Here is a 72089-nt window from a genome sequence, read left to right as displayed (position 1 = left end):
TCGAATATCCGCGTAAGTCGAATATCGGATGACATCTACTATATATTTAGGGATAAAAACTATTTGTAAATAAAAAATATCGTTATTTTTACATTTTTTAAATCCATTTGTATTTTGTTCACAATTCAAAACAAACATAAAATTCCAACAATGAAAAACTGAATATCTCATCGTAAGTCTTATTCTTAGTACGGTATAACAACATGATTTCGCAGCCTGATTTTCAGATGAATGCATCATCTAACTAAACTTAGTTTTTATAGTTTACATTGCACTGAAAAAACTATCAATTTTTGATTGTTTGGTGGCACTTTTCTTTTCATTCAATATTTGTTGGTAAATTTCCATTTCTTCTCTAATTTGGCCACTAACTTTCGCAAATCTTTCTTCGTCTTCATCCATCGCTTCAATTCCTGCCAACGCGATTTCCAAATGATTGAAAGCTTCGGTCAGTCCCTTAACCGTAAATTTTTTATCGCTTTCTTCCTCAATTTCGTCGTCATCTACATATTCTTCAAGCATTTCTAACGTCTGAAGCTTTCTATTTCTATTTCCTAATGATGGTTAATGAGAGGCATTCATTCACATCGTCATCTATTGGATTAGATATGCTATCATCTGTTGATTGCTCATCACAAAAAAAGCTAGAGCCACAAACACATCACAAAAAAAGATGTTTGAATGTTGTCGAAGATTGACGAAAAGATTGACATCGTCTGGAAGGGCCTATATGTCACTGCCTCTTGCACCATTAGAGACTTGTTAGAATAGAAATGAACTGGCCAGTAGAAGCTTTCAATCAGAACCCTACAACTGACTATCCGTTCTGGAAGTAGAAACGTGTGATAAGAACCAGGGAAAATATGAATGATAGCAAAGCTTAAAAAAACAAAAAAAATGTTAGAGCCACGCTACACGAGCCGCAAACTCAAAAACTTTGCGGCGCAAAGAGGGGAACAGCCGAAAAGTTTACGTCAGAAACTTTTCAGCTCCGTGAGCTGAAAACTGCACCCGCAAAGTTTTTGGCAGCTCAAATGCGCCAGAAGAAGAAGATGAAGAAGAAATAAATGTAAACATAACAAATCTCAAAAACAAAATAAACGAACATATGGTGACAAATTTACGTGTTTATTTTGCAGCTACAGTAAGTTTAAAATATTTTATCCTACCGCTATTTTATGTAACTTGAGAACCTCAAAATCTTTTTTCTTCATGCGAAGAAAGTTAATTATAGTTTCATTTGCTTGCTCTGCTACAGTATTGTCCAGCAAACGGTTGCCATCTTCTTGCCGCCGGCAAAAATTGGACGCATCCACTACCTACGCACAATACGCCTGTTGCGTTGCCTGTTGCGTTGTTGCAAGTTTTGGGTACTCAACTCGATGATCCGCGATAGGGTAGCCACACTTCACTCATCAACAGATTATCCATCTTTTACTTTTTGTGTGAATTGAAACAAGATCTTGTTTGCTTTGAAGGAAGATTTTTGAGTTAACTGAAATATCAAAAACAAAAATAGCAGAGAATGACGCATGCATTGACTGTCAGGAACGTACCGCAAAACGCGGCTACACGAACCGCAAAGATTTTGATGTAAACTTATACGGTTTTTGAGTTTGCGGCTCGTGTAGCAGGCCGGTTATAGCTAGCAATACGGCACGTCATGCGTGGATAGATAAGCTAATAGTAGCTACTCGGCGAAGGGCAGGTTTGTAGGTTAAAGAGGAGATTTTTAGTACTATTAACAGTCCTGTGGATATGTTATGGGGGGTGCCGAGCGGTAGCACCGGTTAGAAAATCGGCCCACGAGCGCCGGGGCTCACTACCTCGATGGCGTGTGTTCGAATCCCAACTGAGACCGGATCCTCCCCTGTACGAGAGGACTGACTATCCACGAACACATAGGGTAAAAAGTCTCGTAAGGGGGCCTGGTCACAGTTTTCTGCCCCAAAAAATACTTCTCTGTGGCAAGAATCAAACTCGTTTGATTTTTAGTACAGAAAACGCAAGGTCTTTTGCTTCATCGGTGACAGCCTCTATCTCTCCCATGGGAAAAAACGCAAAACTTCTCGGAACTCCAGCTTCCGCCTTGTTTTCTGAAGAGTACCAGCATCCGCTCCTAACCTCATTGCTGCATTATGAAATTGGATAATAAAATTATCCTTAACTGTTACTGTCATACCTCGTACATGTATGGCAGCATACTTTGCTTTGTATGGTGATCTCATCATCATCATCATACGGAATTCATCCAACTTTGATAGTCGGTTAATGGCTTGTTCTAAGTTTTTCCATTCTGTTCGAAGTAATCGCTTCAGTTGCTGCAGCTGGTTTTCGAAGGGATAGGTAGAAATTGTTGTTAAGGGTCCAAATCTCTGTACTTCTGTGAACACATGCTGGAGGTTGTGCACATTGCTGCTCATGTAACGCTCTCCGTAAATAATTGAGAAGTCGTAAACAAATGTATCTAGCATTTGACTCACGTGGACCCATTCGTCCTGTCACGGCACAAAACAAAAGCAAAAAATGGTTGTGGGCACCACAGGGAGGATGGTATTTCTGCACTACAATGCTAACATAGTGTATAAATGCAGTATATTCAGACCCTTTCCAAAAGTGGGCGTACTTGATGGGTCGAATCTTGCGATGGATCAGTTCGCTTAGGAACGTTTAAGCCAGGAAACACAATAGTGCGACCTTCCTTGCTGTATTCACCCCGGACTGTACACTTGACCTGTATGACCTGTTACACCTGTAACAACAAACAAAAGTAAAGGTCAAAATATCTGCAACTATTGCACGCAGTTTTATCGAAATATGTCTCCAATGGACAGACAGGATATTCACTTCATTGACCATGGGTCGGTGGTACTCCTCAATATTTTCGGATTTTTGATATCTACAATATATGGCCGCTGTCATAGCTGGTGTATCGGGCAGTTCATGGATGTTCCATGATTCCATGATACCCTACCGACATGGTCAGGCTTAGCTGCGGGCAAGGAGGAGCGGTGCTAACATTTAAATGAAAATTGATATGTTAATATTTTTTTATAATTACGAGGGCTGACAATAAAGTAAGGTCTCCAATTTTTTTTTTCATAGAAAATGACATTTATTTACAAAAAGCGATACACCGTTGGAAAGGCCAAGGTCTTGGCTACTTTTATAGATAATCGCCATTTTTTCCAACACCTTGCGCATCCGCACGATGAACTTGTCTATGCCGGCAGAATACCACTCTCCGTCCACCTCGCGCAGCCAGGTGTTGACCTCTTTCTGAACCTCCGCGTCACTTTCAAACTTCTTCCCTCCGAGATGTTTTTCAGGGCGGGTAACATGTGGTAGTCACTTGGGGCCACGTCGGGACTATAGGGAGGGTGATTGATGATGTCCCAGCCAAATTTCTTGAGTAGGTCAAGGGTAACGTTGGCTGTGTGGAACAATCGCATCCGAGACCGACGGTCGGCCAATTCTCTCCTCGTCGTGAACATTAGTGCGCCCGGAATTGAACTCGCGGCTCCACTTACGCACGTTTTTTATGTCCATACACTTTTCCCCGTAAACTTCAACTAGTTGACGATGGATTTCAATAGGTGTCATCTTTTTCGCACTCAAAAAAACGTATTACAGAACGCAATTCGCACTTGGACGCTGACGCGAGGGGTACCTCCATCGTTGACAGCTGCTCAGCCAAGACTGAGCGGTCGGGGAAGCCTCACCCAGCAGCAAAGTGGTAGTGGGGGAACCAAGGAACACGGCGGTGTTGCCAGATTTCGCCTAGTGATATCCGGCGAAGTTGCAGCGTTGGAGACCTTACTTTATTGTCAGCCCTCATATATACATATATATATATACAAACAACGGTGACTTTTGTATATTAGATAAACAACACTGGGCCAAGAACACTTCCTTGTGGAACCCCAAGGGTGATTGTGGAACCCCAAGGGTGGTGGTGAAAAGGACAACCTTGTGTTAGCAAGCTGATAGTTCCAGTTTATACGGTTACCAGAAGATTCTACCCTCATTGGCCACAACTTTACTGAGAACATCATAATAGGCTCACCTTAACGGACTTACGGGGGTGGATTAACATGTTACACGAAGCGTGTTTGCTAAAAGCAGTCTCTCATTCAAGAACAGTTTGATAAAATCTGCGATTCGGAAACGTGCTTGAAGACGAAGAGGACCTATTCAGTGCTGGTGGTAGTGTCGTTGATCGACGACGCTTCTTATAGATAGCTTCGTTGAAGCTGATGGTTATACGCTGTACGGCAATCTTTGATGCTTCGGGTGATTTACGCGTACAGATCGATCGTGGGGATGGGTTTTAGTGTTATTTAAAATACCTGTAGGTTTCAACCATCGAAAATTATTGTTTAGTTTCATCAAAGGCGACATTTCCAATTGATAATCGTCACTTTTAAAATGAACCGAGCAAACAGCACTAGATTTAGATGGAATCAAATTCTCTTCTCGACCACAAAATTGAAACCATTTACGACTCATTTCATCTTTTACCGGAAATTGATGGAATATAACATCGACCCCACGTTTTCTTACATTCCATGCGTTATTCTGGCAAAAAGTAGCTGAACAAGAGAAATATGGCATTTTTCACACTTTTGGAAACAACTTTGGAAACAACAACAACCAGCAATTTGAAAACATAAACAAAACTTAGAGCGATTGTCCAATGTTTCCTTTATTTTTCCAAACAAAATCAAGGCGATTTGTTCGGGATGAACCCACCTGGATAGTAATCACTATGGACAGAAATACAATGCAAGGAAGAAAAATAAGAACCTAAACAAGATTGAAATTTGCACGAAATGTACTTTAATCCCGCTTGACAGTATGTAATTACACGAACACAAGCAGGAGCTAAGTGCTAGATTTCTTTTTTCCGTGCTAGATTTCTTTTCCAACAATGCCTTTATCAATTGCGTCTTTTCCTTTTCTGTTTGAACCAAATCCTCTATCAATGCGTTGTTTTTCTTTTTTTTTCATTGCGGTACTTCAAAAGAAAGTTCGTTTGCTTTATCCAAAAATTCTACGTCTTCATATTCCTCTCCTTCATCTAGGCACGGTGTTTCCAAATCCCCGGCGGCAAAACCAGCATGCTTTCTCGTTCTGTCGGTATCTATTGTCAATTGGACAGAACGAGAAAGCATGCTGATTTTGCCACTAGGGATGTTCTGAAATGGATGCATATGTTGTTTCCCAAGTAACATTTCCAAGACCTAATAGACTTTAACAAGTTTTATCATTATTTTAACATGGGTGTACCAAGTCCAATTGGTTTTATAGAGGTTTCTCAGCAGGCAAAATAGTTCTAATAATTTCAACATCCTTAAAACCTTTTGAGGATAGCTATAAAACCGCTCAACCGGAACCGGAACCGGAACTCAAAATTCCATGTCACGTCTACGTTTCTCCCGTCTCCATCCGTTTCCACCCCTCATTGGCCCACACTTTTCAAACGATGTGCAACACCGTTGATACGCTCAGCAGGCCATCCTACTCCCACCTTCGACCCCGGACTTTCGTACTCACTCTTTTGGGACTTAGTCAATTTTTGAAATAGTTTTCATTTTTGCAAAACTTAAAGAAATAATGTCGATTTGATCAATGACCTTGTTGGTCATTCAAACTTAGTTGGCTCAATTTCAAACTTATTATAAAACTAATCAGATTAAACGTACTTAAAAAGCATGTCCATAATGCACTTGAAATGATTTCAGCACATTTTACAACGTAAATAAACATAAAAAAGAGATTATGCTTTCGATTGCATCGTTTTCAATATGATTTCAATCTATGTATTTGAAAATAAACATTATAATCAAATTCACACTTCGACCAGATTTTCAATCACTCCATGCCAAGCCAAACAGTCTTCATTATTATGGGATTTGGTTGTTCCATGGACAAAATTATTGCGGGTGGACAAATTATTTTTGTCACCGATTTTTCATGCAATTGTTTAATAGGCGAAACCTCAACCACGTACAAAAAAACATTATCAAATTTAAAAAATTTTAGGGCTGATAAATTTTCGTCACACGCGTTTTTTGTTTAACGATCACACTTATTTTTGACCACCATAGTCTCAAACCCAAGCTCACAGTCAAGCTGTCAGGGGAGCGTTCAGTGATGGCAGCCGCCGGGACCGCTTGGTACGCGACGAGTGCAGTGATAACAAAGTGCGTAAAATAGTGATGTTTTCAGTGTTATTTAGTGAACTTTATAGATAAGACTGAAGATATTGTGTATGTGTTTCGTCTACGGCTCATATTCAGCCCAAAAATGGAAAATGTAGTGTTGTATACATCGCTACTCTTCCGCATGGAGAGGTACTGCTGCTGCTGGCGTCTGATCCGATCTCGCAGAATTCATCGATGGAAAACAAAACAAGATGAGTATTTCATCACTTCTTGCCTATAAACACCAATAATAACTGATTTCCTCTCTATTTTCATTTCTAGAGCATCTTCCGTCGGAAGTTTGTTTTGGATCCCGATCGATATTCCCTAGTGTGCAAGTGTGGTGTGTAGTGTAGTGATGTTAAGTGAACTTTATCATTTAAAATAGTCTTAAAAAGTGTCGTTAATCTATGATAATCCTAAATAAATATATATTGATAAAAATATTTCGGAACTGGTGGACTTATGTTTGTATGATGACCATCACTATACAGGGTACTCGGGGGCCGCCATTACTGACCCATGCGCATGCGCAAAATCGCCCACGAGGGTATCTAAGACCCGCTGGTTGCGTGTCACAACCAGCGCCAAACCAGCGCCAAACCAGTGGGGTTTACAACATTTTTATGTCACACGCCCCGGTGGCAAAATCAGCATGCTTTCTCATTCTGTCCAATTGACAATTGATACCGCCAGAACGTGAAAGCATGATGATTTTGCCACCAGGGCGTGACATTTTCTGCCTCCCCCCGGTATGATCGTTCGAGAAGAAGAACCCTGGTGGCAAAATCAGCATGCTTTCTCGTTCTGTTCAATTGACAATTGATACCACCAGAACGAGAAAGCATGCTGATTTTGCCACCAGGGAAGTTCTTTTTCAGCTACCATCTACAAAAAAAGAGTGGCCCCGGTGGCAAAATCAGCATGCTTTCTCATTCTGGCGGTATCAATTGTCAATTGGACAGAACGAGAAAGCATGCTGATTTTGCCACTAGGAGGCTTGATGTTTCGCATGAGTTTGAGCAAAAGTGGGGATTTCCTCATGCGATCGGAGCAATAGATGGAAAACACGTGCGGATACAAGCACCACGGCATAGTGGTAGTGAATGTTTTAACTACAAAAAATTTCACAGTATCGTTCTATTAGCGATAGTCGATGCAAATTATAACTTTTTATACATCGATGTTGGCGCTAAGGGTTCTGTATCAGATGGGGGAGTGTTTCGTAACTCAAGTATTCATGCTAAATTTGAAACTGGGCGGCTTAACATTCCTGAACCTGATATTTTACGTTATCCATACTCCATAAGAGTTCCATATATGCTTTTAGGCGATAAGGCATTTGCCTTCACCAAATACTGCATACGACCTTTTGGAGGATATAATTCTATTCAGTCGATAGAAAGAAATTTCAATTACCGATTTTCACGCGCACGAATGCCTGTTGAGAATGCTTTTGGTATTCTAAGTAGCGTTTTTCGTATATTTCGAACGTCCATTATGCTACAACCAGCTGTGGCCAAGGAAATTGTGAAAACAACAGCCTTGCTTTTGAATTTTGATGGAAAAAACAATCCAAACCATCCAAATTTTGCCCGAGTTGCTGAAATAACAAGCTTCAACACATCGGCGGTATATACAAACAGCTGCAATCTCGAACCGCTAGACAATTTTGCCATAAGGCCTGCCCGCAACCTACTTTCAATACGAACTCACATAGCTCATGATTTGGCAAGGAACTAAACTAAAACTTTTTCCTATTTTTGTTAGCTATAAGTTATTTTGAAATCAAAACTTGTATGAAGCTATTAAAGTTAAAATATATGAATTACAGATTGTTTTTAGCGTTAATCTCTTTATATCAATTTGCGCATGGCGTTTAACGTGTTAATATATAATCGTGTTATACTACAAACCAATTTTTATTAGTGTTATTTTATGCACAACTTACCGAATCCACAGTATCCCCTACATCAACAGATTCTTCGAGGAACCCCATCGCTTCCCAAGTATACCAAACAGGTCGTTTATTTTGCTGTGAGCCTGCAAGAACATATCATATGAATCGATAACAAAGCTACACATCATTTGCTTAAACAAATACTAACTTGATCCGGATGTTTGCGATTTATTCACTCTCGCCCGCAGATTTCGATAATAATTTCTAAGCAAGTTCCACCTTTCTCGTACCTCTGCTACCGGAATATCCACATTTACGGCTATTTGTTCCCACAAATCTTGCTGGCGTATTTTGTTTTTGTATTTGGGGTCAGTTTTGCTCCACAAGGCGGGTCTGGCCTGAACCTCTTGAATAAGAAGCAAGTTTTGCTCTTCGCACTGTTTTTCCTATAAATATCGGGAAATTAAAACACAAAACACCCGCAATTGCCTATTGCATAGCATTGTTTTTGATTTCTTGTACATTTTGTTATGCTTATTGGAAACACACAAGAATACTTTTATCCACACACGAAGTTGCACGAATGATAAAGTTATGGCTGACAAGAAAATAGAAATTGAAAATGGCGAAGTTGCACGAATGATGAAGTAATGACTTGCAAGAAAATAGAAATTGAAAATAGCTGTATGTACAGTACAGTATCAATATGTGTGAACAAATAACTTAACCGGCAATTTTCAATTCCTTTACTATGCAAGCGATTAATAAATGAATATACCTAATATCAAAGTTTGTATTACAAATATGTTCAACAATTTGTTTTATCGAGAATTTTTGTTATGATTTTTTACGATCTAACAGACAGCTACTCGACAAGTTCTTACCAATATGAAAAGTCGAGCACTTCATCGAGCTCTGTCGAGCACACCATCGTCAGCCAACCCAGAAGTGCTGGGTTGCATTTGGTATGGTACACTGGAGCTCGACCGTACCAAGTTTTTGGTATGGTCCCAGTCACTTGAACACGCGGGTTATGGATACTAAATTGGATATTACACATAGAAAAATTGGATTTCCAATTGAGCCCCTAAACAATCGCCAAATTCAAAATTTTTGGGTGTCGCGGTCGAAGTGCGCCGCGTTATACACACACATGAGCACTTGCCATCACCCGATTTTTGCGGTGTTGCGGTGTGTTTAGGGTGATGCCGGATTGATGACGTCACAAACGCGGTGCATAAAAAAAAAATCTATGTCGTATTTGTTTTGCTCGTGTTCTCTCTCTCTTCGATTATTTCTCCTGCTTTGTACTTTAGCTCCGTGCTCCGTGCTGACTCAGAGAGTCTAGACAGCTGTCTGCTTCTCGTTTGCTCTCACACGCGCGGGTATATCGCGCCTGTGGGCCTGTGTCCTGTGGCGGTGGCGTGAAAGGAAGCGTCATATCCATATTACTCTAATTAATGTGCAAAGTGCAAAGTGATAACTCGAGTTTGTTTTCTGTGCGACAAAGACGATACAACTTTTTACGGTGAAATTGTTCCTGAAAGAAGACAAGTAGAATTGATTGTTGTTATTTGATGGTTTATATTTACCCAAGGAACGAAGTGTTTTCCAGTTGTGCTATCGGCTGTTCTTCTGCATGACCAGTTGGTGATTCAATATAAATAACGAAATGTTTGAATGTAAGCATAATTCAGTTTACACCTTCAAGTGCTACGCAATCTAATATCGAATAATTTTTCGAATCTAGTGCTGTTACATCGATTCGTGCTTTCTTTTCCGCTTTGTGTAAAAAGTTTTCCGCATTTAAATTGACAATAATTTTACTAGAGCCAAAGTTTAAAAATTTTCGCTATACAGAACGAAAGAACGGTCGTTCTCAAATCCACCAATTATTTCGGATTTGTCACAGGTCGTTGACTTGTATCAGTTGATACCAGTGAATCCTACCAGTGCATAGATACCAGATAGTAGAGTGAGAACGACTGCTCCTAACTCTCTCATCCTAATCAGGAGTTTCCCTCTAGCGGCAATTTGTTCGACTGGTCAACTGTCATTGAACCGTTCGTGATCGATCAAGCAGCATCCAAGATCGATAAGTTACATTATGAAGTTTTTATTATTATTTATTTATTCAAAGCTTGCTCTTATTATAGATAATTGCGTTCGAAATTACACATATCATTTCCATCATCATCACCATCAAACTATCCTGAAGCAATGGATCCACAAACGGGTATGAACATAAAAGTTATTTGTTATTCTTTTTAATATTTGTTTGTTTTACAGCCGTGTATATTAATGAGCAGAATGTTTCGGAAAATGATCAGCTTATGATCATAGAAATTCCATCGGGCAAGTTAAATTGCATAGCCGTTAGCACATAGTTCTGAGTATGTGTTTAATTTAAATTTATTTTTTGCTATTTTAGATAATTCACAATCACTACAAAACCCGCGTACATTCCAACCGAGCTCATCTGCTAGTGACGTTCGTAAGTAAAGAAATTTAAATTGATGTTGACTGCTATTTTTACAATTCTATTGCTTTACCTATCTACACTTTGTACTCTTCACAAAATCCAATTAGAATGGATTCAGGTGTTTCAATTAACAATATATTGTATTTATTTTGTCCTTGCAGCATATTCAAACAACGATACAACAATGCAAGCGCTAATAAATCTTGTCAAATCTATATCTGACAAATTTGAAGAGAAGTTCAATAAACTAGAAAAGCAGAATAGAGAACTTCGACTTCAAAATGAAAGGCTCGAAGCAAAACTCGATTTAGTTCTGCGCAACACTGCGACTACCAATGTCACTTTGGACACGTTGGTGGCAGTAAGTCGGCCTAGAGAAGGCCTCAACCGTAAGGAGACGCATTTTCAATTTTCTCCTGTATCTAGTACAGAAGAACTTTTGAAGCTTGAAGATGAGCTAAAAAACACACAATACAAAAGAAAACTGTTGGCTTGGTTGCAAAGTCAAGTCACGCGCGCTGAACCTTCCAATCGTATGCACGATTCTATAGATATAATTTTTGCTAAGCCATTTTTTGCCAGTATTAATTGGTCGGGGGTCAGTAGGACACCTGAGCAAGCAAAGACAGGTTTAATTAACTTTAAAGAGGTGGTGAGTATTTTTAAGGTGATCAGGCAGAAATTGACACGTAAACAAAAACATTGGATAAGCCATTATGGCAATTACGGCCATAATTAATTTATGGGGCCGAACCCGTACTGATAAAAAAGGGGAACTGAAAGGAGCTAGATAAATATTATAAAAGATAGTGGCAATAAAAAAAATCTCTCTCTTCCACCAAAAATCACCCGGGTAATTATAATACGCAGCTGAAGTCATCCGAAAAATATCCCGAAAGAAACATCGCGCAAGAACATAAGGAAATAGGCAGTAACGAGCATTTAATAGTAGATGACAAACATGTTGCTAGCTTTTTGATGAAGAAACTTCAACATGCTGCAGCCAGAGTGCATATAAAAGATAACAAGAGGACATCCTGTCATACTAATAGAACATAAGAGGACAACATATACATGCCTATTGTTGAAGTTTTGGAAACTTAGCTCAGTTGCAGCGCCCTTAAAAAATACAAAAAAAAACTTTTTCATCGTTACTCTTTATTTTTTTATTCCTGTAGTGTATGAATGAGAGGAAAAAAAAACAACCTCGTCTACCCAAGGGGATTTTTGAAATATTTCCGGCCCCTGGTCCGACCCGTTTTCGCGTCGAAAACGGGTCGGTCCAGGGCACGATGCGCAGTAAATTTCGACCCGATTTGACAGCGATGTTGACGGGCTGTCAGATTCAAATTTGATGGTGGGTTCAAATTCAAAATGGTGGGTTCGAAAAAAATTATCCATCTTGGTTCAAAAATAATATCCTCTCTAGGTCTGTTTTCCCTCCTCATTCCGTTATCTTTCCTCTTCCCTCTCCTAGCCACTACCTGTAATGCACACTTGATTCGATATTCTTTCTTTTTTTTTTACTGTCGCGGTCGTGGTTAACAGTGGTCGTGATTACATTGGTGGTAGCTGTTGAAGAGAAATTTTTATTGTTTGGTTAGTGAGGATTGAACACTTATCGTTATACATACCATACGATGCGCAGACTGGTTGATCTATCGGCGATGTTGGAAAGTGTCTTGTTGATTGTCTGTTTTATTTTACGTAACGATGGATACATTTTCTCAAAATTGCACTCGCTTGAAATAAGGTGGGTAGTATAAAATTATGAAACTAGAGGTTGGAGTTGAAAAATTCGACGAAGTTTGAGCAATTTAATAATGTGTTTGATTTTTCCATTGTGCTATTTTTTTAGATTTTAGCACTTCATTGACGGTGACTGCAGCATGTTTTGGTCAGAAAACACCCGCCAATAAAGTGTTTAGTGTGGAAGTATTCATGCTACGACATCCACCGGGACAATCAATGAGAAACCCACCGAAACAACTGAAAACCGGCTCTGGACATTCCATCGTCACTGTGTACCTTTTCAAATTCCACCAGCATCGACAAATCACGGTAATTATTGAAATCACGTTACAAAGATATGACTTTTTATTTTTGCAATTTATAAGACAACTACTGTGTATCATTTATTTTTATCAGGAGCTTTCAAACGCAACCTTCACAACCATTACATATCATACCAGCATCTCAGCCATCGATTTCTGGCAAGTGAATCAGAGAACAACTCTTCTTTCATTAGTTGCATGAGTTTTGTCGTCTGCAAGGCTTGCTTTACATTGAGTTTGAGTCCCATTTTATCTTTCCCAGTGTTTCGTTTCGCCAGCCAGCAGTCGCTTCATGATGCTAAGATCGATAAGATGCAAACGATCCGCTACCACGACATCCTGGAGTATGTAAAAAAATTTAAATCTTAAAGAGGTGTCATCGTTCTTTGGTGTTCTGGATAGGCACCTTGCCTGAATCCTCCATCAGTTCATTGTGTTGCTTGTGTCCCAGAAAATACAATGGTGCGAGCAACGCTGCCTTATTGACCTACGACGGTACATTTCAGGCAACTGTTATAACGAGCATGTCCTACTACACCTGTGAAAATTAAATGAAAGAAAAATTAAATACATGTGAAATTGTCTGCCGATAAGTTTTGTAGTCAACCTGTTATGAATGCTCTTGCTGAAGTGTCTGCAATAATGGCCCTTAGATGTATCGACACATGTTTCCAGTTGATGTTTACTCCATATTCCACGAGGTTGTTCATCTCCGTGACCATGAGACGTAAAGATTCCTCAACGTTCGTCGGCTTGCTCCTACAATAGAAAATAGTTCTCGTCATCACTGGTACTTTCGGCATCTCACGGATATTACATAATATTTGCCAAAACTCCATGATGCCAATTTTATGCAATGGTAATCCATCCATTGATATATGTTGCCATGAATAAGTGTAGCATTACTAAAAACAAAAAAATAAAAATTAGTTATTTACACCCACAATTATAATGCTTCAAAAATGCACCTGATATGGTACCAATACTGGCCGCCACTTATTTCCAATATCTCGATCGATGGCTTACGGTTGGTTCCCAATAATGTTCTTGCACTTTTAGGTAAGCTTACTGCCTTAGCTTTTTCATAAGGTCCAAGATCATATCCACGCTCCAGAGCGTTTCGTTGTTACCGATATTCGATTCGCCACTCTTTCGCAAACATTTTAATTCGGGTTTCCGCCACATTTTCAAGAGATTTCTTGTACAAAATAGACACCAAGCTTTTACAACACACTGCACGACCGTTTGTTTCAAAATGTAAACAATTCCTCAACGGGCTGTTGCTCACACACAAGTCTATGCTGTTGGCAACATAACGCGAGAGAAAAGGACGGAACGACAGAGCAGACAGCATTTGGATTGTCATTAGGAAGTGAGGGGTATGTCAAACGGTGGCGGAGTGGTTGCGGGGTAGCTCTCCCGTCGTGGAGGGGTGTTTTTGTATGGAACTTTCATGGGTTCGGGTCGAAACGTCAATTTGGCGCTCCTTGGGTAGCGTCGTTAAAGGCACAGCAATTAATTTACATTTAACTTCATTCCAAGTAATCTCATCCTGGGTTTCAGCCAATCTGCACGGTACTCCCTTATAAATGTTCAACATGCTTGAATTGAATGGCTCTGGAAGCTGGATGTCCAACATGGTAGAATCAATAAATATTGCTTTTTCAGGTAACTTATTGCACAATATTTTTAAAACACCATTCGAATCCCGTTCGTTGCTAGCTGAATGGAACTTCATAATATAATTACTTTTTGTTAAAAAACCAACAGTTCCTTACATTATTTTGTAACAAAAAGTTGTGGCTAACACGAAAAGTAATAACTCCTGCATGTTCGCTGCAGCGAGGATTCGATGCCTCTGTCTTTTTCACATAAAAAGACATATGAAATTTATCTAGTTCTGATAACCGGTTTATGGTTTGCTCCAGATTTTTGTAGCCGCTCCGCAGTTGACGCTTGAGATGCTGTAGCTCATTCTCAAAAGGATAAGTGGAATGCGTTGGAAGCGGACCTAAACGAGCCACCTCTTCATACACATGTTGCAGGTTATGGACGTTGCTGCCTATATAACGCTCTCCATAGACATGGCTATATTGGGTGACAAATCTTTCGAGCATCAGTCCGGCAAGTGACCACATCGGACGGTATACACGCGAGGATAGAATTGTTACTGCACAAAATAACAACAAAAAATGCTGGTAACATTCTTGGGGGAGATGTTCTTTCAACACCACAATGCTTGCGTAGTGCAAAAACGAGGCAAACTCCGATCCTTTCCATTTCCCAGCATAAACAACAGGGCGCAGTGGGCGATGGATTTCAGCAGGGAGTTTAATATTGCCTAACGCCTTCGAAATCTGCGAACATTGCGAAGTTGACCAACGCACTTTGCCCAGCGATCCATCACGCCACCCAATCAGCAAACGTTTCATGACCCCAAGATCTATCAGATGTAAACGATCTGCAACAATCACATCGTTGATGATATCGAAATCCTTAAGATCTAAAAGTGGTGATATAATTTTGCAGTGTTTCGGGTACGCATTTTCTCTGAATCCCTTGTCTGTTCGTTTTGGTGCACCTACTCCTGGAAACACAACCGTACGACCTTCTTTACTGTATTGCCCTTCTACAACACATTTCATACAACCTGCGTAGCCGGTATGTCCAACAGTACCTGAAAAAGGTAACAAAATAATAGAAAAAAAGTTCGTATTTACCAACTAATACCTTATTTATCTTTTACCTTTCACAAATGACCTGGCTGGAGTGTCGGCGATAATAGCTCGCAGTTTGATGAACAACTTCTTCCCGTTGATGTTGATTCCGTGCTCAATTAGAAAATTAATCTCATCTACCAACGGACGCAGATATTGCTCAATATTTTCAGGTTTGGACAACCCATAAAAGATGCCCGCTACCATCACTGGCACACGGGGTAGCTCATGAATATTGAATAAAATCGGCCAATACTGCAAGGTGGTGCTTTTATGAAGGGGCAGGCCATCAATTGATACGTTTAACGACAGCTGACTGCAAGACGGTGTGGTTTTCATGTCGTAATGAAAATCAAAATTAAACAAATTATCATAGCTTAAGAAAATATTTCATATGGTAAAATATTGAAGCATAATAAAAAAACTTACCAGAATTGATTTATCAAACATTTTTGTATGCCTTTAAACCAAAACTGTCCTCCTCCGATATTGACAATCGCTGATGCTGGGTTGGGATTTTTTTCTAATAGGGTCTCAGCAGTTGTTGGGAAACGCATTCCAGTTCTATTTAATATGCGCAGCACAAGGTTTATGGAATCCTTTGTTTGCCCTGTTGAAAGCGCCCAATACCTTACACAAACAAGCAGGGGCAACAAGTCAAAACTTTTATAGTCTTCTTCAGGCCCAAAGGTCTCATCGTCACTCGATTCTAAATAATCCGTTAAGTTCGGATCTTCGGAATGAATGGATCCTTCTGCTTTATGCTCTTGTGGTTCAGACGGCAAATCGGTGCTAACCGAAGGATTAACGGCATGTAATTGTTGTGACACTGGAAAATAAAGCTTTAGCACTAATTCAATATTACAAAATCATTATTTCCACTCACTCAATCCACTTGATCCTGCTTCTTCATCGACTGGTAAATCCATCTTCAGGTACTTTGCGACCCTACGACTGAAATTGCCAGTTTTTTTCATTCTACCAAGATCGGACATTTTGGCACAATTCAAGGTATAATTTTGCACTTTATAAGCACTGGAAAATTTTGCTCACGTGTAATCAACGCCACTATGGTTTTAATTCTACCGCATGTGATAACTAAAATTGTATTAAATGCAATGTGACGTTACTTCATAGTTTTGGCGAGGAGCCAAAGATGAGCAAAAGAGAAAAAAGCGCAAAATTGACAGAAAGCGATTTAAAACGATAGACGCAGGGCAACGGCCGCGGGGCATGAAGAATGGAGGAAACGAACGATGCAAGTTCGTGGGACCCAAAAAGGGGATGCGTGATGCGGGGAGTAAATTCATGCATGGCTCACGCATACACTCGCAGCTCGGTGCCGCGGCAGAAAGTGGTTGCATACCCTTGTGCGAGTGGAAGCAAGAGAGAAAGTGCAGATTTAGAGTGAGAGGTCCGAACAGTATCCGATTTTTGCGATTGGGCGTACGCCTAATGTGGTCACGCGGTGACACGCACACCAAGCGCGCCAGGCAAAAGAAGAGCAAAAACATAGTTGCTCTCGTATTCCGCTTTCTACTATGCCCAGTCCCACTCTTTCTCCCACATTGTCCTTGATTCTCACCAATGCGTCTTTTTCTACTATTTTGTCGTCATGTTGCCTCGATAGGATAAGTCAGTGCAATAATCACTCTTTGTTTGTTTCCAATCTTTTTATTACTAGTATTGTTGTTATACTCACTTGTGTTGGTGTTTGCTGCTTCTGAGGCTCGAACTGCTTCGGACAAGAAGAGGTATGTTGTTGTCGGCTCACCAAATCACATGAGCCACGCTCCGCTTCGACGATTGGTAGCTTAAATGCCAATATCTATCAACAAACATTTTCAACAGGTGATGGCTTATTTCTCGGCACAACGAAAAGCACCAGTCGGCTGTAAAAGTAACAGTAAGAACATGAGGGAATTATGTTTTGATTATAACTCTATTGGGAAAATAACTGTATTGGGAAAATATTATTTTAGATTCCATTGCCAGTGTAGCTCATATAGACCAACTTACTTTTTTAATACGCTCCTGAAAAGACAACCTATATGTAATCACTAACGGAGACGAGTTGTGTCATGGCCTTTGCAATAAGTGTTCCTCAGTTCCTCAGGTAGTTCGAGGTCAAAAATTTCAAATCTTTTCGGTAAAATACATCGAAGTATCCGGATACTGAGGACTTTAGCAGAAGAACCATGGACAATACTCATAGCAATGTGCGATATATTTTTTTTTTTTGTTGTAATCTTACTGTTATTCGCCCCGAGGGCTTTATAACGACTAAACTTAAAATTAATTACAAAAAATTAGCAGGGGGTAGAGGACGCAGGGTCACCGAACGGAAGGACTAAGCAGGAGAGGAGAGGAGACGAGAACGGAATTGGGGAATAGAGAGGTTGAAGTCAAACAGACTGTAAACGTCATTGAAGGCTGACAGTGCGCGGAGGAACGGGTCGTTTTGGCCATAATGGGTAAGACGACGGGGGATAGCCAACGGGGGTCTGTCACGTAGCGGGCGAGATGGGGCATACAGAGGGATTGAGGACAGGAGGGAAGGGGCATCCAAGTGATTGAGGCGAACGCCCGCGACAAAGAGTGCCTGAGCGTTCTTATGCCGCACACGAATCTCCTCCAACCCCAGGAGCTGACACCGAGTGGAATAGGACGGAATAGGAGAGGAGTTGTTACCAAGGAACCGACGGACAGCAATCCGCGTGAACCTCCGCTGAATGCCCTCAAGCCTGTTCATGGAGGTTACCCCTGGAGGAGACCAAACAACACAAGCGTAATCGAGGGCAGAGCGGACCCAACAACAATAAAGCGACTTGAGGCAGAGAGGGTCACGAATCTCAGTCGCCATCCGTGTTATGAGGCCAAGCGTTTTGTTCGCCTTGGCGACGGTCGCGTCCAGATGTGCGTCGAAGGTGAGGGCGCTGTCCAACCAGACCCCAAGATCCTTGACCACGGATACACGGGATAGGGGGAGCCCACAAACCGTATAGTCCGCATGGACAAGATTACGAGGTCTGCCGAACGACACCACACAACATTTATCAGGGCACAGCGTGAGTCCGTTGATGATACACCACGCCGAGAAATCGTCAACAACACTTTGGAGGGGACAGGAGTCAGTAAATGAGGAGATAGGCAGGAAGATCTTGACATCATCGGCGTAGAGCAGGTGGCCGTCACTAGGAAGGATGCTCGTACAATCGTTGACGAAAAGACAGAACAGGAGGGGACCAAGAACACTTCCCTGGGGGACACCAGAGACGCCCACGAAGGGGTCGGATAAGCAGTCCACCACCTTCACACGGTAGATGCAACCGGTCAGGATAGACTTGATCCAGGATAGGAGAGGATCACGGATGCCAAGCCGCTCAAGCTTAGCCATCAGAAGATCGTGCGGAAGCGAGTCGAAGGTGGCTTTGAAGTCAGTGTAAATGACATCTAGCTGACATCTGGAGAAAATATCGCATTTCTATTACATAATTAAATTTATTACGATAATATAGCGATAAATTTAATTTATAACTATAAAATAACGCATTAACAGTACGCAACTGATGCATTATTTTTAAATCCAAGGTGGCGCCATATTTTTCCTCCTTCGATTTCTATAGTTGTCAGCTCGTGGAGTCTTGTTTTGTTTATCCGGTGTTTGGATGCATCAAAACAGAAGCAGAGTTTAACACGAGTGAAATGATACGTGTACATATAGTTAAACGTTGGAAAACTGTCGACAATAATCAATCATCGAATCTACTTTCGATTCACAAAGATTAAAAAATGCATGAGCAAACAAACCACAGTTTTCTCAACACATCAAACAAACCAGCTCTTTGTACAAAGATCGTGCAAAGATGCCAGAATGTAATAGTGCACAAATGCAAAGCGAAGACCGTGCTGATCAACCAGAAGCTAGTACAAGTGTTCGGCCTTCAAGTAAATATTAAACGTTTCTGAGATATTAGTGTTAATAAACAGTGTATAACTTTATTTTGCTTAATATTGTGTTAGCGCAACCAGAGCTTCCGGAGACGGGGAATATTTTGCCGTCCGTCCTTTCAGATGACGAATTCGACGAGTTTGATAGTATGAAGAATTTGTAATGGAAATCTGTGAAGAAATACGGTGCTAGACATAAAAAACCTTAATATGATAGAGGACATAATCATAGAAGACAGGCTAAATCTGCTGGATCACGGCAACAACTTCTGATGGGATGGTATAATGGACGACATGGCTCTCAGCATCGCTGGACTCCACCGCAGAAAGAAGCGATCAACAAAAAATTCAGATCAGATAAAGTTACCATCCGAAGTGAATCGAGATTCGTTATTGATCCTTGGAATGTTTAGGGTATTGGAAAGAAACAGAATTCCAAAACTTCATGCACTATTCAAGGGTAGGAATATTGAGGGACAATTTAGATCATAAAGCGTACGACCACTTTATGCTGTACTTTTGTGCTATTATTCTGTTCTCGTCAAACGTTTATAGTCAACATTGGCGGCTTGCGGGAACATTACTTGAGCGATTTGTGGTTGAGTTTGATACCGTGTACGGACCTGGCCATATATCAAGCAATGTTCATCAACTGTTGCATGTAGTCAATGACGTTTTAAAGTTTGGCAACCTTGAAACCATTTCATCCTATCGGTTTGAAAGCTACATGCAAACGTTGAAACGCAAGCCCCGATCAGGATAGAAGAGCTTAGAACAAGTTGTTAATGGGACAGCAGAGATAGCAGCATTTTTGTTTATTTGTTATATTAGCACACTTTTTGGTTTATTGTTATTGAAAGAAAACATTGAATTATTAAATGAAACGAGTAGTTTTATTTCGTGATAGAAAAATAAAGTTTAATATATACATGAATCCTTTCAAATATTGCAAAACTATGTACAGAATAATTACATTGAATAAACAATTTTATTAACTATATAAATATACATGTCTACACCGAACTTACTCCCTCAAACGGCGAGCAACAGGATTTCTTATGTCGTTATGATGCAGTCTAGCTACTACAAACAGTGATTCTACGGCACTATTGAGCCGAACGCGACAGTCAACATCACTATTTACACTGAGCAGCCAGGTTTCCATCTGACGCGCATACTCCTCGCGGTTCCCTAGAGCAGCATAAAACTGTTCCAACTCCTGCACATTTTCCAGGGGCTTAAATTCAAAAGACGATCGAACGCGAAGTGATGCTCGCGAAATACTTGTATCCAGCAAGTGGTCTAATTTTGCCAATGTAGTGCCGACACGTCATTTTCTTTAAATGCTTGTGGTGGAGGATTTGGAGCCAGCCAAATTAACGGTGATGGCGTTGATTTGGACACTTTAACGGTTTTATGATGTGTAATCAAACGACGCTTCGATACACTTGTTTGAACCACGGGCTTTGCGGTAGAATCCGAGGAAACATTTTTTTCAGAATCCTAAAAAGAGAAACCCGCTAGTTTATATTGCACTGTTGCACGGTGCTATTTATAACCCGCCGCGGTTCAACGCGATGCATCCTGACGAAGAACGCAGAAAACCACTGATCAACTCCAAAGAAGGTATGTACACTATCACATATATACGGAACTTACAATTTCTCAACTTTTCACAGGCTGCTCCAATTGGTGTGAGTTTCCTTCAACTGCGCATCCAACATTGATTCTCCAACAGTGCACATTAATACACACACACGACTAAGACAGATTGACACCACATGACCAACATCCAGAAAAATAATAGTTGAAAGAAATATCGACAGAGCGAAATAAAAACAGCAAGACCCAATAGAGGGAATGAACATGACGATAGAGGGAACTACAAATAGCAAGGACAAATTAGGAAGAGGAGTTTAGAACAGAATTGTTTTGAATGTTTTGCGAATCGGTTTAATGCGTCTTTGCTTTTTCAATGTGTCCCCGCTTTTTTAGTTCTTGTTTTCGCTGCAGCGAACCGAGGTGTGCTCACGAGAGGCTCGCGAGCGCGCGAAAAGCGTTCGGAAAAGTTCTGATAATAACTTCCTAACTCCACAATCTGAGAAGTCTATCAGACTTCTCAGACTAGGGCTGATTTTGTGGTTTTTGTTGATTGGGTAGTTAAATGCCCTCTTATGGAGCTCGCTGTTAACACGGTTGTAAATACGGAGCGTACGCTTTACATCCGCCTTCAACGCACGAAGTTGCCTGTTGGACCAGGGAGGATCAGGGGAAGGGCGTAGAGGAGGACAACAATTGGAGAGGAACGAGGAAATTACAATATTAAAACTAGACACGGCGATTTTAATCGAGGGACAAGAATCGATAAAAGACCAATCGTGTGCTGCAATTAATCGTCCAGCCACGTTTCGGTTAGCACAATGATGTCCGCCTCAGATTCCGAAATTGCCAGCCGAAATTCATTAGTCTTCGTCCGCAGGCCCCTTACGTTCTGATAGTGGCAGTGAATCGGCGATGCTGAATGCGCGGTGGGAGAGGGCGTCGGTGACTGTGTAGAGATCCGTGCAGCTTGGTATGATGAAGATGATGATGAGCGAGTGCGGGGAAATCGGTATTGCTCAGTTAAGCGCTGGTCGGTAGAAGAGGCTGCACTATGGGGAACTTGTATGGAACAAGCGGACATTACTAGATTTAACGAGAATCGCTGGACATTTCGCGGTGTTTTGTTATTTTAGGCACTCAAAGCCATCATTGTAACCATTCTACAAGCTTTTAGCTTGTGTAAATAATTAATTATTAATTATAATGTACAGTACACATAGTTTTGTAACAAAAAAATCTGTGATTTTTTAAATGTATAATCACCTGCAATTTTTAAAACTCTTCATAAAAATAAATTACAAATGTGTATTACAAAACATAAAAATCACATTTATTAAATAATTTCAATTTCCTTCGTCATTTAAGCTTACTTCAATATGATCTACTTGATTTAATACATGGTCAATTAACATATCTTCATTTTCTTTGTCCGTTATGGTAAAAAAGTCTGTGACGATGGCTGGAAAGCAAAGCTTTTTCTTGTTATGTTGTCTATAGCCTAAAGAAATCTAACTTAGAATTGGATCACTACTGTGTATAGCCCGCATAAACGTGTCTTCTAAATTATTCTCCCTGGACGATTTTCTTGCATGTGCTGCCCTATCTTGCCTGAAACATTTATGACGCGCTTCTAATGCTTCTTCTCCTAAAAACCCAAGTGGAATAGGGGTCTGCATTATAATATCCCATGCATTATAATATTAGTTAACCGTCCGATCAATAACCGGGTACCCGGGTACCCATTTCAGCTTCCATGGGAGAATTTTGTAACTTTTCTTCCGAATCGTTTTACGCCACTTTAGATCCCCAGAAATGAAAGCTTTTTGCACTTAATTTGCAACACCGTGCATAGTACTTAACAACTCAATAATAGTTATAAGTGATTAAACAAAACTTCCTCCATACAATAACCGGGTACCCGGGTACCCATCACATCACTTAGGTATGAATGCTCGGTTTATGGACAATAATATACCGTTTATCCGGGAATGCCTGTAATTTGTCTTCTGAATACATCAAATATAATAAATTGTATTGTCTTTCAGGACTTTTAGCAATTTTAATTATAAACAATGCAGAAGTAGATAGAATATAGTTTTTATACTATAAAACATTTTATTCCACATATACGTATTCGCAAATAAAATTGTGCACTGCTCACATGTACTGCTTTATTGATTTGTTGTTTTCATAATATAATATAATATATAAGATGCAAATCAAGCGACTTTGAATAGATCTTTTGTAGTATATCTACCAAGCATACTGTCCATGGTGTCCACTCCAGCTTTTGACCAGTCATTCAATTATTTCTGTTTTTTTTCTATTCTCCATCACCAATTTTCGCTTCCAGGTGCATTGAGGATAGCATGATCACGGTTTTTTCTTTTTTGGCATGTAGCTGCACATGGTAAATTTTTCATTGAAGCCGAACAAAGTAGATAATTCTTCACGTTGTTTCAAACCTATCATGGAAGGTGGTATAAATGGCTTATTTTTTCCAAAGTACCAACAATGGTTAGGGTCCAGGACAGTAAACATTTGGCTAATGGCAACGAAGTGAAAAAAAAATCCATTGTTACGTTTCTGACCCTTTATAAGAAGCGACTAAATCCTTAACAATTCTCTTCCCAACGTTCTTTCCACGGCCAGCATTCGATTTCCCAGTGTAAATCTAGCCATTGAGAGGATACGAATTCACAGCGTCACAAATCCACCAGACTTTAATCCCATATTTGGCTGATTTGTAAAGTATGTATTGCGTAAACCTGGTTCGTCCACGGTACGGGAAAAGCTGCTCGCCGACTGCTAAGTACTCCGATGGTTTATAATTTTTTGCCAAATTACTATTTAGTATAGCCCATATATGGCGTATCGGAGCAGCTTTGTCATCTTCAATGCGCTGGGCATGAGTATTCGCATCATCGAATCGGACAAAACGCATTATGATACTAAACTGATTGATGAATATTACTGCACGATATAGTGGATATGACCACGGCTTACACATATCTCCTGCACTATCGGTATTAGAGTAGTTGACGCCAGATAGACGAATAGCCAGGAAAGCATACATTTCTTCCAAATCAATTGCTTTCCACTTCAATAGGTACGGTCACACGCGACGAACCTTTGATGGCGAACCTTTCGCACACTATTACAAACGAATGCCAAAAAAAGGTTCGCCGAACCTTATAGCGTTCACACGTAACGAATCTTTGATGTAGTTTCATTGATAGTTGGTAAGAATAAATCAAAGTAAGCATTGTAAACAAATGGGGAAATCGAACGGAACGTCAAAAAGGTTCGCGGCCCCGCTAGGCAGCTCGAAATATCGTCCTCAAAACGTCCTCCGCGCGAACAAACGTCCTCCATTTTTGTATGGGGATGAAACAAAAGGAGGACGTTTTTCGAGCAATCGTCCTCCTTGTCCTCCTCACCATACAAAACTGCTCGATGTTTGTGTCATGGAGGACGTTTTTGAGGACGATTTGCTCGAAATTGCCTAGCGGGGCAAAGGTTCGTGCTATCCACCAAAATCGGTGAACCTTTTCTGCTCGAAAAAGGTTCTCGAACTCTGCTCGATTCACTAACACATTCAAGAAAAGGTTCGCCGAGCGTCCAAATTCGAGCAGGGTTCGTCTCGTGTGACCGTACCTAATGGTTTCTTCCTACATTCTTTTGGTTATACGCATCATAGGATGACTAAGCCTTCTTGTTTGAATGGCGTATTATGTATCGATCATTTGTGGAGTGAAAAATAATTTGAAAGTATCGAGAATGGATAGCATTCTAGTAATCTTCGAAGGTCTACTTTTTTGTGACACTCATCAGATTCTTCTGAATCAGAAACGAATTATTCATTCACATACACTCTTGTAAAATGTTAATTTTTATTAATATACGATCATCTTTTCAACTTTTGGAATGAGTAGGTGCCATCCACGAAAACTACTAGGAAATAGCGCCTTACCGTTTGGAGCTTGATGGAACAACATGCGTGGGTAGAACCAACAATCTTTTGTGCTTTAATTTTTAGTCGTTACTCAAAAAACACCTGTTTAACGGTTTGATGGACTACAAATTTGATCAACTTTTATTTTTCCCACCTTTTTGTTCCCGTTTGACATACAACAGATCAGTGAAGTCCTAATTTTCCCGCGTTTCTGTTCTTGCATGACCAATTACGGAATGACAAATCAAAGTGGATATAGTAAACAAATTTGGTCATGTGATACTATCTAGTACTATAGCATTCTTAGCATTTAACATCAACTTCGATTGCCGGTTGAAAATCGACAATGCTTACACAAAAATCGCTCAACTTTGTAGCGCGCTTCTGGTGGGTACCCGGGTACCCGGTTATGAGACGAAGGGTGAAACTTTGGTTAGTGATCGGACGGTTAAACTATGTTTCTAAACTCTAATTAGACCAGAACACATCGAAACATTTTTTTGCTGCATTACCAAAGTTGAAAAAGCGTATTTTTTCCATAATGCCACACAGTTTTACTTGGTAAAAGTGAGTAAGACATGGTAAATGTGCATATTAAATATTTTTTTTATAAAAGCTTAACATATTACCTTTACAACGATGTATAAAACATCATGGTCATAGTTTTAATACTTGTAAAACGATTGCCATCAAGCAATCAATAAAAGTTCGCTAGCGTGGACCATTTTTTATCACTTTTTTGACTTTGACAGATTATATCTCGAAATCTGCTAGTCCTAAAAGGCTAAAAATTTGGATTGGTCTTAGTTAACTTGTCTACTGCAAGGAAAAGTAACTGAATTTATCATACTCTCCATCGCCTAATGTCCGCCTTTTCCCCATAGTGGGCTGTTGCTCGCAGAGCTCGGTCGGAGACCGGGACGGTTCCGGGTCCAGTGAAGTGTCCGAAGTGAGGGTGTAAGTTGTGATGGATGGTGGTGGAGCATACGAGGTTGGTGATTTGTGGAGGCAAGTAGTAAGGAAACATGACAAAGGATGATCCCTTTGTAATAGTTTACACCTCAGTATATCACGATCTAAACGCCTAATCAGAATCGTAATCTAGAAATTCTACTCCGTCGCTTAGTACTTCAACTTCCATTGTCTCTGCGACCGGAGAATTGTTCCTATTGTTTGTCTTGCAAAATCTATTACAAACTTTAAGAATTTCAATTTGAAAATTTTCTAACTCTTCTTCTTTAACTTTCTTATATACTGAGGTGAAAAATTTAACAAATGGAACATCCTTTGTCATACTTTCCTTTTTTCTTGCCTCACATACAGTGTCATACATTGCTATGAGTTTGGTCAGTGCTTCCCCCATTAAATGGTCTTCGGCAGCCGGACGCTTCGATGGCTTTTTCTGAAAGCTATTTGAATTTGTCCTGTTACCACTCGAGGAACTTGGTTGAGGGGTGTCAACTATTCCATTTTCCGTTTCCTCAAAATTTGCTTGGCCTGGTGTAGTTGGTGTGTCCGTCGTGTCTGGAATTGCCGATTGTGACATCTCCTGAGTGAGCTGAAATATTAAAAATAATAAATTTTTAATTAATACAACTTACATTAAAAACGAAACTGTTGACATGAAAATAATAATATCTTTTTTTCTTGTAGCTTTCATCTAATCGTGACGAATGGATAAGTGTTTCAGAGGGATTTGAGAAGAAGTTCAAATTCTCGCATGTAATTGGAGCTTTAGATGGAAAGCATTGCAGAATTCGTGCGCCAAAACATTGTGGGACAGAGTATTTCAATTACAAAAAATTTCACAGTGTGGTACTGTTAGCCATAGTAGATTCCGATAGAAAGTTTTTGTATGTAGATGTGCAAAAGGTGGAATTTCAGACGGAGGAGTCTTCCGCCATTCAAGAATGTACCAACTGCTTGAAACCCGCAAGTTAAATATTCCTAAACCGGAAATATTACGGGTTCCGTATGCAATTGATGTACCGTATATGCTCCTAGGAGATAAAGCCTTCGCTTTTACGGATTGTTGCATACGACCATTTGGTGGATATTACCCGATACATTCTATTGAACGGACGTTTAACGAGTGTCACTCTGGGGCAAGAATGCCTGTTGAATGCGCTTTTGGGATTTTAAGTAGTATTTTCCGCATTTTACAAACCACCATTCAACTGGAGCCTGAGATCGCGACCACATTAATCAAAACAACAGTTTATTTGCATAATTTTATTCGCAAAAGAAATCAAAGAGATGAAAATCGTTAATCTTTATTAATAGTTTCAAAGTCCCGTGATGGGATGAGGCAATCCCTCCTCCCTCTTCTTCTCTCTTCTTCCTTCTATGTCCTTATGTCTCCAATCATGTTTTTATCTTTATTTTTATAAATCTCAGTTTCAAGTCCCGTGATGAGATTAGGCAATAAACCCTACATTTTTACAGTGCACGTGAAGCATGCTTTTTACAATCTGACTCTAAGTGGAAACGGGACTCGAACACGGGTTTATCAAGAGCGAAGCCGTAATCTTGCCGAGAAACCATAGCACTAGTTAGAAATAGTGAGGAAATATCGCTACTTGAATGGCAAACGTAGATTTTGAAGAAAAATTTTATTTCGTATTATAAAAGATTTTCCCATTCGGGATTCGAACACCAAATCTCTGATACAAGGCTCGAGCACCACTACCAGTACACCAGTTGTACGAGTGGATAACATAGGGAAAATACAGGTATATATGGCTGTGAGAATAAATTGAACCAATGTTAATTTAATGATGGTGTACGATATTGCGACGCCTAAAGGTAGACTCTAGACACAGAACTCTACAAGGTTCTGAACAGTTAGGAATTTTTGAATTTAACGAAACCCTACAGGTACCGTTTTATTGATAACCTGATGTTCAAAAATAACGGTCAATTGATAACAGTCTCACCGGTCTTAGACATCGCTATCACAACATTTGTGACGTAACTAAAGGCGTTCAGAAAACCAAATATATGCAACTTGAGAAAGCGGGGGGGGTGGGGTAGCGATCTGTGGACACTACACTTTCGTTCTCCGGTACCGTTGGACAAACCCAGAATTTTTGGATCCGTTTCCTCTTCTCACTATCCTCCTTTTCTAACAAGTTCCGGAGTAGGCCGTACCCTACATTTTGGTCCTTCGAACCGGATTAGGCGCAGCGAACCTATCGTGCGCTGAATAGTTTCATACATTCGTCGTCGAAAGAGGAACCTTCGTCAACCGGACGGGTTGATCGTACATCGGTGGCAGACCACGGACACCACACGAGGCCGATCCAGTGCGCATCGGTCAGCAGTGCGCAGTGCGGCCTCAAGGAAAGAGAACCCAAGTCGGGAGTTCTCTTCGGTGGATCCAGCGCTTCGTGCCCAGCGATTGTACATCCCCTTCAACTGGAAACTTCATCAACCGGACGGGTTGATCGTACAGCGGTGGCAGACCACGGACACCACACCAGGCCGACCCAGCGCATCGGTGCTCACGGGAAGCGAACTCAAGGCGTGAGTCTCCTTCGGTGGTAGAATCCAGCGTCTCATCCCGACGAGAAGTTTTAAAAACAGTGTGAAGTGAAAAAAGTGAAAAGTGCAACAGACTAACTAATAGTCACAATGAACACTCGCAGTAAAGTGATGCACTCCCCACCACCAGAACACGATGGGAGTGAAAACTCAGATCAAGAGGCTACGGAAGCCACCATACAACAGTGCGCGAGTGACCAGCGATTGGAAGCGACACCACAGCACGTTTCACCAAAACCGTCGACATCATCGCCAGGTGATCGCGAGTTGGCCGTGTTGCGGGCCAAAATGAAGCTGGCATATCGTCAACTCCCTCCGGCCACTGCGCGGGTGCACTTACGCACATTACGGGAATTTCAAGGCACCCACGCCAGGATTATGCAGCACATCATAGATCTCCTGCCAGATGACCTCGAAGTCGACATGGACGCCGACGATGCCTTCCGGAAGATCCACACCACCTGCACAGCCATTCTGGAGGCAAAGCTGGACGAAACACCAACAACGTCAGCAGCTCCGGTAACCTCGGCAGCGCATCACCTCAGTGTCCCGATGCCAACCTTTGACGGACGCTACGAAGAGTGGCCCAAATTCAAGGCCATGTTCCTCGACATCATGGGAAGGACACCTGTTTCGGATGCAGCAAAGTTACACCACCTGAACAAGGCACTCACCGGAAAGGCAGCAGGGATAATTAACGCAGCAATGGTGAGCAGCAACAACTACAAGAGTGCCTGGGAGGTGCTAGAAAAGCGATTCGCGAACCCGAGAGCAATCGTCGACAAGCACATTGCTGGGTTACTTCAACTTAAACCCGTGCAACGCGAATCAGCCAGCGAACTTCGATCACTAGTAGAAACGTGTAAGGGTCACGTTGATGGGTTGCAGTTCTTAGAGAAGAACATTGATGAAACCAGCTACCTCATCATCACCCACATCCTCGCATCGTGTATGGACTCCAGCACTCGTAAGGCATGGGAGCTTACATTGCAGCACGGCGAGTTTCCGGATTTGTTCCGTACGTTCGATTACATCACGCGACAATGTGAAGTGTTGGAGAGCTGCGCAGCAGGCAATACGGACAAACCATCTAGTCCAAAGCCGGCTCCTACTAAAGCGTTCACGTCGACCGTTACTCCATCACCGACCGCAACGTGTGTGCTGTTCCTGGGTCACCGTATGCTCAGCAAGTGCGCGGATTTCATAGCACTATCGCTACCAGACAAACGGGACAAGCTCCGAAGTTGGAAACGTTGTTTCAACTGTTTCGGAGCTGGTCATCTCAACAAAAGGTGCCCATCGAAGTGGACGTGTCGTCGGTGCCAGCAGAAACATCACTCCTTGCTCCACGACGAAGGGACTAGTGCCGCCAGCGAGATCCGTCACGAACAGCCAACATCTGCAGCAGAACACCGTACAGCTACAATATCGCTTCACACGGCGATACCATCGACAGTGTTGCTGTCAACCGTCATGTTGTACATCACTGACAGCGCAGGGAAGAACCATGCTGCAAAGGCTCTCTTGGACAGTGGAGCACAACCTTCATTACGGGAAGGTTGGCGCAATTCTTAAACCTACCTCGGAAGTCGGTGAGCATTCCGCTGTCGGGGATTGGTGGCAGCCAAGCGACGAACGTAAAGTCATCAGTACGAGCCACCATCCAGTCGCGCTGTTCATCGTTTTCGACGTCGCTGGAGATGCTGGTACTGCCAAAGCTGTCAGCAGATGTGCCGGCCCATCGTATAAACTACAGCCAGTGGACGATTCCAGCAACCTGCGTCTTGGCTGACCCAACATTCCACAAGCCTGGTGGAATCGATATCATCCTGGGTGAGGCGTGCTTCTACGAGCTTTTAAAAACCGGACGCATCTCACTTGGAGAAGGTATGCCGTCACTCCAAGAAACAGCATTTGGGTGGGTTGTAAGTGGCACAGCCCAGATAGCAGAGCAGTTGCTGCCAGTGGTGTGTTCAGTCGCCATACACACCAACGAGCTGACTACGATGATGAGGAAATTCTTCGCAATAGAAGACGTAGGCAGTTTCCCTAGCTGGAGTATCGAGGAGAGAGCCTGTGAGGACCACTACGCGGCCACTACAAGCAGAGACCAAGCCGGCCGATATGTCGTCCGACTTCCGAGAAAGTCTGACATGATCGGGAAACTAGGTGACTCGCGGACGATCGCCCTCCATCGGTTTTTGGCCATCGAGAGACGTTTGCAGCGAGAACCGGAAACAAAAAAGGTGTACGTGGAGTTCATGGCCGAATACCTCCGCTTAGGCCACATGACAAAGGTGACTGCAGCAGTTGATAGTCGGGAAACCGTGTCGTTGAATGATACGCTGATGATCGGACCAACAATTCAACAAGATGCTACATCGATCCTGATGCGATTCAGAACTCATCAAATTGCCCTGACAGGAGATGTGGCAAAAATGTACCGGCAAGTATGGGTACATCCCAGCGATCGCGCCCTACAGCGGATTCTGTGGTGAGCTTCGCCCCATGATCCCATCGAAGAATATGAGCTGAATACTGTAACTTATGGAACCGCATCTGCACCATTCCTTGCGGTGAGATCTCTGCAACAAACAGTATTAGATCGTGGAAGGGACTTTCCAATAGCAGCAGCTCGGGTCGCTTACTTTTACGTGGATGACTTTGTGTCTGGAGCTGATTCACCCGAGGCTGCTCAAACCTTGCAACAGCAAATCGAACAACTGTTTGCCAAAAGTTGGATTTGAGCTGCGGAAATGGGCATCAAACGAGGAAGCGGTGTTGCATCATGTGGACCAACAAAGCCGAGCATCCAGCCCATATCCCAACGACGATGACGACGGATCGTTGGCAACACTTGGAATCATATGGGATACGTCAGCGGACACTCTGCGCTTCAAAGTGCAAGCCCCGGATGTCAACGAAGATGCAACCAAACGCAAGGTATTGTCCACCATTGGGAAGATTTACGATCCGGTAGGGTTTGTTGACCCAGTGAAGGCGGTTGCCAAGCAACTTCTTCAACGTGTATGGAATCTGAAACACGTCAACCAACAACCCTGGGGATGGGATGCTGAACTTCCGCTGCAGCTACGAACAGAATGGCTCAACTTTCTTGAGCAAATGCATTACCTTCACAACATCAGCATTCCGCGAGTCGCCATTAGATCTTCAGTGACCACCATCCAATACCACGTCTTCTGCGATGCTTCGGAGAAAGGATATGGAGCATGCTGCTACATCCGTAGTTGCGATGCCCAGGGCCATGGCACAATGAAGCTCTTCGCCTCAAAAACCAAAGTGACGCCCCTCAATAGCAAGCACTCTATCGCTCGGCTTGAACTGGGCGCAGCACAGTTGGCCAGCTTGCTATTCGACCGAGTAAGGACTGCGGTAAACCCAGGATCTCTGGCAGTCTTCTGGACAGACTCCATGACTGTGGTACATTGGCTGCGAGCATCACCAAACTCCTGGAAGCCATATGTTGCCAACCGGGTATCGCAGGTGCACCAATTAACGGAAGGTTGCACGTGGCGTCACATCGCAGGAGTCGACAACCCGGCTGACCTTGCTTCCAGAGGATGTTTGGGTAAAGATCTCCTCTCCAGTACCCTATGGTGGCAGGGTCCTTCCTGGATGAGCCTGCCAGAAGATCAATGGCCTCCACCACTGCTTGCGACACCAGATCCTTCAGTGCAAGCAGAGCAGCGGGTAGCAGTTGTGGCATGCGCTGCCATTGAGCTGCCAGCTCATCGCATCTTTACACTTTTCTCATCGTACTCGAAGCTGAGACGGTTGACGGCGTACTGGGTTCAGTATTGGAACCGATGCACCAAACGCCGGTCGTACGAGAACCCTGGCCTGACGACGAAGGACTTGACGGATGCAGAAGAAGTGCTGTGCCGCTTGGCTCAACGAGACCACCTGTAGCAAGAAATCAAGGCCTTGCAGCAGAAGAAACCCGTTCCTGCGTCGTCCCCGCTTAGATGGTTGCATCCGCAACTGGGAGCTGACGGAATCATCCGAGTTGGACCGACGTTTGTCCAATTCACCGCTAGCGGAGGATGTTAAGCATCCACTAGTTGTTCCGGCCAGCCATCCATTCGCTCGTCTGCTGATGGAACATTTTCATAAACGGTTACTTCACGCGGGACCGACTCTGATGCTAAACACGTGCAGACAACGCTTCTGGATTACAAGTGGCCGAAATCTCGCCCGGAAGGTATTTAAACAGTGCCACAACTGCTTCCGCGCCCGACCATCGTCGTCAGCAACTATAATGGCTGACCTGCCGGGTGTCCGAGTAACACCGGCCCCTCCTTTTTCGATCACCGGTGTTGACTACTGTGGTCCAGTGTTCCTGAAAGGTGGCCACCGACGGGCGGCGCCCGTGAAGGCATACGTCGCCATATTTGTATGCTTCACCACCCGTGCCGTACACATCGAGCTGGTGTCAAACCTGACAACGGAAGCATTTATAGCAGCATTACGACGGTTTGTGTCTCGTCGTGGTTTGCCATTGGTGTTACACTCGGACAACGCGACGAACTTCAAGGGAGCAGCAAACAAGCTGAACGAGTTGTACAAGCTGTTGCGTACAACTGAGCACCAGCAGAGCATTCAAGCTTGGACACTAGAACGCAAAATTTCATGGAAGTTCATCCCACCAAGAGCTCCTCACTTCGGTGGACTGTGGGAAGCCGCCGTCAAAACCATGAAGTACCACCTAGTGCGCGTTTTAGGAACGACATCACTTTCGTATGAGGACATGTCTACGCTGCTGGACGAGATAGAATGCTGTGTCAACTCCCGACCTATAACATCGATGTCAGATGACCCACACGATATGACAGCCCTCACTCCTGGACATTTCCTGGTTGGAACGAACCTACAGCTTGTTCCGGACCACTGCTTGCTGTATGAAGCCGAAAACCGGTTGAACCACTGGCGTCATGTTCAACAACTTCGCCAGCACTTTTGGAACCGTTGGCAGAAGGAGTATTTACAACAACTGCAGGCGCGTTCTAAATGGACAAAGGATGGTACAACCACAGTAACGCCAGGAACGTTAGTTATAATCAAGGAAGATAATGTGCCTTCGGCGTTTTGGCCATTAGCACGTGTAACCGAGGAGCATCCTGGAAAGGATGGCAAAGCGCGTGTCTTTACATTGCGTACAAGTAAGGGAACTACAGTTACTAGACCATTGGTAAAGCTTTGTGTATTACCAAAGGCAAAAAATTAAAATTATTCAATTTTGAGGTGGCAGAATGTACGATATTGCGACGCCTAAAGGTAGACTACAGCCACAGAACTCTACAAGGTTCTGAACAGTTAGGAATTTTTGAATTTAACGAAACCCTACAGGTACCGGTTTATTGATAACCTGATGTTCAAAAATAACGGTTAATTGATAACAGTCTCACCGGTCTTAGACATCGCTATCACAACATTTGTGACGTAACTAAAGGCGTTCAGAAAACCAAATATATGCAACTTGAGAAACAACTGGTGTTTTTGTTAGGCTCTGTCCCCAACATACCTAGCAGTGTAATCCACAGAAAGTCCCTGGCGGGTAGCGATCTGTGGACACTACACTTGCGTTCTCCGGTACCGTTGGACAAACCCAGAATTTTTGGATCCGTTTCCTCTTCTCACTATCCTCCTTTTCTAACAAGTTCCGGAGTAGACCGTACCCTTGTTGACCTTGATGGTTATGATAATTTGAAATCTATGTAACAAAATATGATCAGATTTGAAAAAGGACATTAAATATCTAAAACAAACATGAAAAAAATTTTTTAAAACCGTCAAGAAAAAAGTTTTTCCTAGCCTAGATTCGAACTCCGATCCTCCGGAACAACACTCATGAACTTTGCCCCCTAGACTATTGATGAAAGAAAATTTCCGCGTGATATCACAGCTTTTAATATGTCTGTAGGCAATCTGAATGTCACATTTTTCCTCCCCGAGCTTCGCCGGGGCTTCGAGCTAGTCCTATATAATAATTTTCCTTCCGAGGGTCGACCATGGCCCAACAAACACGCGCGCGAAAAGTAACCCTTATGCGATCGATGCCTGATTCAATGTCGCTACTAATTCAAAATCAGAAAAATGGGCCCGCTAAGCAAAACCGACCTTGCTGTGCGTAATTGTTGGAATTTTGTGCTGTTAGTGTGTGTAAGAGTGAGAGAAAGAAATAGAGAAAGGAACGAGGTAGAAATAGGAAACGAGAAAGAGAGAGATAGATAGATAGAGAGAGAGAGAGAGAGAGAGAGAGAGAGAGAGAGAGAGAGATAGAGAGAGAGAGAGAGAGAGATATGGGAGATGGGAGATGGGAGATGGGAGATGGGAGATGGGAGATGGGAGATGGGAGATGGGAGGTGGGAGGTGGTAAGGGACAAAGAGTGGGAAACAAAGAAAGAGCGGGATGAAAAGCGGGAGAGAGATACAGATAGAGCGAAAGAGAGAAAGATAGAGAGAGAGAAAGAGAGAGAGAGAGAGAGAGAGAGAGAGAGAGAGAGGAAGAGAGTGGAGATAAGAAAGATTGAAAGAGAACGAAGATGAGAGAGAGAAAAAGGTAAAGAGAGCAAAATTTAGAGAGCGAGAGAGAATGAGAGAGAGATTGGTAAAAGAAAGAGAGAGACAGAAAATGAGCGGCATAGGACGGTGTGTCTGAGCTGACTTAGCGATTATGTGAGAAGGAGTGAGAACATACAGGATTAGCTTACAACGCATACAGTTGATTCGAACTCACATCTCTATGCATGTGTTAACGGATCTACCACTACAAGAAAACAAAACCAGAACGTGAGAAATGGGGATCGCTATCCGCGGCAGAGCATACGAAGGCCCAATCCGAGACTGCAGTTGTGCGAGCAGGTAACTTTACCTTCCGCGAAACGAACAAGGCAAGAAAAGGGAGATAGTTCCTTCCGCGAAACACAGAAGATGGGGAATAGCAAGCGGCAGAGTTTGCAGGCCATCCAGCCGATACTGCGCCTTTTATGAATCATCACACACATGGAAGAATTCTCCATTACAAACGAAAGACAGAAAAAATCGATGGGGGGAATAGTGAACCACAGAACGTGCAGCGTATGCGGTACTGATGGCACAGGGAGAGAAGGATGTGCCCCGCATCGCATCGCAATAATATGGATTATCATGCGTAGCAGGAGTGTTATGCTTAGTTTACACGGGACGCAAAAGCCTGATAAAACACGAGCAAATGTCAGTTTTGCTGTCTTTTTTTTTTTCGTTTCGTGTCGCCGCTACTATTCGTGAGCCGATCCAAATGAAAGCGCATTCAGTGATGATTTGAGTGCTTAACTGTAAAACAATAGCATAGAGGTAATGTGTCCACCGAAATCTTATCAACAAACATTGAACATCATCACAAACAACTATTTTCCATCCGCTTGCAATCAATACCAGGTGCACACATTTTTGCCTACTCCTTTTTTAAACTCGACGACCGAAAAACAAATTTGCGCAGATTTTGACAACTGACCAACTAACTGGCAACATTCTACCGTTTGCAAAGTTTGCTTCATGTCCGACCCACACTTTAAAAAGTGGCGTAACCACAGAACATGCGTAGGCTTGCATGTACTGCGTAGCACAGAAACTGGTACAATATGCTGTAACTCGGTTTAAGTACATGTCTTTGAAAAACCTCCTGCTAACCGGGCTGTTTGATAAACACTTTTGGTTTGGTATTTGGTAACATTTTTCGATAAAACTGTAATTTTACATTTATATCGATGAGGGCTACAATCAAAGGGAGATATCCTGTGCGCCAAGATCAGGCTCTGGTCGAACAGGGAGACGGTCAGCTTACTTCGTATCTTATCGTTGGTCCCGCAATACGTATTTTGAACCCCCTTACCGTTCTGCAATTGCCGATACAATTGAAATCATAACGGGACGACATGGAACCATCAAAAGGGCGGTAGGGGAACCAGAGACTGCCGACGGGCCAGGTACCTGGCCTAAAAAACCTAGTGTTATAATAAAATTGAAAATCAAGCTCCTAATGAAACTCCAAACATCCCATCTCATTCAATGGTACCACTGCAGAATGTGCCAATTAGGACAGCATCTGAATAGCTAAACTTACGTGAGCATCTTGCTCATGATATTTATTGGAATTAATATTATAACATATTGTAAACTTGTACAGTACGTTCTGGAAATCAGAATAGAATACGTACCGAATCACTAAATTTCCCGGGATCACTAGTGCTTCAAAGGCATACCATGATGGCTTGTATACCTGATTTGGAGCTAAAAAATAATTTGTGTATTTTTGTATAAACAGACTCCACATTAACATAAAGCAGTCCAGATGTAGTACTTACACGATCCAGAGCTGGTAGACCGCTTCATTTTCAGATGATTTTGCCTATATTGTGCCCTTAAATTCGTCCATGTTTGCTTTAATTCGTCGATTCCGACGCTAACGTTTTCAGCTATTCGCAGCCAGGCATCTTCTTGTGCAACAGTGTTTTTGTATTTTGGCAACTTTTTGCACCATTAAACAGGGTATTTTTCTATTACGGAAATAATAGATAGGATTCTTTCTTCCATATCCTGCAAAAAAAAAAACAATACGTAAATTATACTGTTGGATACAAGTAGGGCACTGCGGCAATGGCGACTAGTTTTGCTCCTTACTGGCTTTTGGCTCCTTATTTCATTGAGACAGATTTTCTACTTGCGAGCATAGAAGATCTTCGGAAATCGAACAACGAATACTTGGTGTATAAGTTGAAAATGTCCTGATCGTTTCATATACATTGGATCAGTTCGACAGATATCTCTAATTTTTTTCGTTTGACATTAGGCTTTGAAATATATTAGTTTCATTCCGCGAAAAACGAAGTATCTTTGTAGTGTATCGTATCATTGGAGGAGGGTATTTTTCTTGATTCGTGGAGGGATTCTCTAGTAGTGCCAATTCCTAAAGTGTCAGGAGCCACCAATGCGGAGGAGTCCGTTTAACATGCTTCATATACTTGAAAAGGTGTTGGAACTTGTTATCAATCAACAACTTGTCCAGTATCTTTTGACTGGAAGTACTTGCTGGTGGAGAAACAGTCGGGTTATAGAGAAGGACCTTCTTGTGAATTTGCTCTGAACCTGTTATTAGTTATGTGGAAGGAGTTAATGGAGCGAAAACAACCGATTGTTGCAGTGTTCTTGGATTAGAAATGGGCGTTTGAAATGATATCGCGACCTTTGTTATTAGAAACAATCACCTTTGGGGTTCCACAGGGAAGTGTTCTTGGCCCAGTGTTGTTTATCTAATATACAAAAGTCACCGTTGTTTGTATATATATATGTATATACGAGGGCTGACAATAAAGTAAGGTCTCCAACGCTGCAACTTTGCCGGATCACGCGCTAGGCGAAATCTGGCAACACCGCCGTGTTCCTTGCCGCCGTGGGTGAGGTTCCCCGACCGCTCAGTCTTGGCTGAGCAGCCGTCAACGATGGAGGTACCCCTCGCGTCAGCGTCCAAGTGCGAATTGCGTTCTGTAATACGTTTTTTGAGTGCGAAAAAGGTGACACCTATTGAAATCCATCGTCAACTAGTTGAAGTTTACGGGGAAAAGTGTATGGACATAAAAAACGTGCGTAAGTGGAGCCGCGAGTTCAATTCCGGGCGCACTAATGTTCACGACGAGGAGAGAAGTGGCCGACCGTCGGTCTCGGATGCGGTTGTTCAAGCAGTGGAGGCAGAAATGCTCAAAAACCGCCGTGCGACAATTAGGGACTTGGAAGAGAAGCTTGGACGAGTGTGTACAACTTGCAGTATCACAAAGTTTCTGCCCCATGGGTGCCGAAACAGCTGACCACATGAAGCGGCGCGTGGAATGTGCGACCAAAGTTGTGGCCCGTTTTGAAGAGGAAGGCGATGATTTTTTGGAAGGGTTTGTTACGGGGGATGAAACGTGGGCTCATCGCTACACACCCGTAACAAAGGAGTCGTCCAAACAATGGCGCCATAACGATTCTCCGAAACCCAAAAAGTTTAAGGCGACACTGTCAGCCGGCAAGGTGATGGCTACGGTGTTTTGGGATCGCCACGGGGTATTGTTGGTGGATTTCATGCCAAGGGGAACCACTATCAATGCAGCAAGGTACTGTGAGACCCTGGAAGAGCTTCGTCGTGCCATTTCACCACGACAACGCGCGCCCGCTCACAGCCAACGTTACCCTTAACCTGCTCAAGAAATTTGGCTGGGACATCATCGATCACCCTCCCTATAGTCCCGACGTGGCCCCAAGTGACTACCACATGTTCCCCGCCCTGAAAAAACATCTCGGAGGGAAGAAGTTTGAAAGTGACGCGGAGGTTCAGAAAGAGGTCAACACCTGGCTGCGCGAGGCGGACGGAGAGTGGTATTCTGCCGGCATAGACAAGGTCATCGTGCGGATGCGCAAGGTGTTGGAAAAAATGGCGATTATGTAGAAAAGTAGCCAAGACCTTGGCCTTTCCAACGGTGTATCGCTTTTGGTAAATAAATGTCATTTTCTATGAAAAAATAAATTGGAGACCTTACTTTATTGTCATCTCTCGTAGTAAAAGAAAACTGTACTTTAAATCGATCGTTTTGTTGATCAAAAAGTTCAGGATTGCCTACATTCCTCATTAAGTATTGTGTAATCGAGACAAGTTTATAACGATTCAGAAAAATAAATAGGTTATGACAAAGAGTCACGGTTACAAAAATGAACATTGGCCGAAGGCTTAAGTTTGACGATCGTTCTAGTCGGAGGTCGGTTGCAGAAGGGAATCCGCCTCGTGGTTTTATTTGACACATGTCATAATCTAAGGTGCTTAAGACTAAGGTATGATATACATAAGGTAGTTACATTAGAGGTATATATAAATTCACGGTGATTAATTATGGGAGTTTACAGCTCGGCTACCCTGACCCTCAAATTGCCCTCAATTTGAAATACAATTCAATCGCATGAATCCTCATCGCTGGAATCCTCAGTATGGTCAGATACATTCGATTCTGCCCACTTCTTAAGCTTATTGGCCTCAAGAACCCCATCGTAGGGTATCTGCGTATTCGTACTGCTCTCAATATCTCTAACGGCAAACTGGTCAATTGACAAAACTTTATGAACAACATAAGGCCCCTTAAATCTGGCTACACACCACCATAAGGTCCCTTAAATATTTCTTATTGGGAAGAGAGCTATCTACATTCCGTATGGCTACGTAATCACCAACCTGATACGTGGGGGCAGACTTATGATGCTTCCGAAAATACTCCTCGTTTACAAGTTGTGACCTAATGATGTTGTCCGAGGCCTCGTCCCGTATACGCGCCAAGTCCCGTTCGTTAGCCCGATGGTGAGAATTCAAATATTCGGTTAATTCGTCCGTATAAGGGATATCTTCTTGCTCGATGCCGAAGAGGAGAACAGATGGAGGGAACCCCGTACTAGCGTTTGCTTAAGATGGGTCGGAGAACACGATTCACTCTCTCAACCTGTACATTAGCCTGGGGCGAGGCAGTTGCATTAAGGACGTGAATAACGTCATAAGACTCTAAAAACTTCTTAAATTCCCGAGAGGTAAAACAGGTGCCACGATCACTAATAATCCGCCGTCCGCTTTTGAGTGGACCTGGGTGCATCACCTCTCTCCTAGGAACGGAACGTTCCAGATAGGTGCTTCACGGACCTCGCAACACTATCTTCCTGTTCTCGTTCATTCCAAACGCAAACTTCAATGGAACAAGACGTGAGCTAAATTGTGTAAAAGATGCCTCGTAGTCGAGGTGTGCAGTACTTGGTGGATTTGATAGAAAACCCTCTTGTGATTTCATACTTTTGCTTTCTTATTCCTTCCACAGCAAACAGGCCATCACGCAACACTCCTCCCAGCGGTTCCAACCCCCCAGCTTCACCACGCAGGATTGTGTTAATGTCGGCCTTATGCGATTTGTGCAATAGTCCTCTCAATCAGCCATCATGCCCTTCTTGCAATCGAGACGGATTCACACATTGTGGGATTTTTTTCATACAGATTCCGGTAAGTACTTAATAAATAACCATAAATAACGCTAACTTGTGAAAATACCACATCATTTTCGTTTTTAGACTCGTGGCATTGACTTTGCCCTGCATCTCGTTTGCTTTACAGGCATTCTCGCCTAATAAATGTAATAATATAATAATGGAACCATTATTATCAATAAACATGATGATTATCAACCGACGCAAGTTCGTTCGTGAACCAGAATCGCAAGTTCGTTTCGCGTGGTGGAATTGTTTTAGTTGATCCGAAATTGATGTATAGAGAAAGAAACAAAACGCAAGCATGTAATAGTGCGTCGGGATGCGGGAGAGGGCCGGTAAAACGAAACCTATGTAGAGTGAGGTAATTCGCCTACGTATTCTGGAAAATTCATGGTCTAAAAGAAAACTAGACGCAAGACTACAAAAAAGACTAGACAGAGAGATAAAACATCAAACACACACACATCCATATAAGGGCATTTGAAAAATCATCCATATCCATACATCCATATAAGGGCATTTGAAAAAAAAACCCTCGTGAAGAGTGAGCCCTACATATGCTGTGAAACCGTGGTCTTTTAGTAAAGACCAGACAGAGAGACAAAATGCAGATGCGAAACCCTTTGTAACAGCCATGCCGCGCGCAACGATTTGCGATCCGCTGCCATGTACAGGGTGTGCGGGCTAAATTTGACACCTGGCCTTTGGGTTTATATCTCAGGGTTGAGTTGACGTATCGAAATGATTGATATGTCATACGATTTTCATATGGAGTTTCCCGTCGTGCGATTGCCGCTGTGTCTAGCCGTCGCTTAAGATGCGCCTGACAATCTATGTTATCTATAATGTTGTGAAGTCTCAGATCTGAGGGATTGCTTACAGCTACAGGATTCCCTCAGTAATCTATGTCTCTGGTGCGACTGGAATCTACTAAATCTACAGTGAGCCCAAGAAGTATTCGTCTAGACGAATATTTGTTGGAAAGACCCGATTTAAAAGCCTAGTAGGCACACAAAAAAAATCTAAAGGTCAGATCGAGTGTGGTAATGGCCAAGGCACTATCATTGTTTGATAAAAATAAAAAAATAGAAAAACTTAACAGTAAAATAAATTACAAACTAAAAAGTTGATATTTTGCTAGCGCAAAAAGTATTCGTCTAGTTGGAAGTTGACCGGCTTCCTGTGGGCTTCTCTGAATCTAATTGATGGCGCATCACGCAAGTGACATGATTTTTCAATTTGAGTGAAATCTAGCTTACCACGGTCTGGAATTAACGTGTTAAGCGCTCTCTTAGTCCTGTGGAACTGACAGTCTTTTTTGAAGGGAAACCAGGTTATTATGGCCGACAGTACATCCCGTTTCTTAAAATAATATGGTCAGTTCACGTTATTGAAACCTTTTGTTTAGGAGGTATCGAGAAATGAACAAAAATTCGGCAAAAGGCTTTGTTTTACCACTCTTTTAACATTGTTTTCTATCGCCAAGGAATGTTTGAACATACAAGCACTGCTCACTACTCACTTATCGAATTATCGACTTAACGGAATGCAGTGCAAATGGACGTAGCGCTTAATGTGTTAATTCGGAATGTCCAGTTAGTTCACATCATAGGTCAAAAAACGTCAGAGATAACCATTGAAGAGAAAAATTAATCGTTCGATTGCATAATGCATGCAAGTCTACCAACGAGCTAGCATAACTTGTGGCCAGTTCTTGTTTCAAAACTCAATCGGTAAAATATCGATTCTCCAACTCAAAAACATTCGATAATAACCAACGAAAAGGTCGGCCACGAGCTTTAACCACATAAAAAATGCAAGTCTGAGATGCAAACAAATAATCTTGTTCCAACGGTGAAATATGGTGAAAGTTCCTTAATGGTTTGAAGGTGAATGAGTGCAACAGGAGCGGTTTGATTGCACTTCATTGATGGGGTAATGGATCACAAAACCTACGTTCAAATTTTGAAAAACAGTTGTATAAAAAGCGCTGAGAAGTTAGGATTTCAAGGAAGATTCCTATTCCAACAAGATAACGAGCCTAAACACACAGTCGTAAATACCAAGTTGGGGCTTCGTTATAATGTCCCAAAACAACTCCATTCGCTTTCCACAGAGTCCAGATGAACCCGATAGAACATCGATGGAAGATTTTAGATGATTTCCTTCGAAAACGGACAACCTCTAACAAGGATGAGTTGAAAGGCTCCTTCCAAGCAGAATGGGACCGAATACCGCCTACCGTCTTGATAAATTTGGTCAATTCCATGCCACGTTTCCAATATTAAATCCTTACACAGTAAGCTGGTTGCCTCGAAAATAGGACAACAATCCGAGGTAGACTAATACTTTTTGCGTTCATCATAATTCTTTTTTTTGTAATAAAGCGCCATGGCCACCAGTGTTGTTAAATTGTACTAGTAAATTTTATTGATATATACGAATTGACCAATCCTCTACCGACCATGGCCGTTTAAACGCATGTTTTGAGCCTACATCGCTCCAAAATATGGGGTTTTCAAGAAATTTTCGTCTAGACGAATACTTTTTCGCCTCACTGTATGTGTCGAGAAGTGTTGCATTGTGCCGTTTTATTGGATAAAAAAGCCTCTTTTATACAGTTACCAATTTTATATATGTTAGCTTAGTTCGCTCTAGTCTAGAATTCAATAGTGTATTTTGGTTCCCGCACTTTAAATATTGACACGATAGAATTGAAAGAGCTTACTACGCCTTACATGTTTCTGATAACGCTAATACTTTCAAGATGCGCCTGATAATGGACCCAAATTTTGTATAAGAAGGACAAGTTATATAGTTTCTTAACAGTGACCGGCAGGAAAAAGTGCCCACTTCGAATTTTGTTGATTTTAGCTCAATATTTTTTTCTCAATCTAACTAAATATTCTGCAAGTATTTTTCGTATATTGATTTACATATTTCGTATAAGATCCACTAATGAGTAAGCGAAAACAAACATATTTTGATTTTGAGAAAAAAAATTATAAAAAAAAGTATCTAAAAAAACAGTGACAAGAAAATTGCTATGAGTATTGTCCATGGTTCTTCTGCTAAAGTCCTCAGTATCCAGATACTTCGATGTATTTTACCGAAAAGATTTGAAATTTTTGACCTCGAACTACCTGAGGAACTTGGTTGTGGTTAGTTGGTTTGATATGAACTATACGAATAAACATAATTATACTGTATGGGGTTTTATAAACACTTATTGCAAAGACCATAACACAACTCGTCTCTGTTAGTGACTACATATAGGTTGTCTTTTCACGAGCGTATTACAAAAGTAAGTTTGTCTATATGAGCTACACTGGTAATGGAATCTAAAATAATATTTTCCCTGTATAGTTATTTTCCCAATAGAGTTATAATCAAAATATAATTCCCTCATGTTCTTACTGTTATGTACGGCTGCAGGACCTCCAATAATGCTTCACAAACCTCCGGAACAATATGTGATATTGACTGCTTTGAAACCTAATTTAGTAATATACATTTAAGATAAGCATACATTTAGCACAAAATACAATAAAATGCAATACAAGAACAACCAGAAAATTGTCGATACTTACACGAAATAAGTATTGTAGACTCGTATACGATTCGCCTGTTGCAAGGAACCTTAAATATGCGAAGAGCAGTGACGGCAAGTGAGCAGTTGCTCATAACATTGTGTAGTTTCGACTAATTTTTTCGTGGATAGCAGCGAGCAGCCAGTCGAAGTCATCTCTTGTCATCCGTAAAAAATTTTGATCGTAGTTTCCGCAACCTCTTCTAGCACGTTGACTGCCAAGCCTTTTTGAGCGCATTTAACCGTCAGGCCAAGAAAATCACTTCAGAGAGGGAGCCGCTTACTCATATGTATTTGTGGGAAGCGCTTCGCTCATTGATAACATTCTCACATGCTTTGCGATATTATTCGCTATTTTAATATTTTATTAGTTTATAAATTATTATACTTTTATCATATACGAAGTAACAGAATGGAATGTAAAAAAAGTTACTACATACTGTGCAAGTTGCCTGAACCAATCACTGATGTGGTTAATTTGTTTCAACATTGTACACAAGAATTAATTTTATAATAAACTAAATAACGAATGAGTTTTGTGAACTAATCAAAGTTATTTATTTATTCAATGCAAACCATTTTGCGCATATAACACAGTACCAACAGTAGCACGTTCATGGTATTAGTGTCTTTCGCACGTGAGAGAGCAAGCAGTTTCGCTGTCATCCAAAAAGTGGGTGACATGGCCTGGAGAGAAATGTTGCTGTCACCCAAAATTGGGTGACATGGCAGTCAAAGTGCTAGTATGTCGCCCAATAGCCGTGTAGCATGCCTATGCTATACGGCTGAAAATCAACCACCACAGAAGTACCGCGTTTTTGCTGAGCGTGAAAAGCACAATGAACTCTCCGTTTCATAATCAAATGTTATGAACTAAGTATCAAAAACAACAAAATCAGGTGACACCGCCTCAAAACAAACAAAACCCACCCCCATAAAACCTCAACTCAGAAACAACCGCAAAACACCCAAAACTGCAATCTAGGAAAATTGATAGATCGACGCACCCAGCGATACCGCGCAAACAAGTTGCGACACGATCGTGCGCGAGCATTGCACATAAGTAATATGACCCACGGCAAGCCGGTGCATGAAAAACAGGAAACCAACGGGTTCGGGCATTTGAGCTAAGTAAACATGACCCACTTCGGGCCGGATGTTATGAAACAGGCAAGGAACGATGCGCGCAAAAACGTTTGCGCGATCGACGTCAATAACCTAACCAAAAACACCAAAATTATCCAACCAGCATTTATAGAATCGATAAACATAACCCTAGTGCCACAAGCTTCGGGTCGAGGTAGGAAATCACTGGGCAAGAGCGAGATGGTGATAGCCTTGTCTCTTTTACACCAACGCAGCAATTCCCCTGTCCCGCCACCGCCAGAAATCTCTGGCCACCGCGCCCATCTGGTGCCGCGGCAGCCGATACGAACTGAAAAATCGAGGTTTGTGATTGGCTAGCCGAACCCTCATGTGTGAAGACATCAAAGTGCGCATGCGCATTGCAATACGATACGAAGTTTAAATGCCCTGCGCGATCGGGTCTTCGAAGACCCAGCGCGAGCGATCGAAAACCCAGCGCGAGCAATCGTAGACCAGTCGAATACCCAGCGCGGTCGAATACGGACGTACGGGTACCCGTACGGGTATACCCAGCGCGGTCGAATACGTACGTACGGGTACCCGTACGGGTATACCCAGCGCGAGCGGTCATTCATGCATACGTACGCAGCGCAAGCGATCGCTAAATGAAGAGCAAAAACCGAAACGCGGTGGCCATATGAATTCGCTCCGCGAGAGGTTTAAATGGCTAGAGCGGGTTGAGCGTATACCGATGCATTCCCATACAGTCCATACAAACGGCTACGCAGTAGATATATATTGGGCCTTTAGTACACCGTTCTCAACAAAGAGCGACGGTCTTGCGGTAGGTGCGCAGAGACCGGAGTGGAAACAACGCGGTTCAAGTCCGCGTAAACAGCTCGAGACATGAGAATGTGTAGAAGGAAGAGAAGAGAAAAAGAGCGCCGGGCCCCGAAAGGGGCCTCCATTTTTCGTTTTTGCCGCGGCAACTTCGGTTTTGCTTCGGTTTAGGTGTCGCGATAAATCTGAAAACGAAGTAAAAGTCACCATGCGTACTAAGCGCGTTTTACAAAGCGCGGTGGCGCTCGGGTTATGCAGCGAAAGCCGAAAATTATGCAGCGAAAGCCGCAGCCGAGGTTCAAAAGATTGCCATTTGGATTGTCATGTGCGCCCGAAATTTTTCAGCGTGAAATGGAGAAGATTGTCCGGAACTACAGAAACGTTCTAGTATACTTGGACGACATTTTTATATTTGCCAAAACGCTAGGAGAACTAAGCGAGTTGGAGAAAGAGGTTAGGGAAGTAATCCACCATAACGGGCTAACGGTAAATGAAGAGAAATCGTGCCATGGGCAAGAAAAAACTAGATTTTTTAGGATTTACATTAGACGGAGAGGGTATATTGCCCATGAGGGAGAAACTGTCAGCCATTCATAAAATTGAGAGGCCAAAGGATACAGCAGAGCTAAGGAGTTTCCGGGGGAGGAAACCGTTACGAGATCTAGTAAAAAGCGACGGATTTAAATGGGAAGAGATTCATCAAAGGACATTTGAAGAACTGAAAAAGGTGACTGAGGAAGACTTGATTAAGCGAGGATATTTCAATGAGTCCGATAAAATTATATTATACACGGATGCCTCGCCTTGGGGTCTAGGAGCGGTTTTAGCCCAGGAAGACTCTAATACAAAAGAAGCTCGTATGCGCTTCTAAAGGCTTGCCAGATGCTGCAAGTCGCTACCCACAGTTACATAGAGAAGCGCTAGCGATAGTATGGGCTATGGAACGGTTTGTGTTTTATCTGTTAGGGAGAAAATTTCTCTTGCGATCGGACAGCGAGGCATTGAAGTTTATGATAAAGCCGTCAAAATGTAAGGATGTAGAGAAGAGGATTATGTCAAGGGCGGAAGGATGGTTTCTTCGTTTGGAACATTACCAATTGGATTTTGAACACGTTGCGGGACACAAAAACATAGCAGATGCTGCATCGAGGCTTTATCTCAGCCAGCCAAAATGAACGCAATTCACCCGCATACACCCATAAAACGAAGTATCTATAAGAATTGCTATAGCAGTTGCACTAGCCTTTGCTATACACATCCGGTGTTCATGAAAATTCATCGAGAATTCATTCCAGCAAAACATGAACCCTGCTTCCCCCTTGGTGGCCCTAACTCTTCTCTCGCACTAACGCCGCCGCATGGTCTTCATGCTAGCTATCTGCATGCTCCTCGCTGTGTCTGCGCTCCTGGTAGTTCCTTTTCGTTTGGGTCTTCAGATGTTCGTGGCTGGAGTCGAACACTAACCGGCGGCCATCGGTGAATACTGAAAGTATGATACACGATACACGCGTGGCCAAAGCCCGCGCCTGGATTGCATGGATTGTAATCGACTTTTTATCTACACGAGTGCTCACGCCCAAAACGTTTAAAAGTCTTTACTATCACCGGAGTTGTTGGACAAGAGTTGGTGCGTGATGGATGCGCTAGTGCCCCATCAGTTGGTTTGGTAAAAAAAATTATGGTCGGTTTTGAAATTCTTAATTTATTGTAACATATTTTTGACGGGGCCCGAGTATACTAGAGCTAGCTTGACTTAACATTATAACGGCAAGACAAACATGTTCGCCATGTCAATCAACTTAATTTTGTTCATAAAGCATTGCCTAACATTTCTACTTGATGTCGTTAAAAACATACAGCGAGTTACACCAAATATGCTAGCAATTATCAGCTACAGCGGGGACTCTTGCAAAGCATGAACCGGATTTAGCCACTCCGCACCATGAACACTTTGTTTAAGCTTATCTTAATCTGCACTTTTGGTAATTGCGCCTGCGTGTATGCTTGGTACAGCACACCACCACCCTTTAAGAATAATTTTACTATAGAGAGAATAGATATTGGAAAATTATTCTCCTGTCTGTTTAATAATTCGGTTCTTGTGAACTGTTGTAGTTTTTCTTGTAACGCAATGTTCTATTGTACAATTTGTTTCGTGTATCTGTCTAACTATGAATGGTCCAATGTATAATGGATCTAATTTTTTTCTATTTTCGTTTGTCAGATAAACTTTATCGCCTATTTTGATTGAAATTGGATTAACGGTCTTATTTAAGGTGATTTGTCTTTTTTCTTTTTGTCTTATGAGGTTTTCTCTCGCAATTTTGTTAGACTTTTGGATTTTATACTTCATTTCGTTGTAATATTGTTCGATGTTATAGATTGGTTGAATGGTTGTTTCGTGTAGTTCTTGGGGTAGATTTGCTTTTCTTCCAAATACTAATTCAAATGGTGTGTAATTTGTATCTGTATGCGGAGTAGTATTGTAAACAAAAGAATAAAACTTAATCCAATTGTCCCAATCATCGTGATGTTCGTTTGAAAATGTCCTTAAATATTCATTTAAGCATCTATGGATTCTTTCTAAACTACCAATTGTTTGTGGATGATATGCGGTTCCAAATGTTTGTTTGAATTTGAGGATTTCTGCAATTTTATTTAGAATTTCGTTATTGTATTCGAGTCCTTGATCCGATTTGAGTTCCATGAAATTTCCATAAATAAGAATGAAATTTTCTATTAACGCTTTGGCTATTGAATTTGCTTCTTTGTTCGGAATTGGGATGATAACTACATACTTTGTTAAATCACATTGTATTGTTACTGCATATCTATTGTTATGATTAGTTTTTGGTAACGGTCCTACAGTATCTATCGAGATTACACTAAAAGGTTTTGAGGGTGTTGTCGTCACAACAGTTTCCTCTTTTGTATGCCGCTTGGTCTTGTTTAGCTGGCATTCTTGGCATTGCCTGACATAATTTTTAATGTCTTCCCAACTGGCGAATTTTGTCTCGTTATCATATCGTTACCATCTCGTTTGTTAATTTTCGATCTCCATAACGAGACAAAGTGTTGCACCAAAAAAGGGGGTGGGGTGCAACATTCAATCGGTTATTTTGTGGTGGTGTTAGTGCCAAACAGAGGTTACGAATGTGTGCGTGCTATTTCACCATAATGGCACGCACACAACTATATAATCCATTTCGGATGTCAAATGATACGGAGAACACGGTGTTGTATTCTGCTCGAGCCGCCAACGCGGAAATTTTTATTTTTCGTCGAATTCCTCCGCTTCTTCTACATTCTGCTCTCCCAAGGGCGGCTTCTTCCTCCGGTGTTATTTCTGTTGAACGAAACAAACCAAGGAATAGAATTAGTGAATCGCTGTTATAAATGGTTATGATTTTGCACTACCACTTTGTTTACTTACCGATTCTAAGATCCGGCCAACGCATTCGTGGACGATCGAACTCCCCATCCGTTTCCCGGACCAGATCGCACATGAGCTGACACTGTTCCCGACTTGTTGATGGATCCTATTAGTTTCCGTTTAGACGTCATGAACATTTAAAATTCAACACACTCTTGAAGGAACAACACTTTACACTTTTTCACTCGACTGTTCTAGCGCTGGATGTTTCGAAGACTGAAAACTTCATCGCGTCGCGATTGACAGTTGGTGCGTGATGGCATTCATACAGACGACCTTTTTTATTCTCTACATGATTGACCGACATAAAGTGCACCAACACACATTCGGGTTGCTGTGCAGTGTGGGAATGCTACACGATCGGCTCCGCTATTGTAATGTGTCAGACTGAAAGGGAAGATGTGAAAGGGCAGATGTGACTTCTCCCCTAGCACACCGATTCATCATTAGAACGAGAAGGAAGACAAAGTGTGCAAGAGAAAGCTGACAGTTCTGGACTCGCGGGGGTAGGAATCTGTGGAAACGGGGCAATGTTGCATGTCGCCGTCAGTTGGGTTGTTTCATATTTGGCCATTTATAATATTCTCTTATTTTGAGGTACAACCTATGTTGTCCTATATGTCCTCCTAGGAAATTCTTATGATGCGATTCTAGTATCGTCATCTTTTCATCCTGCTTTAATATAATCTTGGGCGCCTTGAACAGTATAATTTCTGACCCCAAAAAGGGCTCAACAAGCGATTTCCTTTATGGTCTGCAGGGAATAATATTCGAATAATTTGTCATCAATTGACATTGCTAGCTTATCTCGTTTCATTTCCTTTAGTAAGTCACAGATTTTCAGAAAAGCAAACTCTAGTGTTTGATTTCCGTTTTCATCCGACTTTAGTGGAATGTCGACAAATCCCAATACTTTGTTATAGTTGTTGTTACATAACTCAAGCTTGATTTTGTTTTCGTATGTCTTTGTTCGTAATTTCAACAGTTTATTAACCTCTGACGGGTTTTCAGTTTGCCATACTATAGGATGGCCAGTCCTTAGTACGTCATTTTGATCTTCATTATGCAATGTTTTATGCTTCTGCTTGGTCATTGCTCTTGTATTTACAACAAGCACTTCCTTTGTCAATGGTGTAATATTTTTCAATTCTTCTGAGTTCACTATCATTCGTGAAAGAGCGTCTGCTCCAACATTCGTTTTACCCTTTACATATTGTATGTCGAAGTCAAATTCTTCTAGATCTAGTCTCATGCGTGTGTGCTTAGATGTTGGGTTCTTCATTTGAAAAAGATAAACTAATGGTCTATGGTCTGTTCGAACGGTAAATCTTTGACCGTAAAGATATGGTTTAAAATGGTTAATTGCCCAATGAATGGCTGTTAGCTCTTTTTCAATAACTGATTTTGCCTTTTCTCCTGGCGTGAAACTTTTACTTGCGTAAGCGACTGGTAAGTCATTTCCTTCTATTATTTGTGAAAGAATGGCTCCACATGCTACGTCGGAAGCATCAGTAGTTACAATGAATTTTTGTGAAAAGTCTGGGTATTTTAGTATAGTAGGGGATAACAAATGTTTTTTCAATGAGTCAAATGCTAGTTGGCATTCCTTTGTCCATTGAAACTTTACACCTTTCTTCAGAAGGTTATTCAATGGCTTAGCGATATTTGCAAAATTATTTACAAACTTTCTATAATAGTTACAAAATGCTACAAATCGTCTTACTTCATCAGCGTTATTGGGAACTGGAAAGTCCCTTAGCTTCTGGAACTTAGATTCGTCTGGGTAAATTCCTTCGCTCGTTATCTTATGTCCTAAATATGTTACTTCTGTTCTAAAGAAACTACATTTATCTGGATTTAACTTAAGATTGTATTTTCTTAGCCTATCAAAAACTTTAACTAGGTTACTGATATGATGCCGTGCACTGCATCCAGTAACGATTATATCATCTATATATACAAATGCTAGTTCAGGTGTCAACCCGGCCATGGCTATTGCCATCATTCGCTGAAAGCTATTTGGACATATATTTAGTCCAAAAGGCATACGCGTAAATTGATAGTGGCCAGTCGAGGTTGAAAACGCTGTGAACTTTCTTGAGTCATTTTCGAGAGGGATCTGATGGAAGCCTGACATCAAGTCTAAAGTACTAAAGTACTTGGCTCTTCCTAATTGATCCAGAATTGTGTCAATCCGGGGTAAAGGAAACTTGTCTGGTAAGATTTTCTTATTTAATTGTCGAAAATCTACCACTAGCCTCCACTTCTTATCAGCATTGTCCGATTTCTTTGGTACCAAAAGAATTGGAGAGTTGTAAGAAGATATCGAATGTTCAATAATGTTGCTTTGCAACATCTTATCTACTTGTTTGTTTATCTCTTCTGTTTGCGAGTGGATTTGTTTATAATTGGGTATATATGATGGTATGTTGTCTTTCAATCGAATTTCTTGCTTGTAGAAATTATTGGTAGTGATTGGGTCGTCATTTATGCAAAATATATCAGAGTATTTGTAAATAATTTGTTCCAAATCCTTTCTTGCAAACTGTGGTACATTTTCTATTTTAATTTTTCTGCAAATATTTGATGCTCTATTTGTATTGGTATTTGTTTGCAAGGAACATTTTAAAATGTTGTACTCTCTGAGTAATTTTGTCTCTGGTAAGATTAAGTTGTGAGGGATAAACACATTTTCCTCCGTAGTGTTTACAAGTTTGATAAATTGGTTTTCTTTTGATACTACCTACTACTACTACTACTACTACTACTGATACTACTGATACTGTCTGTTATGGACTGCTGTTGCTTGTCTAAAAAAATATTTTCTGTCGGAGGTGTTAGATAATTGACTCTTCCTTGGGAAATTTGTGCCTGTAGGCTTTCATTCTGTTTCCAGTATTGGTCATTTTGCTGTTCCTCTTGTGTTATATACACTCGATTGGAATTTTGTCTCCAATTTCCCGATGAGTTTTGATGGTTTCCTTGAGGTTCATATCGATTTGTTTGGTTAGGTCCGTTATTATTATTACGATTATTATTTTGATATCTTGGTTGCTGGTAATTGTTGTTGGGTGGGTTAAAGGGTGGGAATCTAGTTTGATTCCGGTTGTGGTATCTATTATAGTTTTGTGGTCGTTTGTTCCATTGGTTTTGATTTGGGTTAAATTTATTAAACCTTGGACCATGGTTGCGTTTATTGTAATTGTTATTATTGTACCAATCGTTTCTATTTCTTGATTGGTTTGAGCGCGTAGCAAACACTTCTGCTGAGTTCTTGCTGTCAGTTTCATTTTCGAGAATCTTCTGAGTTGCAGAAGATACAGTTGTAAAATTTCCAGCCTTCAGCAAAATTCTGGTTTCAGGATTGGTTACTTTTTGTATTAAAGTGTCAATTCCGAGTTTTACGACCATTTTGCTTGCAACAGTTTCAGGAATTTGTTCTTCAACATAAAGTTCCTTCAACTTCGTTGTAAGTATTTCAACTTCCTCACACATTTTCTGTGTGTCATGATTTTTGACCGCTTTAATTGTTGCGATTACTTTATCGGGGTTTGTCTTTTCTTGGCATCGTTCTTTGATGTTATGCAATAATGCAGTAAAAGAATCAGTAACGGCTGGTAAGCCGATTCTTGCCTTTCCTGTCAATCTTGTTCTCAAGAACTTGATCAACATTGTTTCGTCACAATTTGTATTAAGGTCTTTTACTAACTGAGCAGCATCTAAAAAGGTTGCTAAGTTTGCTGCAGACCCGTCGTAAATCTGAACTAATGACGTTGCTGTCTTAATATCAAACGTAGCCATTTTGATTTTAATTCGCTTCTGTAGCTTGATCAGATTAATAATTATTATTGCGATTGTTTTCAAGGAGATTAATTTTGAACCTTCAAGCTTGACATTTAAAATGGTTCGTATTTCTGCTACTAATTGTCTAGCGATTTTCAACGTAAATTTCTGGTTTTCTTCCTCTAGTTCCTCTGATAACGTTAAGATGTCGTTATATATTGTCTTACAGTTAAGTAATTTATTTATCAAAGTTATCTGTCTATATTTACGGTTTGGAGCTTTCTTTAAGTTACCAATGATATTCTTTAATTTATGTATTAATAAATCAATTGCATCCATCCGAATTGAAGCAATTTAAATAGACTTGCGTTAACGAAGTATCTAATAGTTTTAAAACGTTCATAATCTGGAATATTTCTCAGACCTCATACGCAGATAAAGGGCTTTGTCTAATATTTCAAGACTTTCTTTTCCAAAGTGTCAATTGTTAAAATTGCATATTCCTCAATGACTTTATCCGCAAATTCTTATAATAATTCTCGCAATTATTAGTTTAAGGTTAGTATATAATGTGTTAGTTTTTTTTTAACTCCGTATGCTGCTAAAGGCGATGTCTTCGATGTACATACTGCTAGGGGCGATGTCATCATTGCTTAGTTGTGCTTGCTGCTAGGGGCGATGTCCTCATTGCCGAATAACTAGTTGCCAGCATCGCGTAGTTTTCTTTCTAGACATCTGATGCTATGGTTTGATTGTTGTCATAATTTTCTCGTTGCTTACTTGTCGAAGTTCGGACTCACATATTCATTTGTAACTCATTTTCAAAGGTTCGTTTTTTTGTCGTAGGTTATGTTTATGTTGTTTCTTGTTTCTCACTGCGCGGATATGCATCACCTGTTTAGCGCATGCTGCCTGGAGTCCTATTTCACTGCGCGTGCCACTTGGAGTTTCTTGCGGTAAGGTTATGTCGCTATGCTCACTTTTCGTGGCGTGTGCTGCTGGGAGTCTTATTTCACTGCGCGTAACACTTGGTTGGTGGCGGATTTGTTTTGGTTTTATTCGTGTCTCATTACCTTATCATTGGGGTAATTTTCACAATCACTATCGTTGTCTTCTTCCATCCCTTCGTTGAAACGATTAAGAATCCTCTTTCAGCTCGGCGTATGCTTGCGGGAATAGTCGACGGCAAATGTTAAGCAGGGTGTCGAATGCTTTTGGGCCACGTCTGGTGATTTTTTCAAAAAGCATTTTGTGTCTGGTTTGTCCATCTGACTCGATGCACTCAATTCTTAACACCATGTCACGCGAAAGCGTATTTTGTTCCACACACTCGTTACACAATTGTTCATAGTTCGTACAATAGATCAATGTATCGATGCGGGAAAGTATTGCCTGTCTATGTTTGTTTTCCATCGTAAAATTCCATTTGAAGCCACTTTTTAATTTTCCAATTCCATTTCACTTGCGTGTCCACTTCCGTTGTTTTACACTCTAGCGTTTTGGTCCACCATTGCTCGTATTGTCTGTTTTCCTCAGTATAGCTTTATAGGCTTTCCACAAGCCGAACAACAGCTGTAGTACACATATTACGATCAGTATCCATAACTTCCAATCATGTTGCTGGTGCGCCTCTGTGTGATATTCCAGTGTATTCATAACGTTAACTTGGGCATCTCCAGTTATTCTTGGTTTGTGACTTGACATGCACATTTTTACTAAGCATGCGGAATAAACTTCCAACTTTCCTAATTCTGTACGTATTATGCACTCGTCCATTTGGTTTTTGCTTTTAGCTTTTCATGGTCTTGTTGTCTTTTTATTTTGTTAGTTTTATACCATGCTTGTTGTATGTTTAGTGCTTCGTACTATTCATTTTCTCCATCCTCCAGCATTGCTTAATACTTGCACGTCCTTTTTGTCACTCATGACTGCAGATTATGGTCACGGTCGCCATGTAATATTATAATATATCTACGCGTGAACTTCCGGCATCACGGTTGCCCTGATATATTATATATTTTCTTCCTCTCCTATTTCTTATGATAATATATCTACACGTGAACTTTCGGCATCACGGTTGCCTTGATATATTTCATATTCTTCTTCACATCACTTTCTTATGATAATATGTCTACACGTGAACTTCCGGCATCACGGTTGCCTTGGCATATTATCTATCTCCTTCTAACACTTCGAATTAGCAGCCTCACTGCTGACTGTAGAATGCCCTTTACTCGTGGTGGAATTTACTGATCACAATGCACCTGTAAGAAACCCATCTTAATAATTGAGAGGGTAATTTCAGGACTAACGCACAAGGCAAATCTTGACAACAATATAGAAACAATCATGGAAATGCAGAAGAGAATAATAGACCAGATGATGTCTAATGCACCCCCAGCTTTCGGATCTATGAACATTTCTTCCACGGTACTTGAAAAAAAGAAAGATCCAGTCCCATCTAGTTCTCTAAATGTCAGAGACAGTTCGGACCCGTAAGTCCGAAATCTCTCTAACCGCACCTGTCAGATGAAAAGGGAACGAGGAAACTTATAAATACGGTGGGAAAGCGGGAAAACCACACACTCTGTTACAAACATCGGGAAATAAAATAGTAAAATTTTGGTTTCGTGCGAACGAAACGATTCCTAAAATTTCTTTTCTTCGCCCCGTCGAAAGTGTTTGTAACAAAGGTCATTACCCCAGATGACCCAGGCAAAGATGATAAAGATTCAAACAAGGTTGTAAAATTCTCATCTTCTCTGTTTAGGGAAAGCTTTAAGTAGGACATTATTATCAGTATAATCATATCTTCTCTAGTTAACTCGTATACTTTGTCTATATTGACACGAGTTTGAACTTCCATATTATTCTATTGACCTTCTTGTTTATCTCTGACATTGGTTTGAAGTTGAGTGACTTATACAAAAACCCGCCTGGTCAACAATTCAAATATATTTTGATTAGGTGAAAGAAACTTTTTAAAATGTACTTAGTTCGTGTGTTAATCACTCCTCTGATCGTAGTAAGAGTTTTTGGTTTGATAGCTTATGACTGCAAGACTCAAACTCTAAATATGACATCAATTTCCCTCATAAATACTCCAGAATGCATTGAACACCACCCCAATATAACCTATGAAACAGCGCAAGTAGTGATCACTCAATCTTCAAATACAGGGAAAGGGAAATTTAAACACTGTTTAATTGAGGTGGATAATATATTGACAAGGTGTGGAAAAACAATAGATACATCGTATGAATCAGGATTCTTTTCTGAGTTCATAAAAATCTCGAACAGTCAGTGCACAGATGCAGTGTTTCAGGGGAAGTTAGCTCTCAGATATAGATCTTTTTTTCTAGATGCTGACGTCGGATCTGTTGGATCAATTAGTTTTGAAAGTCATGGCTCAATTCATCAGGGATCATGTTCCCCGGGCTCCTCTCTTCTTATTAATAATGTATGGTATCATCGCCCTATCATTTCCTCGAAATTGGCATACTTCCTGGGCCAAGGAGAAATGCAGATTTCCTTTGATAATGACTTAATTTCGTTGCCGAACGAAGAAACATGCAAGTATTCAACCGGGAAGTGTTTCACTCCAAATTATGGAAACATATTTTGGGAGTTGGATAAGCCTAGATGTGAGGATGATAGGAAGATACTAGTCTACTCAGGCGAGGGTTTATTGGTGAAAGATGAAGACAATGATGAGACATATATCCAAGTTAACCATGATGGATATGATTTCCAGATTTTACTAACAAAAAACAAGTTGTCCATTTGTGGTGTTGCGTCTTTTAGAACTGAACACCCCAACCTATTTGCGACAATAATGGATCCTCACAGCGCTAGTTTCTCCGTAACTGAGAAAGGAAACCCTCAAGAACTAAGTCTTATGAATTACCTCAACAGCAAGTTAATATACACAATGAGACACACTCGTCGAGAAGTCAATAGATTATTCGTTATATTTTCTAAAGATCGATGCGAAACTAGAAATAGCATTATAAAGAATATGATGTCGATTGCAGTTTTATCACCTATGGAGTTTGCCTATACTTATGGTAATCAAGTCTCAGTTGAGCAGAAGTCTCAGTTCAATAGAAGTCTCAGTTGAGCAGAAGTCTCAGTTGAGCAGAAGTCTCAGTTCACGACGCTCAGTTCCGCAGAAACCTCGACATAGTGAAATCTCAGTTTAGAACTGAGCTCAGGCTCAGTTCCATCCCGGTTCGAGGATGGAGTTACAGACAGTAAAGAAGTTATAGTGAAAAATAGACCAAGGCACAGTTCGATCAGTTTAGGCAACTATAAGAAACGAAACCACACTTGTGTTTTATTTCGGGACAAAGTCTCGAAAAGGAGGAAAGATGGGTTTCTTACAGGTGCATTGTGATCAGTGAATTCCACCACGAGTAAAGGGCATTCTACAGTCAGCAGTGAGGCTGCTAATTCGAAGTGTTAGAAGGAGATAGATAATATGCCAAGGCAACCGTGATGCCGGAAGTTCACGTGTAGACATATTATCATAAGAAAGTGATGTGAAGAAGAATTTGAAATATATCAAGGCAACCGTGATGCCGAAAGTTCACGTGTAGATATATTATCATAAGAAATAGGAGAGGAAGAAAATATATAATATATCAGGGCAACCGAGATGCCGGAAGTTCACGCGTAGATATATTATTATATTACACAAGCATGCGCCGACCCGCACTTTGGGCACCATGATGGACAGAATGCAATGTGCCGTGAATAATCTATATCTATAAAATTCTTGTGTCACGGTGTTAGTGTTCAAACTCCTCCTAAACGACTGAACCATTTAAACTCAAACTTTGCACACACGTTCCTTAGGTATGAGAATAGGTTTTTAACTATGTCTCATATCTGTAAATTTTATACTTTTTTAATTAATTACAATTTTCTATCGTCATACATTGGTTTGTTTGTTTTGTTTACATTCAGCAATGACACATAAAGTGAACTACAACAAGTATAAACGGACACAGCAACATGCCTTTTGACATACTGTGGTGGTGAGTTTAATACAAAAGTGGTGAATTTAATTCAAACAAGTCGTTTCATTTATCGGTTAGAAAACAGTTCTTTTTGAGAATAAAGTCACTATTATTTATTGGTAGTAATAACAAATTTTGTTAATTTGTGGTAAAAGAACATATGTGCAAATTGTTGTAGCTTTGAGTGGTAAGAAAAACTTCTCATTTACCTGTGCTGTGGAAACAAATTTCAGTACAGCTACCACAGCGAGGTTATGAGCTGACCTTCGTACTGATACTAATCTTGGCTTATGTCAAATTATCGAATTGACAGTACCATGGCAATTGGAATTGCATGTCTAAAGCTGGCCGTAAACGTTGCGAACTTGTTCGCGCGAACAATTTGACAACCAGGCATTGCCTATGTTAAGGAAAGGAAAGGAAGATATAAGAGGATATCTTCCTTTTCATCTTTTCATTTTACCTCAGAAATTTTCTACATGCTGAAGAATATCAAGAAAAGAAAGAATGTAAGGTTCCAGAACATACTCGCGTGACATCATTCGTTTGTGCATCCTACTATCGATTCTGTATTCTATTAAATCAAACGTGAAGGTTGTGGAATATATTGTTGTTATATTGTTGTGATCATTACCGTTATTGATTATTGTTATTGCTGTATTTAATTTTGTTACGGTTATCACTATTATTTTTGATATTGTTATTCTTAAAATTGTTCAATAATGCCGGCAAGACGTAAAGTGGCTCTCCTAGGCCGACAAACACCTAACGCTAGACGTATGAGGAATAATAGAGCAGGAAGAGCACACGATCAAATCATTCGTGATAATACAAACGTGCGTGTGAGCATGTCTCAAATACGTGCATCTCAAACTCGAACAACTCGAGATGCACGAAATGAACGACGACAGTTACAAAGAAGTCAAACGCGCCGGTTTGCAGTTAACATTCGCAGAGCACATGACCGAGAACGACAACAAGAACACCGAGCATTTACATCTGCTTCGTTCAATCGACTTGCATTTCAGTATGAGCCTGCTGTTGCATACTATGCCCACACTAAAGTAGTGATTGGCGCAATGGACAAGGAATGCCCTTACTGTCATGCGCTTAAATTCAAGCTGGAGTCAAGTGGGATGTGTTGCGCATCAGGGAAGGTACAGTTACCACAAATCGAAACAACACCAGAACCATTGAAAGGCTTGCTCACCGGCACAGATCCTGATTCAAATGTGTTCCTGAAGTCTATTCGGAAATTCAATGCATGTTTCCAAATGACATCTTTTGGAGCAACAGAAATATGTTCCAATACTTCGGGAAATGGTCAAAGGTTTAATTCAACCTTTAAAATTAAGGGACAAGTGTATCACAAGATAGGATCGTTATTACCAATGCCAAATGAGACCCATAAATTCTTACAAATTTATTTCATGGGAGGTGATGACACCGATCGCGTAGATGCACGTTGTGACTACAATAACCTCAACTCAAGCAGTGCCAGGCGCATCGTCTACGACCTTGACGTTCTATTGAATCAGCACAACGATTTATTAAATTCTTTCAAATCGCATATGAACGAGCTGCACTGTGACAATCATGCAATAATCATCAATCCGGACAAAACACCTCGCGGAGAACACGTGCGAAGATTCAATGCACCTGTTACAAATGACGTTGCTGGTATTATGGTCGGTGAATTTTCAGCTAGGAGAGAAATTATAATACGAAGAAGGGACAACAATCTACAGTTCATTTCGGATACGCACCGTTCGTATGACGCTCTCCAATATCCACTCATGTTCTGGAAAGGACAAGACGGGTATTGCATTGACTTAAAACAACGGGATCCTTCGACAGGTACCTCATGACACATTGTCCAATTTTAGTTTTCTTATTTTATTCTTCTGGATATTTTATCATAGGAAACGAAACGAACAAAAAAGTGAGCTCAATGAACTTTTATGCTTACCGCTTGATGATTCGATGTGGTGAGGATAACATGATTTTACGGTATCGTGAGCTATTTCAACAATTTATAGTCGACATGTACGCTAAAGTTGAAAACGAAAGACTACGCTTCTTACGTCACAACCAAAAGAAACTGCGAGCAGAAGAATACATTCATCTGAGGGACGCTATTATTAACGATGTCAACACTGCTGATATTGGTAAAACCATTATTCTGCCATCATCTTACGTGGGCAGTCCACGTCATATGCAGGAATATGTACAAGATGCGATGACATTCGTGCGCGAATACGGAAGACCATGTCTATTCGTCACGTTTACATGTAATCCGACGTGGCAAGAGATCAGATCTTTACTATTACCCGGACAAAATGCGGCACATCGTCATGATATAACAGCACGTGTTTTCAAACAAAAATTGAAGTCATTGATAAACTTCATTACAAAACTACATGTATTTGGCCCTACACGTTGCTGAATGTATTCGGTAGAATGGCAAAAACGAGGACTACCTCATGCGCACATTTTGATCTGGTTAGTCGACAAAATACGTCCTGAAGAAATTGATAGCATCATATCAGCGGAGATTCCAGATCCTACAACAGATCAACTGCTCTTTGATATAGTTACAGCCAACATGATACATGGTCCATGCGGCGCTCTTAATCGATTATCGCCATACATGACTGATGGGTACTGTTCAAAACGGTTTCCTAAAATGTTCACGAATGAAACAATCACGAATGTCGATGGATACCCCATTTATCGCCGAAGAAGCACTGATAATGGTGGAAGTTCGTTCGAACTCAAAATCAATTCAGAGACATACATGGAAGTGGATAATCGTTGGGTAGTACCATATTCACCTTTGTTGACTAAAACATTCAATGCTCACATAAATGTTGAATTTTGTAGTTCGGTTAAGAGCATTAAATACATCTGTAAGTACGTAAACAAAGGGAGTGATATGGCTGTGTTCCAGATTCAAAATACGGATACAACTTCTGCTGGATTGGCGGCTAATGACGAAATAATGCACTACCAAATTGGCCGATACATCAGCTCCAATGAAGCTGCCTGGCGGATCTTTAGTTTCCCAATTCATGAACGGGATCCAGCAGTTATTCATTTAGCCGTCCATCTTGAAAACGGTCAACGAGTATTTTTTTCGGAAGCCAATGCAGTTGAGCGAGCTGAAAACCCACCAAAGACTACTCTAACCGAATTCTTCGAATTGTGTAACCGTACGGATACTTTCGGTGCCTTTGCTCGAACACTGCACTATTCCGAAGTGCCGCGCTATTTTACATGGGATCAAACAAAAAAATGGATCCCTCGCAAACGAGGTACACCAATTGATGCATGTTCCGGGCTATTCAAATCTAACACGTTAGGTCGGGTTTATACAGTCAATCCAAAGCAGATAGAATGCTTCTACTTACGCCTTTTGCTAATTAATAAAGCCGGCCCATTATCATTCCAAGATTTACGTAAAGTAAATGGTCGGCAGTATCCAACATATAAAGATGCTTGCCTTGCACTTGGTTTGCTCGAAGACGAAAATCATTGGAACGATATGCTCACCGAAGCAGCACTAGACTGTACAGCCTCCCAAATTCGATTACTGTTCGCTATAGTCTTGACTACATCTTTTCCGGTACGAGCAAGCACGTTGTGGGAAAAACACAAGGATTCTATGACCGAAGACATATTACATCGAACTCGAACGCGCTGCAACGATCCAACACTACCATTAAGCGATGCTATGTATAACGAAGCAATGATTGCCATCGAGGATCTTTGCGTGGTCATTGGAAATTTGCCACTTAGTCATTATGGTTTAAGTTCGCCGAATCGAAGTATAGCTAATTTGATGGTCACTGAAATCAGTCGCGAGCTGCAGTATAATATTGCAGAAATGTCGGATATTGTCTCTCGCAACGTACCACTGTTGACTGATGAACAAGCATATGTTTACGAACGCATTATAATGGCAGTATCAGCAGAACAAGGTGGTCTCTTTTTTTTGGATGCACCAGGTGGAACTGGCAAGACCTTTCTCATATCGCTCTTGGTTGCCAAAATACGAGCAAACAACGATATCGCATTAGCAGTTGCTTCATCTGGAATTGCAGCTACTTTATTGGATGGAGGAAGAACAGCGCATTCAGCCTTTAAGCTACCACTAAACATTCATAACAACCCAGAAGCCGTGTGTAACATCAAAAAACAATCGTCCATGGCCAAGGTCATGCAGCAGTGCAAAATAATTATCTGGGATGAATGTACTATGGCACATAAGCATTCCCTTGAGGCGCTGAACAGAACACTTAAAGATTTGAAAAGTAATGACGAGCTTTTCGGTGGTACTGTGTTACTCCTGTCAGGTGATTTCAGGCAGACTCTCCCCGTAATTCCACGATCTACCTACGCTGATGAGATCAACGCTTGCCTGAAATCATCAACATTGTGGAACAATTTCGAAAAACTTCAGCTAACTTTGAACATGCGCGTCCAAATTCTACAAGACCCATCAGCGTCTACTTTCTCCAAACAGCTATTGGACATCGGTAATGGAGATGTACCTACCTACGAAGACACTGGTTGTATCAAATTGCCGACTAATTTCTGTACATTCGTTGATTCTCAAAATGCTCTCATAGATTCCATATTTCCCGATATCGAAAATCAATATGTATGTCATACATCGCTAGCAGAAAGAGCTATTCTGGCAGCCAAAAATGTGAATGTTGACGAGTTAAATTATAAAATTCAGGTTTCGATACCAGGTGATTTGATAGCATATAAATCAATCGATGCAGTTTGCGATTCTAACGAAGCAGTAAATTACCCAACAGAGTTTTTGAACTCCTTGGATTTACCAGGCATGCCTCCTCATCAACTTCAGTTAAAAGTGGGATCGCTAATTGTTTTGCCAAGAAATTTGAACCCGCCACGTCTGTGCAACGGTACACGCTTAATAATCAAAAAGTTAAAGAAAAATATTATAGAAGCTACCATTCTAAACGGTAAATTTCGGGCCGAAAATGTATTACTTCCTAAAATTCCAATGATTACTTCAGATTCTCCAATTGAATTTAAACGCGTACAATTTCCCATCAAATTAGCATTTGCCATGACAATTAATAAATCCCAAGGCCAAACTTTGTCTGTATGTGGCTTAGACTTAAGTACTTGTTGTTTTTCACATGGCCAGTTGTGTGTGGCATGTTCTCGCGTGGGCAAACCATCTAACCTCTTTGTGTTAGCTAAAGACAGGCTTACAAAAAATATTGTTCATCCAATTGCTCTGCGTGACTAACCCTTTGACGTCCGGCGCGTTTACGCCAGGTCCTGCGAATCTAACCGCCCTGGTAATGCCCTTTTTCTATATTCGAATATACGAACGTACAGCAACGCGCCCTGTAAACTTCACAGTTTACGTTCCATTTGATGTCTCTACATTCAGTAGGATGTGGCGGGTGTCAGGTGACAGCGTTGGTCGAACTATAAGCTTATTACGATGTTAAAAAATGCAAATAAAATGTAAATCAAATACATGATCTGTCAAAAATAAAGCTCAGATATCGATTACTAATAACATCGTTAGAGTAATCAATGTTCTTAAGAAACGTAATGTGATCTATAAACCTAAATTTTACAACATCAAACAATATCAAGTGAAAATGAGTTTACCGGGTCAGCTAGTAATGGATATAAAATGTTCCGCATTTGAATCAAAGTTAAACATTTTGTAGTGACACATTTGTGCCCAACTATAAAGGCAAAGGCGCACTTCAGAAGTGGGATTGCCCAGAAAATTCGCCTTCCAACGCTTAACCGTGTCGTGTGTTGCGCCCTGAGGCATTGACCAACATGCTCAGCAAAGAGGACCTGATACGCCATTTGACCAATTGCGGCATCGAAATCCCCGCAACGGCTACCATCTCACAACTCCGTCAGTTGTATGACTCGCTAGTAGGAGAGGAACATGCATCTCTTTTGATCCCCGAGCCCGGTACAACATCATCAACATCCCAGGAGGCTTCAGGTGAGACTGCCATTTTGGGCTCCATTCCGAGCGATGGCGCCGCCGCCATCTTGTGCACTGAAAACCGCGTGGCGCGTGTCACCACCGAAGTGAAAGACGATGATGCAGACCACCTGGTAACATTCGCTGCTTCCAACCTTGCGTGATCCTCTCATGCCTACCACCCTGCGTGTGCTCCTACCTCCCCGCAACCTACTCCTAATGCCCAGACCACCGCTTCTGCTGTTATGGCTTCCAATGCAACCACTGAAATGGAAAATCAACTCCGGCTACAGTTACAGCTCGTGGAGTAACAGCAGTTACAGCTCGTGGAGCTTCGGCAAAAGATTGCTCTTCTTGAGCCGCCTCGGGTGACCACTGTCAAGGTAAAGGACTGCGAGAGACTAATCGAACCCTTTGATGGAGACAGGAATCGGGATGTCACCGAGTGGTTCACTGATTTGGAATGAGTATTCGTTATTCTTGATGTACGAGACGTAGACAAGTTCCTGCTAACTTACCAGCTACTCATCGGTGAAGCTTCCGCGATTGCCAAATTGTCAGGGGTTTCGTCGTACGAGGCACTTAAGATTTCCAGAATTTGGAATTGATCCAGAGCCTTCATGTCGCCCCGACGGTTGAGTCCGTATATCGTCAACTTCGTGCACGACAGTTGCGAGCCCAGGAGTCCGCAATTCATTACATGTTGGATATGCCACGGATTGCAAAACAAATAGTCGTGTCCGAGCAGGAGCTAATCAACATTATAATTGAAGTGTTTTGAGGATGCTCGACTCCAGAATACCACAAAGGCTGTTTCCGCTGCCTCACAAGTGACCGCCCCTCGTCGTCCGGCGAGCCAGAGCAAGCCACCGGAATCAGGCCGGTGCCACAATTGCTTGAGATATGGCCATTATCAGGACAACTGTGACCGCCCCAAGCGTCTTCCGGGTGGATGCTTCCGCTGCTTCAAAACGGGACATCAATGTCATGAGGATGCCGGACTCATGCCCCACCAAGAAGGTGCTCACCAGCGACCCGCCCGGCACGAGACGACGAGGAGCTCAGCAAGCTCGGTGGATGGACCAAGTGGAGCAGAACCTGCGAGACATCGGATGCGACCGGGGTTGGAGGGCTGCAGCCATGGACCGAGCTACCTGGAAATCGATTGGTGACCAGGCCATGTCAGCACGACGTGCTCAACTGCGAGCGGGCCGGTGAAGAAGAAGAAGTTCTCTTATGATTACGAATTCCGAGCCCACTTGTGTACCCCTTCAGCTTCCTGATAAGTTAGAAGATGTTATTCGAAGCATATGTGCGATTCAGGTTGACGACCTTAAAAAAGGGGAACAGGGAACACCCTTTCTAAGGCAAGTTGTGCCCTAGTTTCTTCAATTATCACCCATTCTTATCTCGAATTTCATCCAAATAAGCAAACGGCACAGCACATTATGAAAATTAACCTCACGCATAACACACCCATATTCACGAAACCCCGTCGGCACTCTTACGGTGAAAGGCAGCAGATCAGGGAAATTGTCGACAATTTGTTAGCCGAAAAGATCATCAGGCCCAGCCATTCTCCTTACGCTTCGGCTCTTGTTTTGGTCCGGAAGAAGAGTGGTGAGGTTCGCATGTGCCCCTCAACAAAATCACTGTAAGGGATAACTACCCCTTACCCCTAATCGAAACGTGTTTAGAACATCTATCTGGTAAACGAATTTTCAGCCTCCTTGACCTCAAGAGCGGCTTTCACCAGGTCCCTATGAGTGAGGAATCTATTCCTTACACTTCATTTGTTACCCCAGACGGACAGTTTGAATATCTTAAGATGCCCTTCGGACTTCGAAATGCTCCATGACTGGACGGGGTATGGTAGTGTGCCGCAGGCGGAATGGGCCTTGTAAGGTATCTTTAATCCTGGTTTTAGACACCTAGCCCTCTGGTCTGTTTAGACTCTCCGGAGGTTAGGATGGACCCTATGTCAGCGGACAGGACCGTGAAGACGTAGGGAGTGTTTCGGAAGGGACTCACTCTCCTGGAAGATTCACAGGCGCATCAGTCACCAGTGCTTTTTCCTCTGTAGGGGCACGACTGATGCGTAACCCACTGAGCGATCAACCGGACACGACGGCGCTGCCTTGTGCTTTGGTTGGGGTTGCTGGTCTCTGCCAGCAGCAGAACGGTTGATCGCTCGTGGCAGAAGGCACTTAATGTGCAGGCACGCAAGTGCATGGAGGGCACGTCTAGTGCAGAGTACGAGGGCACGTTAAGTGCAGAAAGAGGGCACGTCTAGTGCAGAAAAAGGGCACGTCTAGTGCAGAAAGAGGATAGAGGCCATGTCTCAGATAAGAGCAAGTCCCCATTTACGGGTTTTTAGGAGGTAGTGGTGTCAGATAAGTCAGCTGTCGGATCGATCTCCTGAGCCCCTTAAGTTGCACTGCACCGAGTCCGTTGCTTTAGGTGTGGGAAACATGACCCTGGTAGGCAGGGGTTACCAGTTAGCCCTTTAGCAACACGCGCTTTCACCCTTCAGGAGTTAGTTGCGTGCCACAGCGTCCGTAAACTTAGATTTTAACCTAGGGACAGATGCCTCTTCCGTCATTGCTTCTACCGTGTAGGTGCATAGCGTGACGGAAGGCGAAAGGCAAGAGGAGGTAGTAATGTTGGTTGTGGTCTCACGGGGCCACGCCAATGTGAACCCTCGTCCAAAAAAAGAAGAGGAAATAGCAGAGGGGTTGAAAGACAAACAGGTTACAGAGGTTCACATAACCAAAAAGAAGGATAAAGATGGTCAACTGGTGAACTCCCGCATGGCTATTCTTACATTCAAATCGGCAAAGCTACCTAAAAAAGTGGACTTTTGATGGTACCCATTAAAAGTAGAGTTATACGTACCAAGCCCAATGCGTTGTCTGAATTATATGAAGCTAGGGCATACAAAAAAATGGTGTAGAGGGGAAAAAACGTGTGCCAAGTGTTCGGAAACCGATCATGAGAAGCCCTGTTAAAAAATAAAGTGCGTGTCCTGTGGTGAGGAGCACCACACGCTGGACAAGGATTGCCCAGTGTACAAGGACGAATGTGAGGATCAGAGAATTAGAACAGAAAAAAAGATACCATATATGGCAGCAAAAAGATTGAGACAAGAGGAATGTCCGATCATTACACGAGTCTACACATACAACGGTAGAAGCTACGCGCAACAAACAGCAGGCAGACAAAACTATACAGAAAAAAAGTTCATCTCTAGAAAGAAATAGTTTATGTTCATAAATACACTTGTGTGGAAGAATATAAACACGACTTGCTCGATCGGTGGTCAAACTGCAACTACACTTTATTACAGTTCATTGCTTACTTATATATACGGGAACTAGCTTCACATATTTGGGTATCGCAACTGTTTTTCACGGAATTCAAAACTGGTAAACCTAACACCAAGTTGTCCTTTTGTAGTGTTTGTAAATTCTTCAAACTCAGGTGGCCATAACGCCTACGCCATAGTTCCTGGTCTTTTTCTATGCGTCCAAAAAGAATTTTTGAACTGTCTCTATAAAATTTGACGCTGTAAAGTTTTCCGTTTTTTTCACCTTCTGCGATGATGTTCTTACCGCGAAGTATTTTTACTTTATTATTTTGAAAAATCACTTGCAAACCAGTTTCCAACACGCGCGCATGTTCCATGAATATGACATCTTTTTTGGAACCGAAAAAACATCTATATCACCACCATGTGTGGCGGTAATGAGATCCCCTTCCTTCACAACAGCGATTGTAACTTGTTCAGGAAGTCTTTGTAATTTATTAAACAGACTCTTCTCATTCGTGATATGCTCTGTTGAACCTGAATCAACATACCACATTGATGCATCTCGTTCCTTTTCTACACAATCAACCATAAAACACGTGCGTGACGACACACATTACTTCGGCAGTTCCGTTTGTAGTGTCCAACTTTTCCACAGTTATAGCACTTTTCTGTAAACTTTTTCACTTCTTTATGGTTTATGGTAAAGGCTGCCGACGTTTCGCGCTCACTTTTCTCACCACGTATATTACGTTTTTGGTCTTCCGCGAGGAGCCTTTGTTTTACTAGCTCGATCGTTAGTTCTGCTTCTGGCATGTTTTCCAGAGCAGTCACCAACGGATCGTAGCTATCTGGGAGGCTTAAGAACAGCTGCGAAACCAAATCTCCATCCGTAAGGTTCGCCCCAGCTGTCTTCAATTTACGGACCAGCTCATCGAAATCACGCAAATGCGTCATTATCGATGTTCCCTCGGCCATGTGTAAGCGCGCGAGTTGCTTCCTTAGTATCGTTTGATTAGCGACCGATATTCGAGCGTAAACCTTGCTTTGGTTGCACCACATTTGTTTAGCCGTGGTCGCTTCCCTAACAATTTGCAGGCATTCGTCGGCAAGAAAGTTAGACAAAAAGGCAAGAAGCCTTATTTTTGCCTTCGCGAATGCTGGTTCTTCGGTTTTCGTTTCTTCTGCCGACACTACACTCCACACACCTTCCGCGTCCAAAACCGTTTGTACGCGGAAACACCAATTCTGGAAATTGGTATCACCGTTGAATAGCGGTATGTTATATTTCGCCTTCTCCATGGTTGGACCTGGGCCCATAACCTGTACAGAAATACACTTGTGTGGAAGAATATAAACACGACTTGCTCGATCGGTGGTCAAACTGCAACTAGTAGTAGTAGTAAAAATGGTTTTGAGAGGCTTTGAGCCGGGTGGCCTCTTTCACCTCTTCAAACTGCAACTACACTTTATTACAGTTCATTGCTTACTTATATATACGGAAACTAGTTCTTTCGATGAACGTTGCTATTCGTTCCTTCTTAATAGTTTAGCCAAAGACACTAGTGATGGGTTCTCGGAACCACACCCACCACTCGGAACCGCTTCCGAGCATCTATAAACCGGCTCCGATTCCGGCTTAGTAAAACACACGGTTCCGTCCGGAGTCACGGTTCCGTCCGGAGTCACGGCTCCGGACGGCTCCGGACGGCTCCGGACGGCTCCGGACGGCTCCGGACGGCTCCGGACGGCTCCGACGGTTCCGACGATTCCGACGGCTCCGGACGGTTCCGGCTGCCGACTAGCAGCTCCGGACGGCTCCGGACGGCTCCGAACGACTCCGGACGGCTCCGGACGACTCCGATGGTTCCGACGGTTCCGACGGCTCCGGACTGTTCCGGCTGCCGACTAGCGGCTCCGGACGGTTCCGGACGGCTCCGGACGGCTCCGGACGGTTCCGGACGGCTCCGGGCGGTTCCGAGGCAATCACACTTAACTAACACATGTTACAATATGACCGAAGTTTTTTTTTTAAATTGAATGTATTATTAATATTTGAAATAAAAATTGATTTTATAATAAGGAAAAAATGTGATGAATTTTTATTTATTTCTAACACTATTTTTGATATAAAGTAACACTTCAAAAGTATTAAAATGTAAGTTAGTATAAAAAATATGCAATACATGTTGATTGAAGCATACTTGATTAAGTATAGTAACCAGCATTTAATAAAGTATTTTTTTTTAAGAAAACTAGACATGGAAAACGTTTTCGCAAAGAAGTGTTTTTTCTAGTTTTCAAATTCACAAATTATTTTCTCCTTTTATTGAAAACTTTCTATGAAGCAAATGAACAAGCACTTTTTTAGTTAATCAACTCATGGACGATTTGAACCTTTAGGGGATTTCATTTTCATTTTTGCACCAACGATTCCGACGGTCAGCTGACTTCGACCGCTCCGGACGGGTCCGGACGGCTCCGAACGGCTCCGGACGGCTCCGGACGGCTCCGACGGTTCCGACGATTCCGACGGCTCCGGACGGTTCCGGCTGCCGACTAGCGGCTCCGGACGGCTCCGGACGGCTCCGAACGACTCCGGACGGCTCCGGACGGTTCCGACGGTTCTGACGGTTCCGACGGCTCCGGACGATTCCGGCTGCCGGCCGACTAGCGACTCCGGACGGCTCCGGACGGCTCCGGACGGTTCCGAATGCGGAGTGTTGCACCTACCTTACGGAGCCGCTTCCAAAATTGGTGGAGTCATACGGAAGCGATTCCGGTTTTTTGTCGAATTTACACATCACTAATAGACACCAGTAGCAGCACAGAAAGAAGTTCAAATGATATGAGTACACGGAGAAACACAGAAACAAAAACAAAACGGAAAACATGAATACTAACGAAAAAGTGATAGAGACATACAATAATGTATGGATACATCGACGATAGGATACATCGACGATGGAGGGCATTATCGACGACGAGATGTAAAAGATGAAGCATAGTCCGCTCGGCACATACAAAAACAAAAGAAAAAAAAAAGAATCGTACGAACATGGCTAAAATAATACAGGCCAATGTACAAGGGTTGAAGAACAATGTGGAAGAAATTCTTAGAGTTCTTAGGTTAGTTAGGTTTTAAGGTTGTTGGTAGTGGAAACAGCGGATATCCTATGCCTCCAAGAAACATGGTTGGGAGGTTCTAGTAATAGAAATAACAGATTGCAAGGATTTAAATTGATTACCAGTAACAGATCTGGTGGATAGGTCGGAAGTGCTTTAGCGATAAGTTCCGCCCCATCAACATGCTTCATACTGTCGAGAAGGTCCTGGAGGTTGTGATCAAAGACCAATTGGTGCAATACCTGGACCAGACCGGCCTGCTGGCCCGGGAGCAGTCGGGATATCGGGAAGGACATTCCTGTGAAACCGCACTGAACCTGGTGCTTGCGAAGTGGAAGGGGTTGATGGATAGTGGGCAACCGGTACTTGCCGTCTTCTTGGATCTAATACGGGCATTTGAAACAATATCGAGACCCTTGTTGCTCACAACACTTAGACGATTCGGTATTGAGGGTAGGGAACTCAGTTGGTTCAGCGATTATCTGACAGGTAGAACCCAGAGGACAATTTTCAAAAAATCTGTTTCAGATCCCATTGAAAACACCCTTGGGGTTCCACAAGGAAGTGTTCTTGGACCAATTTTGTTTATCATGTATATAAATGACATGAAGCAGGTCTTAAGTTCCTGCGAGATAAATCTTTTTGCTGATGACACAGTAATATTTATACCGCGAAAGGACGTGAAACAGGCAGAGTCCCTTGTAAATGCAGACTTGGTGGCTCTGGATGGCTGGTTGAAATACAAGAAACTCGCATTAAACATTGGTAAAACACACTACATGGTAATGTCGAGGAGGGAATGGATCGGCCAGCTTTCCATTGCCATCAACACGGAACCAATTGACCGAGTCTCCCAGGTGAAATATTCTGGAGTCATTCTTGACGACGGACTTACATTCAGTGCACATATTGATGGGGTCATCGCTAAGGTGGCAAAGAAGTGTGGGGTGATAAGTAGACTTGTGAACAACCTAATTTTTTTTGGGAAAGTTCACCTCTACAAATCAATTATCTCACCGCATTTTGATCCTCGGCAATCGGACACAGCTCAAAAGGTTGCAAAAAGTGCAAAATAGGGTAATGAGGTTAGTGTTATGTTGTAGTCGGTACACGTCGTCTGCTGTTATGCTGGATGTCCTGCAATGGATGTCGGTAGAGCAGCGGATAGTGTATCAGACTATGATACTGATATTCAAACTCCTGAGGGGCTTGTTACCGGGTTACCTTGGAGAAAGAGTAGTTACGGGTTCTGACGTTCACCGGTACAACACTCGTATGACTCATGATCATCAGACCCCCCAATACCCAACCGGTAGAGCCCATAATTAAGGATTTTAACAAAATGTACCAAAGAGGGAAAGTGGAGAAAAAATGAAGACTATCAAAGTAATAGCCTTAAAAAAGCAGGGAAAGATGCGGAATCAGTAGAAGCATACAGACCGATA

General features: G+C 41.9%; 2 protein-coding genes and 1 pseudogene across 2 annotated transcripts; 2 read left to right on the top strand and 1 right to left on the bottom strand.

The window, feature by feature from the left end:
• Positions 1-14026: 14026 nt before the first annotated feature.
• LOC131293750 (uncharacterized) lies at positions 14027-15614 on the bottom strand (annotated as a pseudogene).
• A 15454-nt stretch (positions 15615-31068) lies between these two features.
• Positions 31069-32340, top strand: LOC131293749 (uncharacterized). Its single transcript, XM_058321814.1, has one exon. It carries the CDS (start codon positions 31069-31071, stop codon positions 32338-32340), a length of 1272 nt encoding a protein of 423 aa, XP_058177797.1.
• A 349-nt stretch (positions 32341-32689) lies between these two features.
• LOC131293747 (uncharacterized) lies at positions 32690-57309 on the top strand. Its single transcript, XM_058321813.1, has 3 exons — positions 32690-33590; positions 56216-57141; positions 57205-57309. The coding sequence occupies exons 1-3, from the start codon at positions 32690-32692 to the stop codon at positions 57307-57309; spliced, it is 1932 nt and encodes a 643-aa protein (XP_058177796.1).
• The last annotated feature ends 14780 nt before the right edge of the window (positions 57310-72089 follow it).

Source organism: Anopheles ziemanni, chromosome 2 (assembly GCF_943734765.1).
Source record: "Anopheles ziemanni chromosome 2, idAnoZiCoDA_A2_x.2, whole genome shotgun sequence".
Lineage (NCBI taxonomy): Eukaryota > Metazoa > Arthropoda > Insecta > Diptera > Culicidae > Anopheles > Anopheles ziemanni.
Note: the sequence above shows the minus strand (reverse complement) of the source record. Positions and strands in the feature narration are given on the sequence as shown.

Excerpts from the sequence above, each read along its gene's own strand:
- LOC131293749 (XM_058321814.1), top strand. The coding sequence starts at position 31,069 with ATGACTTTGTGTCTGGAGCTGATTCACCCGAGGCTGCTCAAACCTTGC.
- LOC131293747 (XM_058321813.1), top strand. The coding sequence starts at position 32,690 with ATGGCTGACCTGCCGGGTGTCCGAGTAACACCGGCCCCTCCTTTTTCG. Across the intron at positions 33,591-56,215 it reads TGTCTTTACATTGCGTACAA|TAAGAGTTTTTGGTTTGATA; the intron begins GTAAGGGAACTA and ends CTCTGATCGTAG. Across the intron at positions 57,142-57,204 it reads TGAGACACACTCGTCGAGAA|AATATGATGTCGATTGCAGT; the intron begins GTCAATAGATTA and ends AGCATTATAAAG.